The 72,089-nt window shown below is 40.2% G+C and overlaps 2 protein-coding genes and 1 pseudogene across 2 annotated transcripts; all 3 read left to right on the top strand.

Annotated features, from left to right (window-relative positions):
• The first annotated feature begins 33,620 nt into the window (after window positions 1-33,620).
• LOC146723477 (uncharacterized) lies at window positions 33,621-34,202 on the top strand. Its single transcript, XM_085481880.1, has one exon. It carries the CDS (start codon window positions 33,621-33,623, stop codon window positions 34,200-34,202), a length of 582 nt encoding a protein of 193 aa, XP_085338006.1.
• A 5,287-nt stretch (window positions 34,203-39,489) lies between these two features.
• Window positions 39,490-39,957, top strand: LOC146723478 (uncharacterized). Its single transcript, XM_085481881.1, has one exon. It carries the CDS (start codon window positions 39,490-39,492, stop codon window positions 39,955-39,957), a length of 468 nt encoding a protein of 155 aa, XP_085338007.1.
• A 27,415-nt stretch (window positions 39,958-67,372) lies between these two features.
• LOC114945155 (uncharacterized) lies at window positions 67,373-70,592 on the top strand (annotated as a pseudogene).
• The last annotated feature ends 1,497 nt before the right edge of the window (window positions 70,593-72,089 follow it).

A 72,089-nucleotide genomic window follows, 5' to 3' on the forward strand; every position in this document is an offset into this window, starting at 1 on the left:
TTCTTTTTTACTTTATTTTTTTCTTTTTTCTTGTCTCTTTTTTTCACTATCCCTTTTCCTTTTCTTTTGTCTATTCTTGAAATAAATTTAAAAAAGTTATTATATATTTATAGTGAGAATATGTTTTAATCTGTGTGTGTGTGTACACACATATAGTAGTAGTAGTAGTAGTAAATTTTATTGGTCCCCTTGGGGTTTCAATTCCCTTACAATTTAACAATACAGCAGCCGCATATACAAAGGTGCTAATTCAAACAAAAACAAAAAAAAACAAAAAATATAAAACGCACGCTACCATGACCTCTTCGCTATTAACCTCTTAACCTATCTTATTGCTAACTTAACCTATCTGTCCTAAGGGGTTGGACTTCCGCTTTGGGTCGCCCGTTGTCCAGGCCATCTCCCCTTGGCTTCTGCCCAACCCCATGTACACACACACACGCTTCTTGGACTTCCGTTTCCTCTTGCTTTCTTTTCTTAAACATTCTTCCCCTTTGCCCCCCTCACGTCATTCTCTCCCCCATCATCCTCTTTCCCTCCTATTCTCTCCACACTTCTCTCTCCTCTCCCCTTTCTTATCTCCCTTTCTCTCTCTATCTCTCTCATCCATCCTTCCCCTTCTCCCTTTTCTCCTAGTATCTCCCTCACTACTTCCTGCCAACTCTCTTTCCTCTCCCCCCTCACTTCACACCTCTCCCATACATGCTCCCACGATTCTACCTCCTCTCCACATATCCTACATTTCCTCTTTTCTGCTTCCTCCCAATACCTGCTTTCTAAAATCTCACTTCCTAATCTGAATCTTGCTATCCTCCTCCATCTACTCTCTCCCCAATCCTTTCTTAAGTATTCTGGCACTCCTTCTCCTCTAACCTCCTTGTACCATCTGTTAAATTCCGATCCCTTTATTCTCTCCTCCCTCTCCCTCCTCTGCTCCTCCAGATCCCTCCTTATTAACTCCCCAAACCATCCCTCCTCCATACCTCTTCTCTCCTCCACCTCCTCTATCCTCCTACCTCTTTTCCTGAAATATTCTTCCCTTTCCCTTTCCCACTCCGATCCCACTCTTCCTATTTTCGCCCTTTCTCTCATTTCCTCCCAGCATTTCCTCGCTAGCTCGCTTCCTCTTCCTTCCTCCATTCTCTTCTCGAAATTCCATGCCTTTTTTCCGGCTCTTATCCTCAGCTTCTCTCTTCTCAGTTCCTCCCTCACCATATAACCTGGCGTTTCCCTCTCTACTCCTAATATCCATCTCAGGTATCTTTCTTCCATCCTTTCCATTCCCTCTCTCTCCTTCCACCCCCATATTTCCACCCCGTAGCTCATCACTGTCTCCACCAATTTGTCGAAAAGCCATAATCTTCTCCCCCAATCTTTTCCCAACTTTCTCTTTCCTATTCCCCATACTTGCCCCATAATAGCCGCCGCTCTCCTCATCCTATCTTTCACTTGTCCTTCTTGTCCTCCATTCCTCTGTAGTCTATATCCCAGATACGTAAACTCCTTTACTTCCTCCATTTTCTCTCCTTTCCATCTCCACTCCCTCTTCTTCCATCTTCCTCCCTTTCTCCTAAACCTCATTATCTTCGTCTTCTTTGCGTTCAGCTCCAATCTCTTGTTGTCTAGATATTCTTCTAACCTTTCTACCATACTTCTCAGTTCCTCTTCCTCCTCTACCAACAACACCATATCATCCGCGTATGCCAATGTATAAATCCTTTTTTCTCCTATTCTTACTCCTCCTCTTTTCACCTTCCCCATTTTTTCCTCTAAGTCCGCTATTAGGATGTTGAATAGTATTGGACTCAATGGGCACCCCTGTCTTACTCCTTTCTCAATCCAAAAACTCTCTCCAACTTCTTCCCCTATCTTTATCCTGCATGTTGTCTCTCTCATCACCATCTCTACCCTTCTTCTCAATCCTTTCCTTACTCCTCTCTCCTCCATTGCCTCCATTAATTTCTCCCTGTCTACCGAGTCAAATGCTGCTCTCAGATCTATAAACAATGCCGTTAGCCTTCCCTCTTTTTTTTCCAGTTGTCTATTGATTAGATAATTCATCACGTATATGTTGTCTATTGTTCCCATTCCTCTCCTAAACCCCATCTGATTTTCTGGCACTATCCCTTTTTCCTCCACATCCTTCCTCAATCTTTCTGTCAGTATCATCGTGTAAACCTTATACATTGATGGCATCATGGTTACTCCCCTGTAGTCTTCCACCTCCTTTCCATCCCCTTTTTTCTTTATCGGTGTAATCACTCCCTCTATCCATCTCTTCGGCCATCCTTCTCCTCTCCATATTCTATTACAAAAATCCAGCATCCAATCCTCCACGTTCCCTCCTCCATACTTCCATACCTCATTCGGAATCTCATCTATCCCTGTCGCTTTTCCTGCTTTCAGCTTCTTTATTGCCTCTCTCATTTCCTCTCTACTTATTTCCTCCTCCTCCTCCTCCCCCTCCTCCTCCTCCTTTGTCCTGTTCCCCTCCTCTCTTCTTTCCTTTCTTACCTTTCTCTCCTCTGTTCCTCCTAACAACTTCATAAAATATTCTCTCCACTTTCTCATCTCAATTTCTTCGTTTATTCCTTTCCATCTTCTTCTCTCTCTGTTTATTATCTCCCATACCTCCGATTCTCTTTTCACCTCTGCTGCCTTCTTTTCCCATTTCTCATTTTCTTCCTTTTTCTTCCTCTCACACAATCTCTTGTAATCCCCTCTTCTCTTCCTATCTTCCTCCCCCTCACCTCCTTCCCTCCACCATCTCCTCAGCTCCCTCCTTACCTTTCTTTTCTCCTCTCTGCACTCCCCATCCCACCATCCTCTTTTCTCCTTCTTTCCTTTCCTCCAGTCCTCCTCTGTTGCTCTTAATACTTCCTTCATCCTCTCCTCTATTCTTTCCCATTCTCCATCTATCTCTTCCTCTCCTCCTCCTATTTCTCCTATCTCCTCCACTTTTCCCTCAAAAATCCTCCGGCCCTCCTCATTCCATACTCCTCTCCTCCCTCCTCTCGACTTTCTTCTCTCTCTTCTCTGCCATCCTTCTATCTTCACTTCTATTGGGTGATGATCTGAGTCCACCTTGTCTCTTATTCTTAACCTTCTCACCTTCTCTCCGCTATCCTCATTCCCAATTACGTAATCTATAACCGTGTTCCCTCTTCCTCCTGTAAAAGTCCATTCTCCCTCCTCATCTCCCTTTGTGTTACCGTTCATTATGCTCCAACCTCTTTCTCCCATGAATTCCAGTAGTTTTCTTCCCTCTGCATTGATTAATTTGTCTTTCGACTTTCTTTTCTTTTTCTCTTTCCTCTCCTCTTCCGCATTCTCCTTATCTCTGATTCTACCCCCCTCTTGTCCTGTCCTCGCATTAAAATCTCCTCCTATTATCGTGTAAACCTCCTCCTCTTTCTCCTCCGTCCACTTCTCCATCTCCCTGCACGCCTTCTCTATTCCTTCTCCTACGTATACTCCTATCACCCTCCATTTTTCCTTCCCTATCTTTACTCTTCCTACCACAAAGCCCTCCTTACTCAGCTCCATCATTCCTCCCTTCTCTGCAATCTCCTTTTTTATCCCCATAATTATGCCTCCTTTCGCTCTTCCTCTCTTCTTCTTTCTACTTGCTCCTTGCACTCCCCATACATATCCTTTCGGTAGGTACCTTCTCATCTTCTTCCATCCTTCCTCTTCCATCCATGTTTCTGATAACACTATTACATCCCATTCCTCTAATCCTTTCCAAAAATCTATGTCCTTATTCCCTACTCCCGCTACGTTCCAGAAAACTACCTTCCATCCTTTTCCTCTCTTCTCCTTTTCCCTCTCTCTCTCTATCTCTACTTTAGCCCATCTTCCTTTCTCCTCTCCTCTTCCCCCATTATCATATTCTTTACATTTCCCTTTTCATCTCTCAGCACTTCCTTCTCCTCATCCCATCTCCACCATTTTTCTCCTATTTTTAACTTGCCATTACTTACCCATGTCCTTTCTCCTCTTTTCTCTTCTCTCCTTGCTATCTCTCCCAACTTTCGTCTTATCTCCCTTTCTTTCCATGTTAAATCCGTGTCTATCCTCTCTTTTCTGCCTTTCAGCCTCTTTTTCTTCTCCATCACTTCCCATTTCTGTTCTTCCTTCTCCAATTCCACCACCACCATTTCTCTCCCCATTTCTCTATCCTCCCCTATTTTCCTTATTTTCATTATCCTCGCTCTTGCCTCTATCTCCTCTAACAATTTTTCGGCTCCCTCTCTTCTTTTCCCCTCTTTGACTAATAAGCCTTTTATTACTATATTCTTTCTTTTTTCCTCTTTTTCTAATATCTCCCATTTCCTTTCCATTTCCCCTACTCTCTTCTGTAAACCATTCCCTGTGTGCTCTCTTCTTTCTCTCTCTCCCTCCTCCTTTTCCTCCATCTTCCTCTCCAGTCCCTCTATCCTCCTCTTCATACCTTCCATGTTCTCTATCATTTCTTTCTTCTCTCTTTTCCACCTTTCCATCTGTATCTTGTAATCTCTCCTTATCTCCTCCATCTCTCCTCTTATCCTCTCTCCCTGTTCCTTTATTTCCTCCCTGATCTCCCTCATCTCTTGCCACATATCTTGCAACAATCTTTTGATCTCTTCCTTCTCTCCATCCTCTTCACCACCTTTTTCCGGTGATTTCGTTGTCTTGTTGCTTCTCTTAAAGATCTCACCACTCCCTTCTCCCGTTTTTTCCTCTAACTCCCTTTTTTTCCTCTTTAGTAGATCTTCTATATTCCCTAGACTTCCACTTCTTTCTTTTCCCTTTTTACCTACCGATCCTATTATTCCTCCTCCCTCCGCTCCCTTGCCTCCCTCTTTCTTTCCGCTCCACATGCTTTCAGACCCTTTTTAATCCAAATCCTCTCCGCTTTCCTCTCTATACTCTTCCTTTCCCCTGTCCCTCTCTTTTCCTACTTCTCGCCACTCTACGTTCTTCCTAATCCTTGCTTCTTCTTTCCTAAATTCCCTAGCTATTCCCTAGCACCTTTACTCTATTTTTCTGCACCCCGCTTTCTTTCTTTATACCCTATACTCCCTGCCCACTCTCAGCTGTCACCAGCCTCCTATTTCTCTCTTTCCTACTTTTTCTGTCTAACTATCCTCTCTCACACTACTCTCTCACCCTCTCACTCTTCTCCCTCTTCCTTTTCAAACTATCCTCTCCACTATCTCTGTGCTCTAACCCCTTTAATCGCCCTCAACTCTTCACTATCACACACCACGTGTACTCTAATTCTGCACCGGAAACGGAAGTCCTTGTACACACATATATGTACACATATATGTATATGTATATACATAAATGTGCATGTGTGTTTATACGTATATGAATACATATTATACAGAGTGGGATATTTTAATCACTTCAGATAAATATCTAAGAAATGTCTCGATAAATCGAAAAATATTTCAAATAAAAGTTGTAAAATTTGGAAGGGGACACAAAATAGATCAAACGAAATTTTTCTTTATAAAGACAGATTGAGCAACTTAATTTCTTTAATGGAACTACCCTAATTTATGTAAATACAATAGATTTTTTGTAACATTCTGCTTCAAAAATTATAGAGGTAATATAACATATCCCCCCTGTGGACCGCCACCTTGTCGTGGTGGGGGGGCTCACCCTTCGCAAGGGAATAGCCTTGCGAGGGGTGCCAAGAGCGGTCTGTACCTCTTGTAGAGGTACAAAAGGCCTGGTGGGGCCTCAAGGTTTCGACCCACCACCCTTGGAAGGCCACCAAGTAAAAAAACCAAAAAAACAAACATGAGAGGAAGGACCCAAAAGAAAAAACTTACCGGCCCAGGGGAATCGGATGCCCCAGGGCCCGGCGGGGAGGGGGGTATCGTCCCGGCCTCCGCCCCGTCGTCAACGTACGACGGGCAGGCGATGGAGACGACGGAGGATGAAGGGTCCATGGCGGCTTCATGTGGATCCCTTGACCCCCTGGGGTCTGGGGACTCGCACAGGCCGTACGGAGAGGGAGAAACAGGCGGTATGCTGTCCTGCCTGCTGAACCGAAGTAGGAGGGATTGCTCTGATACCATCGAGCAGATGGTGGCAGTGCAGGATAGCACGGAAGAGGGAAAAGCAACGAAGATCAGTTGCGGGTGACTGGCGGAATGGAGAGCCTGCCTCATGAGGATGCAGAAGTGCATGGACCTCATGGAGGAGAGGCTGGAGATCTCGGAGCGAGACAACGCGGCCCTTAAGAGAAAACTCCAGGGCTGCCTTGCTCGGGAAACCCGAGACGAGGAGACGCAAACGCCCTCCGCCTCCGGAAAAGAAGTCCGGAGCCGGAGGACGCAGACGCCCTCTGATCTCGCCAAAAGGTGGCGAGACCAGGGGACGCAGATGGAGACCACCGAGGCGATGGAGGTCGACCCCCCCAGGGCCGGGGGCGGTGGAGGTCAGGCTGGGGGAGATATCCTCTGGACTGGCAGCCACCGCGGATCGGCTGGGGGCGATCGAGAAGCGCCTCGGCGAGTTGGAGGGAGGGGCTAGGGCCAGTGAAGCCCTCAGGGGAGATGGGGGAAGGACCGAGGCCGCCGCTACTGCCGGGGAGTGGTCGGCGGTAGTAAGAAGGAGGAAGGGGAGGAGAAACGTCACCGGTGATGGGGGGAAGACCGCCACCAGCGGTGACGAGAGGATGAAGAGGAGAGAGGAGAGGAGAGGCGTCTTAAGTGATGGGGGGGGCGACCATCACAAACGCCATGGGGGCCGCGAGGTGCTATCGGTGCCTTTTCCCGGGGCACACCTGGCGCCGATGCACCTCGCGGGTGGACAGGGGTAGCCGCTGCTACCGCTGCGGCTCCTCTGCCCACAGGGCGGCGGACTGCCGATCCGGCCCGAGGTGTCCACTAGGCGTGGACTTCCTCCGGCCGGCTCGGCAGCTCCATAGGCTTGGGGAGCGGGGATGCCTCATGGCACCCCCTGCGGGGCCTAGGGGTGGGGGCCCTCCTTTCCCTTCCCCGTCGTCGGGGGCCGCAGCCAAGTCTGCGACCGCACGCGGCGGCGGGGATCAGGGGAGGGGGACCCAAAAAAACCCCGGCATCGTCGGATGCCGGGTGAGGGTGTCGGGGGGGACATGGGTGCGCCTAGGCGTACCCTCTCCCCCCCCACGCTCTCCGTGAGGGTGGGGCCCTTCTGGCTGGGGCCGAACTCTGATCTCTAGGGAAAGGAGGGAGGCCGCAGTCGGAGGGGCCTAGAGAGGGGGGGCCACGTATCCCGTGCGGGCGGACTTGTCCTTCCGTATGGGTGCCTGGCCCCCTCTCACGGACGAGACGTGACGTGTGGGGCCTTCTCACCGGGAGCTGTAGGCACCGGTGGGAGGGCAACACCGTCCACGGAAGGGGGTTTCTCTCCTTCTGAGAGGAACCCCCTGATGAGGGCTCCCTCAGTGAGCCGCCGAACCGGATCACCCTCTTGGGGGACCGGGGGTAGCGACACTGGGAGGGCGAGGGGCGATGGCTCGAGCGGGTATTCTCGAGTCATGGCTCCGCCCCTCAAACTTTTTGGGAGGGTGCGGCATGGGGTTGGTGTTGCCCTGTGCCGCAACCGCGTAGAAAACCGCACAGTCATTGACTGTGCGGTCGGGGAGGTGTCTCGGCCGCAAGGTCGAGGCGGCTCCCCGGGGCAATCGGCAGAGGGGTGCCAAGTTGGCAAGGGTATCCCAGCATCCTTGGTGCCCCTTACCAATGCCGCGAGAAGGAACACCCGTTGGGGTTTTAGTAAGGTAGGTCTTGGGCCCCCTGGTCGAACCACTCGTGGCTCGATCAAGGGGAACAAGGAGTCCCACATAACCCCTCACCTCTACCCGGAGGTGGGCGGTACCATGATGGTTTCCCCAACGTAAAGCTAAAAAAAAAAAAAAAAAAAGGTAATATAACATATGTGTATGAATATGCATATTTTATACCTTACTCTAACATAATTTTGACATAAAATATAATATATCACGTAAAATATTTATTTTTCGATAATCTTATATTCCTAATATTCTTATCCTAAAAAAATCATAAAACTGAAAAGGTCAGGCCATGTTCAAAAGAAGGTACTCAAAAATTTAAACGATCTAATAATAAATTATCACGAAAAGTAACTGATATGTTATTCAAGGTGCCAGTTCAAAGTGACCATACGTAAAGTGTATATTATCTAAATTTAGTAATAATATATTACCATGAAAAGTAACTGTGATATTTTATTCAAGGTGCAAGTTCACATTGAATATACATACATATAAGTAAAACTGATTACAATTTGATTCTAGAAAATAAGTGCGATATGTTATTCTTAGTGCACGAAATATAATAGTCGTTTATAGAGATTTGATTTGAAATTCATACTAGCCCGTACAATGAAAAATAATTGCTCGTAATTCCAGAGTACCAATTTGTTAATGACTCAGAAAAATAACATGGCGGCCTGCTCTCAAAAAACTATGATGTTTCTCGATGTCCATTTAGAAATAATGTCAAAGCTTTTACAGAATAATTACTACAACATTTGAGATACGAAAAGTATTACATTAGAAGAAGATTAGATTAGAATAAGGATTCAACGTATTTTTAAAAGCTCTACACACAACAAAGTGAATATACAAAACTATATACAAATACCTTTTTCTTCTGTGTTTCTGAAGAAAATTGTAAGTCAAATGAAACCTTGCACTTTGAGAACCATGTCACTTACTTTTCAGAGTCAAATTGATAAATTTTTTTTGTATATTTTAATGATATTTATTTCTCACTTGTATCTTGAATAATTAATATGTAATTTTTTATTGTATATTACGACAAATAATCAGTAAACTTTTTAAGCGTATAACTTTATTGTAGTTGACCTGAGAACTGTACATTTATCAATTTTACTTAATATACACCCGTTTACTACCGTTTTACTTACCGTTTTACTAAAGAAAGATTGGAGGTTTTTAATTTATACAATTTTCACAACTCTTATTTCAATTATTTATTCTACCCATCGAAAGTTTTTTGAGAGCAGGCCGCCATGTTATTTTTCTGAGTCATTAACAAATTGGTACTCTGGAATTACGAGCAATTATTTTTCATTGTACGGGCTAGTATGAATTTCAAATCAAATCTCTATAAACGACTATTATATTTTGTGCACTAAGAATAACATATCGCACTTATTTTCTAGAATCAAATTGTAATCAGTTTTACTTATATGTATGTATATTCAATGTGAACTTGCACCTTGAATAAAATATCACAGTTACTTTTCATGGTAATATATTATTACTAAATTTAGATAATATACACTTTACGTATGTTCACTTTGAACTGGCACCTTGAATAACATATCAGTTACTTTTCGTGATAATTTATTATTAGATCGTTTAAATTTTTGAGTACCTTCTTTTGAACATGGCCTGACCTTTTCATTTTTATGATTTTTTTAGGATATCACTTACTTTTTAAAGTACAGATATATAGAGCAGCTTTTTAGTAATACAAGTATTACAAATATATGTATTTTCGATTCTTATCACATAACTTTGTATAAATAACAATTTATGCAATACAGTTCAAAATAATTGAAATATATGGTATATATGTACATATATAAAATATATAATTATATTATAGTATACATATATATTTTATTTAATCATATATGTAAATGTTTGTATAATTGTAATAACTTTTAACGATACATTGCACATTTATTTCAATTGCAACAGAATGAATTTATATTCTTGTATGAATATTGAAAATAAAGAATGGGCCCCTCCATCGCCCATTCTCGTGAGAACGCAACCATATATTTTTCTTCGTCTCTCCGATTTTAACACGACATACATATTTCTGTCTGATAATTTTTTTCTTGATGATACTTTTTGAAAGGTCATGAAGCCTAGGTCAAATTAGAAACTTATTGCACTCGTTTTAATGCAGCGCTTACAGCAGCTTTTATAAAGCGCCAGAGCAGCCGATATTTTATTTTGGCGCTTACGGCAACTTTTATACAGCGCTAGAACAGTTGATGTTTTAATGTAGCGTTTACGGCAACCTATATACAGCGCCATTATTTAATCTGTTCTAAGAACAATATGTATGCTTCTTGTGCTCCTTTGGGCCATTTTTTCTTGAACACTTCCATATCATTAGAGTAATACCATTCCGATTTTGTGTCAGCTCTCAACATACACGTGTAGTGACCACGATTTATTTCTTCACCTTCGTGAAACATAGCGCTTATTAGCTTGTACTTTTTTTTATTAATCGTGATATTACTCGTCGGCACGGCGTTAATCCAATTGTTGATAATTTTTTTAGAAGCACCGTTTACAAAAGTATATAAATTGAGCTGTATTACTACGACGAATAAAGTTGATTCGATTACGGTTTTCTTTTTCAACACGGTGCCCTTACATTTGTTACAATTGCCGTTTATCGTTTCCCATTTAGAAAATTCTACATTAATCAAACTTTGTAGAGTGACACCTTTTTTCCTTTTTAATGTCGAATGTATAGGTAATATTAACAAACTACTGCTTTCCAGCTTAGTTACATTGTAATTACATTTGACATTCGAGCAACATGTTACGTGCTTTAATTCGAGTTTTAATACATCATTGATGTCGGAATACGTCGACATTAGAGCCGTAAAAAATTCCGAAACATCTTGTTGTGTTCGTTCTTCGAAGCGTTTTCCGACAGATCTTCTAACCGCTTGAATGTTGCAATATTTACGTTCACCATACGCGCAGATAGCATCAGTCAATGCATTCGATGCTTTATTTTTCAGTATTTGTTGCCTAATACGTACGCAATGAAACGCACATTGTAATATTACATTAGCGTAACACGAAACAGCATCGTTATTGCAAAGGCCATATATTTTCCACGTAACTATACTTTCTGGTTCCTCACAATCATAATTCTGCACATCATCAATGATATTAGGGATAGCCCATCGACGATCGTACATTTTCACAACCTTTTTCTCGGACGGATTGATTTGTGGCAGTTCAGATTTAAATATAGATATCAGTCGATTATATTCTACAATGGCTCTCGAGTTTGCTTTAACTGATGCTGGATTGAAATTTATCAAATGTAGGCCTTCCAATTTACTTACTCGTGACAAACCTACATAGGCTTGACCATCACTGAATACAGTCGTTCCTAAATCCATCATTGCATTGTTACATGTAATTCCTTCGATTATAAATAATTCGACATTCTTTAATTTGTCTCTCAAAGTTTTCAAGACCATGTCTGACAATTGCGTATATTTTGGTGTAGATTCATGACTAACCGGTAGTTGAAACATTCTATGGATTGTCAAGCCATCGATATTGAATGCTGCGATACCCGTGGGAGCAGATATGGCAGTCGTTTTTTCCAAATTTATTCTGATCCAATGTTTAATCGTTTCAATTAGAAAACTTTTCCCTGTACCACCCTCGCCACTTACGTACAGTCGCAGAATCTGATTCTTATCTTGTAAAACTTGGCATACTCCATCAAAGACTCTTTTCTGGTCTTTGTTCAATTGCAACATCATTTGCGATAAATCAATCGGGTCGTCAATCTTACCAAAATGTTCCAGATCTTTCATCGCGTCGTCAGCTTCTATCGGATTACAATCCAGTTCATCGTCATCGGATTTGTCTCTGTCTGCTGTTTTCAGATCATTTTCGCGCTTCTCGATTAATTCAGCAACGTTCTCAAAAGCTTTCTGTATTTCTTCGAGCCTTTCGTGATATTTCATTACTTTCGTTAAAACAGACTCTGAATTCTTAAAGGCATCCGTGTAAGTCTCGAATGTACCTTTGAGTTTTCTCAAATCTCTCCATGGTTTGAACAGAAGAAGCAGCGAGTAAAAGTATTTTTCGGGCTCAGTTTTTATATTAAATCGATAATGGTTAATTAAATAACCCTTTTTTCGTTTTTTTAAAAATAAACCCGATGCCAGTTTGTAACACTTGACTTCGTCATTATTTGACATCTGTTTCGTAATTTCCCAGAATCTGGCAAAATCGTACAAATTCAATGATTCTAATTCCTGAGGTCTATTTGGATAGTAATCATCGATGAGTGACGAACAGTAAATATTTGTAGAATTTTCATCAAGAGCTTAAATTTCATTAAATGTTTTAACTTTTCTATTTCTCACCTCATTAACATCGATCCATTTGACCATGGTATCATTATCCGTACCGTACAAGGGATTCCCTTATAGTGTATCCGCAGCTTCTAAAGCACCGCATTCTCTGTTATTTAATGAACGCATTGCAAAATTCCACAGTTTCGATGCCAAGGACTTATTCGAATCTATCACTTCAAAGTCTGTATTGCATTTTTCCGACTTTGTCGTGTATTTTGTTAAATATGAGTTTAAAAACTCTGATTTTTCTCTAATAAATTGTATGTCCATATTTCCCTTCCAGGCTAATTTGATAGCCGGATTTTAATCGTTTATAAACCTTTCCGACTCCTTGCGAAGAAGATCATACAATCTGTTCTTACTGCGTAAATTTTTTCTACCGACTATCGAAGTGATAACGTCTCTTAAAACGAAATTCTCAGTAACTGGCCGAGGAAAATCGAACCGACACTTTCTGTATATATTAGTTTCCGTTTTTTTCGTACGCATGCAATACGAGTTATGTTTATGATTCTGATCACTTATTACCGTATCGTACTGTAACGGCGTAGCCGTTACTAACGCCTCGCGGGCCGATCACCCGCCCGCCACTTGAGGCTATGGCGCCTAAGGCGCCCCTAAGCACAAAATCATAACTGATACACGGGTCACCCTACCCCAGGGGCGCCCCACTACAACCCCCAGAGGCGCCCCACTACGACGCCGGCGTTACCCCCACCACAGCCTCGATGTAGAGTGGGGGAACCGCCGGCAGGGTATATAAGCCGGCTCGACGGATGAGCCGGCACCAGTCCTGTTCCGGACCTCCTAGCCAGGCAACGGGCTTCTCGTTGTTACGCCGGGTTTCTCGGTTTCTGGCCTCCTACCTTTAGTATCGGGCAACGGGTTTCTCGTTGTTACGCCGGGTTTCCCGGTTTCCGGTCTCTTCCTGCTATACACCGGGTGACGGATTTCTCGTCATTACGCCGGGTTTCCCGGTTTCCGGTCTCTTCCTGCTACACGCCGGGCAACGGGTTTCTCGTTGTTACGCCGGGTTTCCCGGTTTCCGGTCTCTTCCTGCTACACGCCGGGCAACGGGTTTCTCGTTGTTACGCCGGGTTTCCCGGTTTCCGGTCTCTTCCTGCTACACGCCGGGCAACGGGTTTCTCGTTGTTACGCCGGGTTTCCCGGTTTCCGGTCTCTTCCTGCTACACGCCGGGCAACGGGTTTCTCGTTGTTACGCCGGGTTTCCCGGTTTCCGGTCTCTTCCTGCTACACGCCGGGCAACGGGTTTCTCGTTGTTACGCCGGGTTTCCCGGTTTCCGGTCTCTTCCTGCTATACACCGGGTGACGGGTTTCTCGTCATTACGCCGGGTTTCCCGGTTTCCGGTTTCTTCCTGCCATAGGCTATACGCCTCCGTACACCGTATCTCTAAGTTATACCGGGTAATTTGTAAATCATTTCCGGACACCGCTACAGGCTATACGCCTCCTTATTTTGTTTATACCGAGTAGTCAATAAGTTTCTCTATTTAGGGCTTTATGCCAACAAACATTTCGTTTATACCGAGTAGTCAATAAGTTTCTCTATTTAGGCTTTATGCCAACAATCATTTTGTTTACTTGTTTCTTTTTGAATAAACCAAAGTATTGTTAATAAGGAATAAGCGAGTCTGAATCTCCCCCTTCCTCCCGAATCCTGGAACCGGCGAGCCGATCCGCGGCGTCGGGAAAGGTGAACCGTTACAGTACAACGTTGGCGAAACATTTTCATCTGGAATTTCACACGTTACGTACTTTTGAATAAACGTAGCAACTTCTTTATCCGGCGATTTTCCTAATACTGGAGCATCTTTTATCCAAATTATACAATGCATGTGCTGGATACTTCTACGTTGATATTCCAGTCGCCAGAAGTAATGAATAACCTTTCCTATAGGATTATCGGACGAACAAATAAAATCAATCATGGCTTTGAATTTTATGCACATGAATCTAGAAGTACTTACAGGATCGTATGCGATTAGTTCGTTGATGCCTAACTTCTCTTTATCGGGATTCATATCTCGTAAATATTCACCCAAATCGGACCATTTCCATTCACTAGGACTCAAAGTCAAAAACCACGTCGCTGGACCGTAATGCAAAGTCATGCATTTTACATTATTGGACGGTTGTCGCCAAAATTGATCCGTATTTCTCAATTTTGCGAAAATACTCATTAAATTCGATTCTAATTCGTAACCTTTCAATTCGTTCAAGTATCTACCAGCAGTGTATCTCTCTCGTGGGTTAGTAACCATCATCGTATAATAGATACCACTTTTCAACTGTCGGTAGTTAGCATCATTGAGAAGGAAGAACAGATACTGCAGATTCAACCTGAATTTACTATGTTTTGACATCAATCGTGTTCTAATAAATAAATATTCCGGCAATGCAAAGTTTCTATCTTCTCGTTGTCCATTGACACCATCAGGATATAAATCAGGGAAACACATGACATCCAGATATTTATAACGATTATCCATTGGAAAATCTTCAATTTTCACCATTTGATAAAACTTCAATGCAGATTCGTTATCGATTCTTTTCGCGTGTATTGGGTATATTGTATACTGATCGTTAATATCCGAATGTTCAGTGATTTGTGTGAGAAAAGCCGTACGTTTTAAAACGGTTTGATCATCATTATTTTTGTTTTGCTGTACATTGTACAAATTCAATGCTGGTAATTCCTCAATCACCTCATTTATTTCGTCATTGTCGCTTTCCTCATCGACAATCCTATATTCTGTTTCCTGCAACTTATCCTTTAATAGATCATCAGATGACGCTGGAAGACGAATTTTTGAGTAATGAGGATTATTTTCTTTCAACCATTGTAACCCACGAAAGAGATACACTGCTGGTAGATACTTGAACGAATTGAAAGGTTACGAATTAGAATCGAATTTAATGAGTATTTTCGCAAAATTAAGAAATACGGATCAATTTTGGCGACAACCGTCCAATAATGTAAAATGCATGACTTTGCATTACGGTCCAGCGACGTGGTTTTTGACTTTGAATCCTAGTGAATGGAAATGGTCCGATTTGGGTGAATATTTACGAAATATGAATCCCGATAAAGAGAAGCCTTATACATTTTATTAATATCTACTAAATTTTCCCAAACCACTTTAGATTTCTTGGGTATACCTCGAACGAGAATGTGCAACTCGTGATTCAAATTTATAGGATCTTCCGGAGGACATACCTTATCCAATGTTTCTTGTAAAGGCAGAGGCAAATGAAATGTTCTACCTTTTCCTAAACAGAGTTCGATTATATAAGTTTCTTGATTTAAAATGTGCTATATTTAAATCATTTAAGTATTTTTTTCGTTCAAGTACAATTAACAGCAAAAACTGCATATACGTAGGTATGTATTTGACTCTACTGCCATTACTTGAAACAAATACATTATTCGATATTAACAAATTGGAACTCTGGAATTACGAGTAATTATTTTTCATTGTACAGACTAGGTTTAAATTTTTGAGGACCTTCTTTTGAACATGGCTTGACCTTTTCATTTTTATGATTTTTTGAAGATAGGGTGAGAGAAGACGAATGAGGGTAAGAGAAGACGAAATAGGCGAAAGAGGGTGGAAGAGAACGAAAGAGGTTGAGAAAGGACGTACGAGGGTGAAAGAGGTGAGAGAGGGTGAGAGAGGACGAAAGAGGGTGAAAGAGGACGAAAGAGGTCGAAAGAGGGTGAGAGAGAACGAAAGAGGGTGAAAGAGGACGAAAGAGGGTGAGAGAGGACAAAAGAGTGTGAAAGAGGTCGAAAGAGGATGAGAGAGGGTAAAAGAGGGTGAGAAAGAATGAAAGAGGGTGAGAGAGGACGAAAGAGAGTGAAAAAAGATGAAAGAGGACGAAAGAGGGTAAAACGAAGGGTGAGAAAGAATGAAATGAGGGTGAGCGATGCCGGACGAAGAGATGCAAGAGATCGACAGCGGGGTGACCGCTGCCCGCCCGCGGGTCCGCCTGGCCTGCCCGCGGGTTGCAGCGGGCCTGCCCGCGGCGTGAACGCGGGTTGCGCGAGACCTGACCGATGGGTGCGGCCGCGGACCGCCAGCGAGGTGCGCGCTCCTGCCCGCCGGTCCCCGCGACTCCCGCGGGTGCCCGCGCCCGCCGCGGTGAGCGGGATGCCCGCGGGTGCCCGCGGCCGCCCGGGGTGTCCGCGGGTAAGAGAGGACACAAAGGTGTGAAGTCCGGAACGACCGAGGGTGACGAGCACCCAGAGGTCAGAGACCGGAGGTGGACCGCGACGAAAGAGGGTGAAATCGGACGAAGGGGGTGAGAGGAATACAAGAGGGTGACCGAGGGTGGAGAGCATGACGCGGGTGCGCGTGCGGCGAGAGGGTGAAAGAGGCGAAAGATGGTGAAAAAAGACAAAAAGGGGTGAAAGAGGGCGAAGAGGGACAAAAGAGGGCGAAAGAGGGTGAAAGAGGACGAAAGAGGGTGAGGTAGGACGAAAGAGGGTGAAAGAGGACGAGAGAGGCTGAAAGAGGACGAAAGAGGGTGAAAGAGGACGAAAGAGAGTGAAAGAGGACGAAAGGGGGTGAGAGGGAATGAAAGAGGGTGAAATGAGGGTGAGAGGGAATGAAAGAGGGTGAGAGAGGACGAAAGAGGGTGAAAGAGGCGAAAGATGGTGAAAGAGGACGAAAGAGGGTGAAAGAGGGTGAAAGAGGACGAAGAGGGTGAGAGGGAATGAAAGAGGGTGAAAAAGGCGAAAGAGGGGTGGGGGTGGGAGTGGCGGTGGGGTGGGGTGAGGGCGGGGGTGGGGGCGGGATGTGGGTGGGAAAGGGGTGGGTGGGAGTTGAGGGAGGTGTGAGTGAAAGGTGAGAAGAGATTTATACGCGGACAGAGAAGAAGAAGAAGAAGAAGAAGAAGAAGAAGAAGAAGAAGACGACGACGTTTCTTAATTTTTCATGAAAAACGTCACTTTTTGACCGCTTGTATCTCCGGAACGGCTTGACCGATTTTATTTTTTCTTGGCTCAAATTACTCGTGGCGATGCCGCCTTTCAGGTTATGTTACGTGCAATTCAAAATTTTTTATATTTTAGTAGTTCTACACCCCTAAAAAATGGACTTTGATGGTGCAGGATAAGGAGACTTGTAGTGTCTTTTAAGGTCTTTTAGGGTTTGAACATGGCCGGAGACACTACCGCGTCTCCTGATATACAGAATAATGAGATGAATCAATTGGTGCAAAAAAAACAAATGGTTATTTATTTTTAACAAAAAATTTGTGTAATTGCAATGTACTTTTTGTTAAATACAATAATACGTTTTCTATGCATCAATTGATTCGTTTATTTCTGTGTATAAAATTATTAGTGTAAGATTATCGAAAAATAAATATTTTATGAAATAATTTATATTTTATGTCAAAATTATATTAGAGTAAGGTATAAGATATCTCGTAAATATATATATATATATATATAATGCATTTTTTTTAATCTGCAAAATGTTTTTGTTTAGGAAAATTCCTAGATAGCCACCTAAGACGATTAAAATGTCTCATCCTGTACATATATACAAGGTGATTCAAAATAACCGGATGTTTTTGCAGGGACATATTCTTGAACGAATTCTGAGACAATTTTTCCTTTTGCAAAATTTTGTCCGAAGCTTAGTTTTTGAGATATAATTAAAAATAGTGAGCTAATTACGAGCCGGGTACAACGGATAGGCAGGGATGGCACGACGCGACATGAGCCTAATGGCCCCCATAGACGATTAATGTTTTGCACAATATTTGACATTGCGCAATATTATTGATTGATTTATTCAGTAATTATTGCGGTGTCTAATATAATATTATAAATACAATATTATTGACCGTCTAGGAAGCTGAGACTAATTAAAGAAATAATATAAATAATTTATTTTTATAAATAATAATGTACTTGTATGTCAATTATACGCATACGCGTTGATTGGTCTGAAGTTAACATTGACTCCAAACCGATCAATATATTCTATTGATTTTTTACAGCTGACTCCAAATTAATCAATACATAGGTGACATGGACGTAAAATTATACATATTATTATTTATAAAAATAATTTATTTATATTATTTCTTTAGTTAGTCTCAGCTTCCTAGACGGTCAATAATATTGTATTTATAATATTATATTAGACACCGCAATAAGCTTCGGACAAAATTTTGCAAAAGGAAAAATCGTCTCAGAATTCGTTCAAGAATATGTCCCTGCAAGGACATCCGGTTATTTTGAATCACCCTGTATATATATATATATATATGTATGTATGTATGTATATGTATATATACATATATACATATAATATGTAAGAAAAAACAAAATTATAATTATATTATAATAAAATATATATCAATATAGATTATATACTTGGATGGTGTACAAGCTCCCCCCCGTGGACCACCACCTTGTCGTGGTGGGGGGGCTCACCCTTCGCAAGGGAATAGCCTTGCAAGGGGTGCCAAGAGTGGTCTGTACCTTCCAAGGTACACTGTCCCCGGTCTCGGGGGCATGCCCTCCGTCTCTGGGGGCTCTCCTTGGGGTGTGGAAGAATTCCACATCTCGGGGAGACGGGGCCCACTTCCCCGTTAGAGCTTCGGCTCGTATGTGGTAAGGGATGGCGACCCGGAATTCAAACGCCCGGTGGCATGGCACCGTTAGGAGAAGGGACTGCACGGCGCTTCGGCGCTTCCCTTCCCACCACGCTCTGTGGCCCGGCACGCTTGCCGGGTAGGCGGCTTTTGCCGTCCGGGGTTTTCTCCCCCCTCCGTCCTGGGGGGGCTCGTCTCGGGATTTCTTTTGGGGGGTAGGGGGGTGGGCGTCGGCGGCGGGGGCCGCATTAAAGGGTGCCGCGCGCGACTACCCAAAGGGCCATGCCCGGAGGGTTTCCCGAGGGGCCTTGCCCGGAGGGGGTCGCGCCGGCGGAGGGATCGACATGGTCACCCGAGGGGCTTTGCCCGAAGGGTTGTCCCAAGGGGCTTTGCCCGGAGGGGGTCATGTCGATCGGTCCTCGGGGCCTGCTCGTGGAGCGGTTCCCGAGGACAGGGAGGTGCCTCAGGGTGCTGGTTGGAAGTCTCCAGGCTGAGTAGCCTGGGTCCCCGTCCCAGCGTCCCTGGGGTAGGCCGTACCCAGGCCGCTCGGACGTTTCCGAGGCAGGGCTGGGTCGGTGTAGACGGCCACGCGTGGTCACCCAAGGGGCATAGCCCGGAGGGTTTACCCAAGGGGCACTGCCCGGAGGAGACCTACGCGGGTCGGCTGTCGAGGCCGCTCGGACATATTCCGAGGAGGGGCTCGACGGCGAGAGGGAAGTCGCAGGGTGCTGGTTGGAGAGCGTGCTCTTGTCCCAGTGTCCCTGCGGCTTGCCATCCTCGGGCCGCTCGGACATCTCCGAATCCGGGCCGAGGATGGCGGCGAAGGCGAGTCGCGGTTACCCAAGGGGCATAGCCCGGAGGGGTTACCCGAGGGGCATAGCCCGGAGGGTGCCGCGGCCGCCTGCCGCCGGGGCCGCTCGGACGTTTCCGAAGCAGGGCCCGGCGGCGAGAGAGGATACCCCCGGTCGGTCGGGACCGTTTCCCCTTCCGAACCGACCGATCGGGGAGGCGCACCCCCTCGTCGAAAGCCTTCAACGAGAGGTAACACGGTAGCTGGTCGCCACGGCGTGTAGGGCAGGGCCGGGGAGCGGCGACCCTGTCCAAAGCGTCCGTGGGGCCCCCCGGGTGGCGCCGCCCGTCACGGTACCCGCGCAGTCGGAGGCGCGGGACCCCTGAAAGCCCACGTAGGCGTCAAAACCTGCGTGAGTGTGTAAGAGGCTCGGGGTCAGGCCGGGGTGCGGTATCCCCCCGGCCAATGACGTACGTCTCCTCCCCGGGGGAACTTGGGGCCCGGCCTTAGGGTGTGGCCGGTCATGTTTCGGGGCACCCTTTGGCCGGTGGGGGTATACCCTGGGGGACAGGAGCCGTGACGGGAAAGTGGGATTAAACAAAGATGAATTGCAGATATAACACACAAACAAAAAATACAGATGGGGCAAGAACGCCGATTGAACATACGGAGGCAAGCGGCGAAGCAGTCGCCAGCACTTCATTAGAAGAGAAGCACATCGGGAAGGAAGACCGGTTGAAATCGGCCACAGTAGAGCTGGTCGATGTGATGAGGAGTGGCTCGAGGAGCACTATTACAATAGGGGACAGGACAGCGGCGAGCGGCGCAGCAGGGACACCGGTGGCGAATTATCGCCCCGGCCCCAGGTCACCGAAGAAGGCCGCGGAGAAGAAGAAAAGGGTGGACGAGAAAAGGGACATGTCTCCCGGCTCATCGGTATTCACTCAGGGGTATCTGTCCGAGGGGGAGATCTTCGGCTCGATAGAGTTGGAGCTAACAACCCTCACGGACAACGGAGCAATGGAGCCCCCCCCAACACCCTCCCATATCGCCCAGGGAGAACAGGTGTGCGCCGACGTTATGTCATCGGAGAGCGAGGCGACACCAGCGAAAGACCCGCGCGGGCGTAAGCCCAAAAACCCGGCACTCGCCGGTAAATTTGCGGGCGTAGGAAAGGCACGCGACGAGCTGCGCAAACTGCGTTATGCGCGAAAACTAGCGCAAGAGGAGGCAGACGAGAGAAGGGCCCAAGCCGAAGCAGCCCGTATGGGTGTTTTGTTGAGACGAGGCCTAGGATCCTCCTCCTCTTTCCCATTCGACCGACCAAGGTCTGCCAGGGAGGACAGACGGACGATCAGATCGTCGCGGAGCGACCCCCACTTCTCCACCGTCGAGCAGTTGGCTTCTTCCATAGAAGAAGCAATGGGGGTGGTGGAGGATGTTGCCCGCAAATCGGGCAACCTAAAGGGGACTTTCGTCCGCAATCTGAAAGACGTAGCGGTGGACGTCAGACAGACGACGGACGAATTACATCGTCGAGTACTCGTGACTGGCGATGCGGACGGTCTTCGCGCCGACAACGCGAAGCTGAGGCTGGAGAATGAACATCTCCGAAATCAGATAGCTTGCCTCCAAGCCTCAGTGGAGGCGTACAAGGTGCACATATGCACCGCAACGTTCGGCCAAGTCATGGCCACCCCGGGTCACCTGGCGGCCCACGAGGAGAAAGCGATGGATGGAGCCCACTCGGTTCTGCCGGAAGTTCCAGCGCAACAAACGGGACCAAACGGTCCCAACCCACCACTGCTCCCCCAGCGCGAGAAGAAGAGGGGGAGGGGGCAAAAGACGGCGAGTCACCGGCGCCGTCACGGATGAGGAAAAGGAAGACTCTCCCCAGGAGGTCAACTTCAAGGTGCCAAAAAACCCGGCACCTGAGAGGAAGGCCACCAAGATGGACCTTGGTGACCAAGTAGACACGGGTGTCCTGAGCCTAGAGACCCCCCCCCGCCACAAAGAACGGAACACCCTTTGCCGGCTCCCTGCACATCACCGCGGGAGTCTGGTGACAGGAGAACGGAGGAGAGGAGCGACCCTGGCAAGGATCTCTTTGCCAGGATCAAAGAACTCCTGGAAAGGAAGCTAGGGGCATTCCGCCAAGAAGTCTTGGCGGAAGTTATTCCAAAACCGAAGCCCCGTATCGTAAAAGAGGAGGTCTTGGTGCCTCCTCACGGTACCAAAAGGGGTTCTAGGGGAGACATGGGGGCTATCGAGGTCAGGGGGGGTGTCGTTGTTGTAGGGGGGGGAGGGGGGCCATCGGGACTTAAGTCTCGGGGACCCAATCCCCCCGCACCCGGGACCGGCACTCAGCCGAAGCCCGGATCCGGCACCCTGCCGGCACGCGAATCCGGCCCTCGACCGGCCAAGAAAAAGAAGGGGGGCGGTGAACCCCCCGTCGCGAGCAAACAGCCTGAGGCTGTCACGGCGGCCGCCACCACGGGCACTTCCCCGGTACAAACGGCGGAGGTCTGGTCCAAAGTGGTCGGCCGCAAAGAGAAGAGAGCAGCGGCCAAGGCGGCAAAGTCCGCGGCGGCCAAGCCCGTCCAGGTCCCCCAGGTACCTCAGAAGAGGGCCCTAAAAGGGACTCAGAAGGGCGAGACGTCGCGAAAAACGACCAAAGTTAGGTTGCCTCGCACCCCTCCGGCGTCAGCGATCACGCTGACGAGGCCGGAGGGATGCGAGTGCACTCTCGATAAGGCAATGGGCCTTGTGAAGCTGGCCGACTTCGGATTAACAGGACTCAGGTCCAAGAGGGCCGCCACCGGGGCACTTCTGCTTGAGGTTCCCGGTGAAGGCGGTTCCGCCAAGGCGGAAAAGCTGGCCGCCCGCATGGCGGAGGCCCTGACCGGGACGGGCATAAAAGTAGCCCGCCCGGTCAAGCGCGTGGAAGTTCGAGTCTCCGGACTATCGGACGACGCGAGCAAGGAGGAGGTAATCTCCTCCCTTGCCTTTGCGGGAGGATGTCTCGAGGGGGACATACGCGTCGGCGACATCCGACGCGCCCTCTCGGGTTTGGGAACCTTGTGGGTCCAGGCCCCGCTCGTGGCTGCCCGGCGAATTGCCGCGGCATCCGACGGGCGCGGCCTAGTTGTCGGATGGGTGATCGTGCGGGCCGAGGTACTAGCGACCCGGCCCCTGCAGTGCTACCGCTGCCTGGAGGTAGGTCACCCCAGACAGCGGTGCACAAGCACCGCTGACAGAAGCGGACGCTGTTACCGCTGCGGTGGCACAGATCACACGGCAGCGAAGTGCGAGGCGACTCCCCAGTGCCCGCTATGTACGGACCTGGGGAGACCGGCAGGACATCGTCTGGGGGCACCATCCTGTGCCCCCAAACAGAAGAAGGGAAGGAGGCGCGTCCCAGAAGGGACCCAAGGCGGCTTCTCGGAAAGGAGGAAAAGATCCACTGGGGACACTATCGCGGGGGCTTCTGGGGGGACGCCCGCAAATCTGGGCGACAACTATCGGGGGGCACCCGTTAAGGAGACCTCCCGCAGCGAAGGGACTGGTACGGGGACCAAGACACCGAGGTCGTAAATGATGGCGGATATATCCGCCACTGCCATTGCGACCAAGGTGATGCAGGCCAACCTGAACCACTACGCCGCTGCGCAAGACCTTCTGGTCGCCAGTGCGGCGCGGTGGGGGGTTGACCTTGTAGTCATCGCTGAGCCGTACTCGATTCCGCCGTCTGCGGTCTCGAGCAGGTTCGGCTCGGCGGTGATCTTGGCCCCATTGCGGCTGCCCGGCACATCCTTCGAGCGCCTTGCGGCGGGAGAAGGATGGGCAGCCGCTCGGTGGGGGGGAACTCACGGTGGTGAGCTGCTACATAAATCTGCGTCACAAGCGGCCCGTGTTTGAGAGGATCCTGGGTGCAATATGCTCCTTCGTAGCACAGTGCAGGAGCCCCAGGATCCTGGTCCTCGGGGACTTCAACTCCAAGTCGGTGGACTGGGGTTGCCCCGAGGACAGTGTAAGGGGCCGCATATTGCGGACTTGGGTGGAGGGCTCGGAGCTACGCGTTCTTAATCGCGGCTCCGAGCCTACGTGCGTCCGCGCTCAGGGGACGTCCATTGTGGACGTAACGTTCGCGACCCTCTGATGTCGCCGCCACAAGTGTCGGGGTGGAAGGTAATGGACGAGAGAACGCTGTCGGATCACAGGTATATTACCTTTGATCTGCGTCTCCCGTCCAGCAGGGTACCTCTTCGACTCACCCACCCGAGCTCACCAAGATGGGCGCTGAAGCGCCTAGACCAAGACGCGTTGCGAGCGGCCATCGCCGCCGCTGTATGGGACCCAGACGCAGACCAGGACCCATGCCCGGATACAGAGTCGGAGGCTGCCGCGCTCCGGGATGTTGCAACAAACATCTCGGACGCGTGCATGCCAAGGGCAGGAGCGGCACCCCCAAACCGGCGTTCCGTGTACTGGTGGAGTACGGAGATCGAGGATCTCCGGAATGCGTGCCTCCGGGCGCGCCACCGGTATGCGGAGCTACGACGTCTATTCCAGGGCGGAGTAGCAGTCGGGGCGGGGATGTCCGCGGAGACTGAGATGGCCCTCCGAGCAGAGTACCGCGATGCTCGCGAGGCTCTTTTGGGGGCCATCGGTAAGGCAAAATGCCGGGCATGGGAGAAGTTCATCCTCACGTTGGACCAGGACCCGTGGGGGCGATGGTCGGTTGAGTGACACTGTCCTCATCAAACGTGTGATATATACGCTCCGCGATAAGTAGTGATTAAAATAGTAAATTTACTGTTGTGGATGTTATAAACATTATTGGTCGATTGCTTTTATTGCCTAGAATATCGGTAAATGGAGGCAGATCGTTTAAACAAATGGTTTGTTAATAATAAGAGACTAAAGTATGTACACGTGCTCTCCCTGTCTAGTTACGTTGACAGGCAGATTTGGCACTTGATACTGTGACTTAAAAACGTGATAAAACTGGATTACATTATTACTGGATTATGTGTTATCATATACTTTATCATATATAGTAAGTTCAGTTAAATTTATGAACTATTATACCTTTAATAAGCGAATTAATGGTGTGACTAGTTTTGTCTCTCTCACACTAGTGGACTTGTACTACAAGTGAACATTTAATGATTTTAAACATTTTTCTGTGTTAAAAAACATTATCAACATATGTCTGTTAATGTTTCTTAGTGATTGTTAAAATTTTAAGTGACAAAACGCTTTAGTTCAGTTAAAATGATTACTTTCATTTTGGTTTATTGCTCTCTCTTTTGCTCCTATGGACTTACAGCGAGAGTGAGTATTCTCTGACTTAGACATTTTTCTAATGATAAAGAATATATTTAATATATAGTTGATGTTGTTTGTTAATGACTACAAAAATTTTGACTGAAACGGTTTATTAATTTATCTAGAAATAATAATTCCTTATTCTGACTATTGCTGTCCTTCTCTCTCTTATATCAAATCTTTGGACTCTATGATAAAACGTTTTAGATTTTTATGGTAATAGAATTGATTTGTATATGTTCTTGGTGTTCTTATTGTGATCTCTAATAGCGAGAAATAGTCGTAACAATGATAATTGTTGTTAAAAATTGAGAATAAAACTTTTGACTTTTCTCATTATATGAATGCGCTCGCGTGCTCAAAAGTGAGTTGGCTGCATTGTATACATGCTTGCTGGCGGTCTCTTATTGGCTCTATAAATCCATAGTTTATTAATTTGAAATCTGATTTTTAAACGAGCAATAACATATAATAAGTGCCTTTTTCTATTTTTTAAACAATTAGTACATAACTCTATAAGTGTTTATTATAAGACTAATATAAACTTTTGACATTTAAGACTTTAACAAGTGTATTGAAACATTCAACACGTGGCAGTCGATTATCACGGCGCATGTGTTCTGCGCAGTGCGCGCGTGCTCAAGTGGGTTGGCAGCTTGCCTGTCATATGCTGGCGACCTGCCATTGGACGTGATATGAAAGGCGCGGATTTTTGATATATATAATAACTTAATAATATAATTATTAACTAATATTATTAAAATTGAATTCATGAGGCATTGTGACTGAAGACAATTTTTTTTGATGACTTTCCTCAAGCTTGTAGGAACCTTGATACTGTATAAATTAATGTGATGATGAACTAAAAACTTTTAATTGTTTGGTTACAAATATTAATTAAGATATAGATTATTATACAGTACATAATAAAACGCTAAATATAGATAATCTAAGTGTGTGGACTTTACTATTTAGAATTTTGATAAGATAAATATAAATTTAATTTAATATAAATATTAAATAAATATATTACCATATAGTATATATTAAAACTCTAATGTATATATATTCTAAGTGCGTGGACAAATTTACTACTTGGAACTTTATAAGATAAATAATCGGTCTTAACTTACTTATAATAATGCAATTGGCAACTAGTGTGTTAATTGATTGGTGGTTTGACGCAAGCGTGTATATCATCTGTGGATGAATAACGGCTCTTATGCTGAAACACTTGGAATCGTTATGGGGATTCTAATATCCTGGCTGCATGGGCTGCGCTGTAACTTTTGAAACTGTCCTTCAAGGCTGTGCACTATATGGAGTCTCTCATCATCGATGTGCTCCTCCGTTAACTAAGTTAAGTGTAACAAGTAAATAATTATTATACACTTTGTGAAGTGAACAAGGAGACATTTATGAACATACGGTGCCAAACCGTATAGATGATTATAAATTAATTGATATAACTTTATACTTAAATCAAATCATTAATAATTGAATAATAATAGCAAGGAAGATTAATTCACGTATTAAATTACTCCTTGCTATCATGCATAGTCTATTCAAATCAAATCAATTTATAATTTATAATTGATATTGATAACATATAATATAATTGATAGACAAAGACTTTAAACTTTTACGTCATACCTGATACATATTAAAGTACTTATTTATATAATTACCTCCTCGAGGCTACGTTTTGTGCTATCTCTGTGCCTTACGGACTGGGATCCCTTGTTGAATTTTATGATTATTCCATGCGTCTGACCCTCGGTGCATGTATAGAAGGCATAAGAGATTATTAATAATGATAATAATAACTATTAAAACCTATGCCTCTTTATAATGGGGCTGATGAGTGATTAGTTATAAATTATAAATGACAGTTAATAAGGCTTTAAAATCTTACATTATGATATAGATAAGTTGTCAAATGAGTAACTTTCTTTTGAAGTTATACTTGCTATCTCTGTGCCTGGAAGATATTGGTCCTTTCTCTTGTCGTGATAAAATCTCGTGATTTATCTCAGGCATAGATAATCCTCGGATATTGCATGTAAAATATACAAGAAATTACTAAATGTCTTCTTCAATAGTAAAAATAATTCTCTTATTTTATCATATATTGAGGTATCATTATCACATAAAGACATTATTTATTGAACAATTTGACAAACTTTATTAAGATTATTATATATTTTGCATATATTATTATATATTGATGATCTATTGATATGTGCAAATAATGAACAATTGTTAACTACAAGTTGATATAGTCGTGCATGGAAATCAGTATTAATATTCTTTGACATTAATTTAAAGTGTATGATAGTGTGTTTATAAACATTTATTCAGTAACAGTATATTATTGATCTTCAATGTACATACGTTCAAAAGGCCTATTACATGTCCATATTGTGATAACGGATTAACTTAGTTTAATCACATGAATTATTGAACTTATTAAAATACCTAATTCTTATTTAGACTTATAAAGTGAGTATCAACGTAATTTTACGAACGCATCTGCATTACATTACATAGCCTACGTATGAACCTTAGTCTATATAGATCAAATTAATTCTGATCTAATACATACTGTATGTATTGATGATTGACTAATTCAATCTTCCTTACAATTGACACAACTTATCACCTGTTACCCTAAATAAGGATAGTTGAACAGAAATAGAAATTTACAATTTGGACGTGACTCTCCTACACGCAACCTGGAACATCTTGCATGATCCTTCCTCGATCTTTTGAGGATTGGGTTTCACTGCGATTGCGGGAGTGCGGCTTTATCTGTCTGGTGAACATTAGGAGTCCTAGTTGTTGCATTGTAACAACTTTTGGGATCTCTGCACTTTCGCCCAAGTCGCCGCAGCCTTGAAGTGTTACGCCGGAATATTCCCACATGTCACTACTGAAGGCATAAGATGGTTTCTGTGGAGGATTTTGTGGAACACTGCGTGGAACAATGGTCTCTCTCCGACTATACTGCTAAATAGAGCAATTGAGGCCATCCAACAACTAGAAGTTATAATTCCTGATAAGCTGGAATATAGTTTCAGGCTCAAATTAATAGAGGCATGTCTCAGATTAATTTATCGTCGCGGCTACAAAATGTTCTGTGCTAGGTCGTTCCTATTAGGAAAACTGAAAAGATTTGAAGACCTTATCAGAGAAAACCCGGAATTAAGTGTTGTGAGAGGTGACTCTTCCCCAGATTTGAATATATTAGATCTAAATATTTTAGATGAGAATTCTTGTCTTCAGAAAGAGTACTATTTGAATAGCGATTGTAGAGATCAGCTACTTTCATTACTAGCTGACAATAGCGTAAAAGAACATATTACTGATGTTAAAGTAGTGAAAGATCTAAATAGAACACAGGACGTACTAAGTCGCTGCTTACGTTCTATTGAAGAAAAAAAGGATTATCTAAGCAGTCTAAATGATGAATTTAGTCTTATTATTCGATCGCTGGCTAACATAACATCTGAAGCTAATAAACCGGACGGATTACACATCGACGACCTTGGCATTCACATGGATATCGAGCACAGGGGAAGGCCACCTCTTAACAAACCAAACTTATACGAATCTATGGCAGACAACAAGGAAAACGATTATGATTTAACGCCGCAGGAGAACTTCGGAACCTCCAGCGACCGGCTTGGTGATGTTGTCGTCCCCGGCATCGCCTTGTCGTCATCTATCGAGGGGCTAACTCGGGTGTCTCCGGTGGGCACCCGAGTGGAACTGGCTACCACCGAGGATTGCGTACAGACACGTGCGCCATCCATGGAAGAGAATCCACTGGGCGATATACCCTCCGAAAGCTGTCAGGAGACAATATACAGGGAGGAAGCGATGGTGACTGATGATCTGGTTAAAGAAACCTCTGTCACGGTCCCCAATACTCCATCAATTAAGAGGAAAGCGGACAGGTTTCCAGAAGAAAAAGAAGCCTACCCGTCTAAAAGTAGATTTGCGGATGGCAGAGTCCGCTCTGAAATAGATAGTAGCCGACTCGAGACGAACCAAGAAGATCCGGCTCATGACTCGGCTAGAACAAGGACTAGCGCGTCACCTGAGGAGAAGAATCTTCATCTTCAGACGCGTAGGAGTAATAGACTGAAGACTCTGAGGACTGGTAAATCAGATAAATTTGATAAATTTGAACCTCTCAGGAGGAGACGCGAGGCTAGGACAAAGAAGATTGAACCAAGAGGACGATGTTGATTTTACGCAATCTATCGAAATCACCTCCTCATCGGACAACAATAATGATGGCGATAATTTAACTAATTGCAGAACTACTAGATCAGCTAGTCAAATGGCTGCCCTTTTGGCCAGTAGCAATCACAGTGCCGAGGATACCTTTGGTGACGAATTTAACAAAAATAAGTCAAGGAAACGACTTACTAATAGAGCCCTTAGGAAAAACATTACCACTGTTACTGAGGTTCAATTAGAAAATGAACTGAAATATCAGAGAGAGAATTGGTTGGAGTGTTCTGGTAATGAGCTGGGTGCTCGTGGCCTCGACTATTTGCACGAGCTCGACAAGCAGTGGCAGGTGTCATCTAACATCGCTGGTTTTGTAAAAGCAAAGATGAAGAATTACAACAAGGTTGTTTCCAACATTCTAAGAGTCATGGTAGAGAAAATCGACGCAACTGGCGATCCGGCTCGCTTAAAGAAGGAAAATTTGAATCTTAACAAGGGCCTCAGAGAGATGGAGCGAAGAGAGATTAGAAGCCAGACCGAAATAGAGGATTTGTATAAGAAGCTCAATGCCTTAAAAAAAGAGGTAAGGTCATTGAAAAAGGACTTAAAAAGCTCCTCAAAGGACAAGATGAACTCTCCTAAAGTAAAGGAAAATCTTAGTAAGGGTACTGAACCTAAACTCTCTAAAGATAAACTTGATATTAATACTTACCCATCCTTACCGGGTCTTTCGAGAGAGCGGTTGGATGACGACGGCTGGCATAAGGGAAAGGGTTCGTTCCCTTGGAGAAAAACAGATATAGGTGCGCCCAGGCTTGCTTCTGAAAAGGAACCTGGAAAAGAAATAGGAGGTCCTGACTTGCAACCCAAAAAGCACACCCCTTCAACATCCAAAAAGGGAATCAAGGTTACTGGCAATGTGCAGCTGGTTCCTCCCTCCTCCCCCCTCCTATCTGAAGATAACCTGGATGGAGGATGGCGGAGAGTGGGCAGGAATGGTAGACCTGTCAGGCTCCGCAACGACAACATCGAGCGCAAGAAAGTCGTGCAACAGATGAGTTTGGAATCTGATGCGGGGGCCTCGGTCAAGAAATCTAAATTTAACAATCCAAGGAGCAATATCAACAGACTCGGTAACAAAAGGAGATTAAAGTCTGCGGTAGTAACGATCAAAAGTAAATCCGCCGAAATATTTAACGCGGAACTACTGCGCAGAGTCAAAGAAGCTGTGTCGCTGGACCAGCTGGGCATTAAAAATACAAAAGTTCGTACTGCGGCTAGCGGCGGGATCGTCATTGAGGTCCCTAGTCCTCAAGGCAACCAGATGGCTGGCTTACTGCGAGCTAGCATTGAAAGGGTCCTCAAAAACGACGCAAAAGTTGCCAACCCTATAGAGATGGGTGAACTTCGTATTCGCGGAATAGACCACGCAACGTCGCGAGAAGAAGTTCAAGATGAACTAGCCAATTTGAGCGAAGTTCATAAAGATTACTTTAAACTGAGTAATATTAATTGGATGCGAGATGGTCTCGGTATGATATGGGTTCACTGCCCGATCAATGCGGCTATTAAGATTGCTGAAAAAGGCCTTCTAATATTAGGATGGACGAGAGTTCGAGTGGAATTTCTGCATAAGAGACCTGTTCAATGTTTCCGGTGCTGGAAGTTCGGCCATGTTAGAACAACATGCACCTCGAAGATAGACAGAGCAGGCTCATGTTTCAAGTGTGGTGATCATGGCCACCCAGCCAATCAGTGCACAAATTCCTTTCACTGCGTAATATGCGCTGGGTTGAAAAGGGACTTCAAGCACAGACTAGGCTCTCAGATATGTATAGAGAACCAAGGCTTTAAGGTGGGTACTCGATCGTTTAAAGAGCCTGAAAGACTAACTCATCGGACAAGAGATATAGAGCCCTCAACTTCGGATTATTATGGTTAATATTTACCAAGCTAACCTTAATAATAGTTGGCCTGCCTTGGATCTTTTAAAACAACATGCATTGGAAAACTCTACCGGCTTATGTATCATTTCCGAACCCCCAGCGTCAATGAGGGGTAGTCGGGAAATTTTTAGAAGCTTGGACGGCTCTTCGGCTATTTTATGGTTCCCTGAATTTACGGGCAGAATAAGACACAAATCGGTTTTACGCAAATGAAGATCTGTTACTGTTATTTTTGACGAAATAGTAGTAACTAGCTGCTACATCTCACCTAACGTGAATAGCCATATTTTTGAGAAATTTCTGGAGGATTTATATCCTAGAATTCCTGATATACAAGTTGAGATACTGATTGGCGGAGACTTCAACGCTAAATCTGCCCACTGGGGTTCTAGATATTCAAACAGACGAGGTGACCTTGTGATGAGCTGGGCGGCCTCCTGCGGATTGGTATTGGTCAATTCGGGGAACCTTTCTACCTGCGTCAGGCCTCAGGGTGAGTCGATTGTTGACCTAACCTGGGCCTCACCTTCCGCACTCACTAGATTAAAGAACTGGAGGGTTATGGATGACGTGATCTCTCTCTCTGATCACCAATATATTGCTATGGTTTTTGTTTCTCAGAGTTCTTCTAACGAAAAAGTAAAGGTTGGCAAAAGGTGGAACTTTGCCAAAATAGATAAAGAACATTTCACTGAGGCGGTCGAATTCACCATACAATACGGTCCAGAAATAACTGATGAATATAATGACTCTCCAGATGAATATGCATTCTGGATAACTCGTATAGTTACCGAAGCTTGTGATACATCAGCTCCTATATGCCGAGGGAGGAATGTCAGGAGAAATCTTCATTGGTGGACAGACGAGATTTCATCATTAAGAAAGGCTGCTATTGCCGCTCGTAGACTCTGGTTCAGAGGCAAATCAAGGAAACTGGATAACGCTACCATCGAGAATAGATGTCAACTTTTCAAATTAGCTAAGAAAAAATTAAGGAACGCCATCAAACAAGCCAAAAACCGAGCCTGGCAGGATCTTATCCTTACAATCAATAAAGATCCATGGGGGTTACCATATAAGCTGGTTTTAAATAAGCTAAGGAAGACAGGTCTTGCAATTTCCGAACAACTGGATGTTGATCTCTTAAATAAGAAGCTGGATGAGCTTTTTCCTCACAACATTTTGTCTGGTAGGCCAATCAATGAGAATTCTTCCGCTAATTTTGAATGGGATGAGGAATGGAATGTTGGACATCACGAGATCCGTAAATATATTATCAAGCGCACAATTAAAAACACGGCTCCCGGTCCAGATGGTCTCAAGATGTCTATATGGAAGGGCGCCCCGGGCAGTCTCCTTTCACATGTGAGGGAGTGTTTCACCGGGTGTCTTAAGTCGAGTGTTTTCCCAAGGAGCTGGAAACGTTCCTCCCTAGTACTGATTCCAAAAGGTAGGGCGGATATTTCGCCGGGTGTTGGGCTTCGCCCAATATGTCTGTTGGATGAACTCGGCAAAGCACTTGAGAGGATCATCGCTGGCAGGATTAACGACTGAATGGAGGAGAACCCTGATCATCGGCTTTCAGGGGAGGAATATGGCTTTCGCAGGAAGCGTTCGACCATCGACGCTTTGAGGGCTGTCAAGAACTACATCCTGACTTCATTTGGCAGAAACGAATATGTCATAGCTGTTGGACTGGATATCGCCAACGCTTTCAATTCAGTGCCTTGGTCGGTCATTTTACAGGCTATGGAAAGAGAAGGCTTCCCGATCTATATCCGCAGAATAGTTGGCAATTATTTGTCGGATAGATTCATACTTTACAAGAATTGTAAAGGTGAACAATGTGAGAGGAGAGTCGTTGCTGGTGTTCCGCAGGGGTCGGTCTTAGGGCCACTTCTGTGGAATATTGCTTTTGACTCCGTATTGAGGCTCCCTCTGGAACCTGGAGTTAAGGTATTCTGTTACGCGGACGATACTTTGGTTCTGTCAACATCAAATAACATTGATAACGCTGTCGCAAGGGCTAATACCCAAATTGCAAGAACGGTTAGAATAATTAAGGACATGGGCCTCAGGATTTCGGAATCGAAGACTGACGTGGCTCTCTTCTGGAAAGGTAGGAAACCATCCAATATGCCTTCCGTAAGTGTTGGTGACTCTTGCATCGTCGCGTCTGATCACATTAAATATCTTGGAGTAATTATGGACAGAAGATTGAAGTTTTACGAACACATCAAGTATGTGTCGGAGAAGGTCACCAGGTTTCTAGAGCCTTTAACAGGCTTATGCCTAACTTGAGGGGGCCTGGAGAGAACAGGAGACAATTATACGCAAAGGTACTATCGTCTATAGTGCTATACGCCTCCCCAGTCTGGGCTGATGAGTTTCTGGTCGCTCCGCGTGCAATTGGGCGTCCTCTAAAAAGTGTTCAGAGAGCAGTTGCGATAAGAGCTGCTGCTGCTTATAGGACGGTGTCGTTCGATGCGGCGACCCTTTTGGCCCGTATGCCTCCTTGGTTTTTGGAGGCCACTATGAGACGCAGGCTTTATGATTGTCTTAAGGAGTTGAGAGATGTGGAAGACGGTGCGGACAAGGCAGATATCAAATCGCAGGAACACGCTTTAATGATAAGACAGTGGGAGGTCTTTTTGCAGAGATCCGACGCCCGGGGTCTCCGTACTATAGTAGCTATTGGACCGTATTTGCGGGACTGGATAGACAGGCGATTTGGCCGCGTAAACTTTTACATGTCTCAAATGATGACCGGTCACGGCTTGTTTGGACACTTCCGACACAAAATAGGAAAAAAGAAGTCTCAGTCTTGTAACCATTGCTTGTGCAACGATGACACGGCTGAACACACTTTACTGGACTGCCCTGCTTTTAAAGATCAGAGACACAAGCTCATAAATAACCTTGGATTTGATAACAATGTCAACCTAACGCTGGGTGCCATAATATCAAAAATAATATATTCAGAGGCTTATTGGACATCATTCTTGGAATTTTGCTCGGTCGTCATCGGCATAAAGGAGGCTGAGGAGAGGCGGATCGAAAGATTAATCCTTTCCTCACCGTCTGAATAGATGACATGAACGTGATAAAAAGTGTCCTGTAGACACCAACGATTATAAACCTCCTCCCCCCTTTTTCCTCTCCCCATTTTATTTCCTCTTTCTTTTCCTTATTCTCCCTTTTCCTCCTTAATTTTAGAGTGATACCCCACCCTAATGCGGACAGGGAATCCTGGCGGGGCGCTGAGAATCTCATTGCACGTTTGCGTTACGGTGGGCGGGAATAAATGGCATTGCACTGTGGCGCGCTGTTCTTTCTCTTAGATAAGTTTTGTTATCTGGACTTGCCGGTCTGATTATTTAGTATGGTGTTAGATCTCAAATTACTGGTGTTTTCAAGCACGGACGCGAGACGACCCTCTAGAAGTTATGCGAAAGCGGTTCCCGGAGGATCGTCGTAAGCGGTTAGGACTGCCACCGTCAGGTTTAGTGGGTCGGGTCAGGACCTTCTGTCCTCACCCATCCCCACATAACAAAGCCTCTCCCCGAGGCGGCGTATGTGTCAAGCACATTCCTGACGCTTAAAAAAAAAAAAAAAAAAAAGGACCCGTGGGGGCGGCCGTACAAACTTGTACGCATCCCTCAGGGGCACTACAGACTCATCCCTGTAGTGTACGGGTGTCGCAATCCCGAGGTACCCGAGCTGGAGTGTGTGGTGATGGATGAACGAGGTGCGATGGGCGTGCAGGCCCTGAAAAGGACTTGTCCACTGCACTAGATGAAGGAAAACACTGACATAACACCCGGGGGGGAGGCCCCGTTAGCCGAGTAAGGCAACCTCCTAAGGGGAAGGAAAACCCCCGACAGATAAAACCAATTTCTTTTTTCAGAAAACATGAGTGGCAAGGAAAAAGAAGAGAACGTCCCGGGTTCGGGTACCGGGAACCGGCGTGGGGGGGGGGGTGTAGGCCTGGCTCCCCCCTCGTCGTCATCGAACGACAGGTCGTCCACGGATTTGCCGGCTGGGTCCGTGGATTGGAACACGACAGCGCCGAAGATCAAGCCGAAGAAGGACGTGGAGGGTCAGCTGATTGAGCTGACCACTACCTGGGAGGGATTGAGTGAGGATGTCGATACGATTGATTTCGCGCTCGATGTCTGGAAATTCCTCTCAGACGAGCAGGTGCGTGTCTTTCGCCAGCGTGACACATATAGGCGCCTAAAGGAGCAGGTCCGCGCTTATATAAAGAGATGCTCGAGTGGCGTCACAAAGTTTTGTGGTCGCCATCTATGTGTGGAGTATGTCACTCGTGAGGCCATGGAACTAAAGAGACGTGGCCTGGAAGTTATTCAGGAAGAACCTGATCTCTTTAACAAAGAGGTTGAGGAGGTTCGGGGAGACTCGCCGATGGGTGGAATTCCTGATGTGAGTATGGGTGAAGATGCGTTGGGCGCTGCCTCTGCCTCCCCTGGGAGTTTGGATGGCGCGCTTGACGTGTCGGAGCCCGGATTTCACCTTAGCCCGGTAGAGGTCCTCGACCGGGAGCAGATTCTGGCGAACAACTGCTGGGCTTATGCGGAGGAAGTCGAAAGACTTGAAGCTCGAGTTGCCTCACTGGAGGCTGACAACAAGAAACTCCACGAAGATCTGGAGTCGATGAGGAGATTGGCTGCTCCCCTTCCTCCCTCTTCTGGGGAGAAGGAAGCGCCCCCTCGGAAAAGGAAGTCGCGACGGAAGCGGAATGGAGGGGCGGACTCCGAACCGGAAATTTCCGGTAAGGGGACTGTCTCTGCGGTTCGGAGGACTCTATTTGAGTCCTCCTCTGATGCGGCTTTGCGGGAGGACCCACACCAGCAGCTAATAGCGCGGGTGGGTCTTTTCATCGATGAGCGTCTTTCTGGGGCGCTTGGGGGCCTGAGGCGGGCTGTAGAGTCCCTCAGGTCCTCACTGGAGTCTCGGGGGAGTGGGGCAGTTTTGCCTGCCTCCGCTCCTTCTACCAGCGAGGTTTCCCCTGTCCTCTCCATGCGTAAGCGGGGGAGGCGGAGTCGTGGTGGTAGATTGGCGGCCTGCTCTCCGGGGGCTGGGTTGCCTGCTTCGTCGGCGACTGTTATGGTTGCCGGTGGGTCGGGTGGCCTGGGTCCTGGGGTGGCTCGGGCGTCGGGCCTCGCGGCTGGCCCTGGGTTGGGTGCGCGTCGGGGCCGAGTGGTTCGAGCTGCGCGAGTTCCGAGTGGGTCGGCCGTACAACTCGTTTCTACGAGGGGCCGGTCCTACTCGGACATTTTGAAGGAGGCAAGGTCGCGCGTTGACCCCGAGGAGTTGGGCATTGGCCCGATGAGGATGAGGTTTGGTGTGACTGGGGGCCTGCTTTTGCAGGTCCCTGGAAAAGACACGGCTGCGAAGGCGGACCTGTTTGCAGGCAGATTGCGGGAGGTCTTCTCGGGAGGAGACGTGGTGGTCTCCCGCCCCCAGAAAACCATGGAGCTCAGGCTTCGTGGTACTATGGGGGAGGAGACCGCCTCGCGCGAGGAGATTTTGGAGGCGCTGGGGTCTCTGGGGGGATGCAGCGCGGGGGATATCCGGATCGGGTCGATTCGGTCCCTGCCGCGGTCCCCCTTGAGTACCCTTTGGGTGCGTTGCCCGTTGGCTGTTGGCCAAGAGGCCTTGTCGACGGGTAAACTCCGTGTAGGTTGGAACACCCTGGAGGTCGAGGTACTTCGTGCCCGGCCTCTGAGGTGTTTCAGGTGCCTCAAGTTGGGGCATGCGCGAGTTAATTGTGCGTCTGACGTGGATCGCTCGCGGTGCTGTTACCGCTGTGGTGTCGAGGGACACCAAGCGGCGGGGTGCGTCGCCACTCCCCGTTGTCCGGCTTGCTCGGACGGTGGGGAGTCGGCTCGACATGTCCTGGGGGGTCGGGGATGCGTTCCGCTTCCCCCTCCTCTCGGGCAACAGACAACCGGGGCGAAAGATAGGCGCCAGGCTCCGGGCCGTCCTGATGGGGGACGGCCTTTGGAGATCGAGGCTGCCTCAGCAGCTAAGTAGCGTTTCTTAAATGTTGTAGTTGTTATGTCTTTACTAGGTAGCGGCGATGGGTTTGGAGTGCCGGGGAGGTTGCTGAAAGGTGACTCCGCGGCCTCCTTGCCCGCGCCAGGTTCATGTTTTGTCTTAGTTTTTCTCGTCTTTCGTCCATAGGTGGTGTGAACATCATGCACCACCTTTATATGTCTTTCGGCCACTGTGCCTTCGCTGTTGGCCCCTAGAGGGCTGGGCCCTTATTTGGTTTCTTTGTGGACGTGTACATGTTTGTATATATGTTTGTCCATATAGTTGGTGACGTCCCGTGACGTCAACTTCATGTGGGGTGGGTGGCTGCGGTCACCTCGCCAACCAGGTCAACAGGGGGAGGAGTGGGGGCTCCAATCCCATTGCACGTTGACCTCGGGTATGGCCGGGGGGTGAGCTGATAGCCCGGCTCCCCCCTATTTACCCTCTCGGGGTGAGGGTATTGGACGGGTCAACTCCTCAAGTTGCCCAGGGATGCGTCCTTAACAGGACCAGGTCATGGGTGTCCACCGTGAAGTAATGCGTTTGCGGTTCCGCGGTGGACAATACCCGTCAAAGACCAGGGGCTATAGTCAGGTTTTAGGCTGGTACCCCGTCCGATAGTCCTCCGGGATACTACGGACGGGAATCCGCCACGAAGCCTCCTGGCCCTCCTTCAAGGGTCAGGACGCAAAGTTTGGTTTAGGCAAATTTCCTGACTCTAAAAAAAAAAAAAAAAAAAAAAACTTGTACTCAAGAAATTGCGTGCATGGGCCCCCCCGGTGACGGAGTCATTAGACCCCCAGTTCTTGGGCGGGGTCGTCGACACCCTGTTCCCTGGCACTCAGGGGCAGGAGCGGCCTCGCCCAGAAGACCAGGACGTATCCTGGTCCGAGGACAATCTGGGGGTCACGGAGGATGAACTTAACAAGGCCATGCGCCGTCTGGGAGCCAAAGACACGGCTCCGGGTCCAGACGGCGTTCATGGCCGAGTCTGGGTCGTGGCGCGCAACGCTCTCGGTCACCGGCTCAGGAGGCTCTTCAATGCATGCCTGAGCCGGGGTGAGTTCCTTCCGCAGTGGAGGGGCGCTAAGCTAGTGCTCCTCCACAAAGAGGGACGGTCCGCGGACTCACCTTCGGCGTATCGGCCGATCTGTCTGCTCGACGAGGTGGGCAAATTGTTCGAAAGAATAATCGTCAATCGCCTCGTCGAGCACCTGTCCCACGTGGGGCCAGACCTGGCGGAGTGCCAGTACGGTTTCCGTGCGGGACGCTCGACCATCGATGCTATCGAGCATGTGAGGTCCCTCACGGAGAGCTGTGTCGCCCGGAAGGGTGTTGCGCTAGCTATATCGTTTGATATAGCGAACGCATTTAACACCCTCCCATGGGCTAAGATAAGGGAGGCGTTGCGCGAGCACGCGGTGCCTCCCTATCTCCGCCGGGTGCTGGACGCCTACCTAAGGAACAGGTGGGTGGAATACACAGACAGTGAGGGAGCGATACGTCGGAGGGCCGTGTTTGCGGGAGTTCCACAGGGGTCCGTGTTGGGCCCCATCCTGTGGAACTTGGGGTATAACACGGTTCTGCGGACCGTCTTGCTCCCGGGGGTCACGGTAGTCTGCTACGCAGACGACACACTACTCGTGGCCACGGAGGCGGACTGGCTCGAGGCCCACTCTCGAGCCGAGGTAGGGGCGCGACAATTGGCCGCGCGGATTCGCGACTTAGGTCTCCGGGTAGACCTGCGTAAGACCGAAGCGCTATGGTTCCATGCGCCTAGGCGGCGGGTCCCGGGCCCGGTGACGACGATCCGGTTGAGTGAGACCACACACATCAGGACAGGGGCCAAGGATGCGATATCTCGGCCTCTTTCTGGATGGCTCTTGGGCCTTTAAAAGTCACCTCGACGTAATGACCCCCCGTGTAAAGGGAGCATCTCTGGCGTTGGGCCGAGTGCTCCCCAATAAGGGGGGTCCCAAGCACGCGGTGCGCCGTCTATACCTAGGCGTGATACGGAGCATGGCCCATTACGGGGCCCCGGTGTGGGCGCGCGACCTTCGCGCGTCGCCGCACAACAGGAGAGTCCTCCTGCAGATGGGGCGGCGCGCGGCACAGAGGATCGCGCGCTGTTACCGTACCGTATCCGCCATGGCGGCGCATATCCTCGCGGGGGTCCCACCACTGGACCTCTTGGCGGAGATGTACTCCAAATTGTACCGACGTACAAAGGAGATCCGCCGGGGGGTACCCAAGGGGGCCTCCGAGGAACTGGACCGCGAAGTCGAGGTGGCCAGGTCCTAAGCCTGGCGGTCTCTAATGGCGCAGTGGCAACGCCAACTGGCCGATTACGGCCACTTGGAGATCGTCAGGGCCGTCCAACCCGTCTTCGATAGATGGATGGACGGCAGCCGTGGTCTCACTTACGAGATGTCACAGATACTCTCCGGGCATGGTTGCTTCGGAGAGTATCTGTTCCGGATCGGCCGTGAGTCCGCACCAACGTGTCGCGCGTGCAACTCCGCGCCGGACTCCGTCGCTCATACACTGCAAGAGTGCCCCGCCTGGGCGGAGGAGCGACGCGAGCTCCGGGCGGAGTTGCGGATAAGGTACCTCACGATACCGGCTATCGTTGATGCAATAGCCGGTGAAGGTGAGGAGAGGGAGAAGAAGTGGCAAGCCTTCTGCCACTTCTCGTCCCGTGTCATGGGCAGCAAGGCGGCTGCGGAGAGAGAGAGAGAGAGAGATGGCGGGAGACCCCACACATGGGCCCAGACGCCCTCGTAAGAGGCGTCTCGGCCCCATGCCGCTCCCGGATCCCCCGTCGTCATTCGGCCCATCTTCGGATGGGCGGGCGGCGGCGGCCCCGAGGGTGGCAATCGCGGGGGCTGGAGCAACACCGGCCCCCATGGGGGGAATTGCGCAAGGGCTCCCCCCCGGGGGTCTCCCGCCATCCCGAGCCTCGTTGAGGCTCGGATGAGACGGGCGAGAGGGGAGTTAAGGCCTGCCCTATTTCAGGGCACCCTAACTCCCCCCCCCCCCGCAATTCGGACACGGGTGTAGCGCCGGGGGCCTTGCCTCCCTTGCGCGTGCGTGCCGGGTGTGCGGCGGCGGGTCACCTCGTCCCTTTCGGATAAGGGGAGGTTGGCCCGTCGCCGCAGTTGGTAGGTGGCGCAAGTCTTGTGGGGGAGGATGTTTCTTCCCCTTTCCCGGACATCTGCGAGAGAAAAGGAAGGAGTGCGGAGGGGAGATGTCACGCATATCTCCCCTCCAGCACATAGATGATCGACGGGTGGGGAGCTAGTCCCCCACCCATGAGCAGAAATGCCCCCCCCCGTGCGAAAGGTGGTCTCACACCAGAAGCCACCTCCAACAAACCACGGGGGGGGCCGGGGGGTGAGGTGTCCGGACGGGGGTCCGGCCCTCATTCCGACCCCTGTTGTTAGGGCGGTGTGCCGGTGGGGTGGTTCCCCAACACACCGCGGAGGTGGGGATGAGGATAACTCCTCCCCACCTCGAGAATCGGGGTGCAGTCATGAACAGACGGCACCCCAGGGCCGAGGGTGTTCCCCCAAATGCTTATCGCAACGGGGACACCCTCTGACAGGCCAATGGTAGGCAACCCGTGTGGTTTTAATGGGTCGGGGGAGTCCCCGGGATACATTTGAGTCCCGGAGGCATGGATCCCAGCCCCACATAACCTGTCCACCTCCCCCGAGGTGGCGGGTATGCGGTTGCGCATTTCCACACGTAAAAAAAAAAAAAAAAAAAAAATAGTGTACAAGCCAAACCGCCAAAGGTTTCCTCAAGGGCACTACGGACTCATCCCTGTAGTGTACGAGTGTCGCAATCCCGAGGTACCCGAGCTGGAGTGTCTGGTGATGGATAAACGGGGTATGATGGGCGTGCAGGCCCTAAAAAGGACTTGTCCACTGCACTAGGTGAAGGAAAACACTGACATAACACCCGGGGGTAGGCCCCGTTAGCTGAGTAAGGCAACCTCCTAAGGGAAAGGAAAACCCCCGACAGAAAAAACCACTTTTTCTTTTTCAGATGGGATGACAACGAAGAAAAGAGACGACTTCCCAGGGTCGGATACTGGGAACCGGCGTGGGGGGGGTGCAGGCCTGGCTCCCTCCATGTCGTCATCACACGACAGGTCGTCTGTGGCTTTGCCGGCTGGGGCTACAGATAAGGAAGCGACAGTGCCGAAGGACACTAGGAGGATCCGTAGGACTCATGAGGGCCTTATGGTCCGGGATAATGGAATCGATCCCAAGTATGTCAGGAGACTGCTTGCACGGATCGATTCCAGGTGTCATGTGTTGGAGGAGTACCGTGTGCTCCTCGAATACAGCGAGAAGCACACCATTAAGTGTTGGTGTTCGCGGGCGCGCTGGGACTTTGTCCCAAAGTGTCCCGCGTGCGGAACCGAGGATTCTCCGTCTCCGGTCATCGAGAGTGAGGAGTGCTCGGACGAGCCTGAAGGCAGCGGCGAGGGACCTTTCCCGTCTCCGGACAGGATGCGTGGGGCGAGCGACGACGAGGAAGCTGGGGGAGACCTCACCTTCGTGTCGCTCCCTTCGCCGTTTTCGGAGGACGAGGCAGAGGAGAGAGATCCGACGTGGAGAGTCCATGACGAAAGGATCCTCACGGGCAGAAAGCAGTACCCTCCTAAGAAGAGTGCTGCTAATCGTGCAGGTAAGTCCGGCGCGCGCGGTAGGGGTCGCCCTAAGACTACGGGCGACTATGCTGGACTCACGGAAGCCAAAGAACGGTTGAACGAGGCTACGCGTAGGGAGCTCCTTCTTGCGGATCTGCGGAGGGTCCTGGATCCAGTGCTCACTGCGGTCGGGTGAGAGAATGCGCCTTCGGACGAGGCATTCAGGACGGGGCTCAGGGGTAAGACCGCCCCTGAGCTGGAGAAGCTTGCGGGGGTCTTCACTGCCCAAGTGGAGAGGTTGGCCGGGGTCCATGGCATTGAGGATCTCTTTGCCAGGGAGCTTCGGACTTTCTCGATGAAGCTGGGTGGTGTGCTCGAGGAGTTGGCGGTAAGGGCCTCAACAGATGCCGACCCTGGTATGGACGCGCTTCGTAGTGCAAACCAGGGTCTGAGGACCAGGATCTCGGCTCTTGAGAGGCAACTTGAGAGCACGAGAGAGGAACTGGCTTCTCTTCGGGCTGTATTGCCCGAAGTGGAGGCCCGATACTTCCCGGGAAGAAGAGGAAGAGGACGCGGCGGGACCGTCCCTCTCCGGACCAGGCTGGCGGATTCCCATTGCTGGCTGCTGACGAACAGCGGGATGATTGTCCGGTCACGGTGGCGGCGGTGTCGTCCTTTATTGATCGTCGTATTAACGACTTGAGGGGCGACATTGCGTCAATTGTCGTGGCCTCTTTGAGGTCGGAGCTTGCGGGGCGGGCTGGGCCCGCTCTCTTTGGAGCGACGCCCATGCGTGCGCCCGTGCAGCGAGGTGTTGGTGGTGCGGCTGCACCGATGCGGTTTCCCGCTCCTGGGGGCTCCGCTGCTTCCGCTTCCGCGGAGGTTTTGGCGGATGCCTCCGGGCGTGGGACTGTAGCTGGTGGTGGTGGTCGTCGGCGTCGTCGTCGTCGCTCGGGGCCTGCCTCTAGAGGTGGTGCGGCGGGCACTCCGGCTTGCGGAGGGAGGAAGAAGCGTGTGCCTCCCTCTCTCCCCTCGTCGTCGGTGGTTTCGCTGACGGTCGGCACGGTGGAGGAGGGGGAGCGCGAGAAAACGTATGCCTCGGTTCTTCGCGAGGCAAAGCAGGAGTTGGACCTGCCCAAACTGGGCATACGGACGATGCGGCTGCGTCGAGAGGCGACGGGCAGCATTTTGCTGTCCGTCCAAGGAAGGGACTCCTCCAAATTAGCGGATGAGCTGGCGTCCAAGCTGCGGGAGGTGGACTTCTCTGCTGGGAGCGGAGTTAAGGTAAGTCGCCCCTCCCGCATGGGGGAGTTTCGGCTGAGGGGGCTTATGGCCCTCATCTCGAAGGAGGATATCCTCTCAGAGGTGGTTTCGGCGACTGGATGTGACGCGGGCGAGGTTAGGATGGGGGACATTCGATTGTTCCCCAACTCCGACGTCGGGACGCTGTGGGTCCGTTGTCCGGCCGGGGCCGCGCGTAGGCTCATCAAGGCCGGGAGCATCGCGTCGAGTGGGGGGTGGTGGCAATTGACGGTTACGCCACTCGCCCGCCGCCCCTTGCAATGCTTTAGGTGCCATGCCTTTGACCACACGGCGAATAGGTGTGAATCTGAGGCCGATCACAGCGGTTGCTGTTATCGCTGCGGTCAGAGGGGGCATTTGGCAGCCAAATGCGTGGCGCCGCCCTCCTGTCTGTCGTGTAAAGAGGCCGGTAAGCCCTCACAGCACAGAGCCGGCTCTGGCTCTTGTGCGAGGAGGATAATTCCCCCCAAGGGGTTATGGAGGACTGGCGTGCGTTCCTCCCTCCAAGGTCGTCAGCGCCCCGAGGGGCCCTCTCTCGAGGGCGGTCCTCCGGAGGCGATGTGTGTTTCGGAGGCCGAGGTGTCGCTGGGGGCGCCGTTAGGTGACCCCGCGGTTCCCTCGACCTCCTCAATGTCTATTCGTTAGTCACGTTTAATGTGGTTATGGGAGCTGCGGCCTGCACTCGTCCTTCCTTGTGGGAGGCAAGCAGGTTCGGTTACGCTCTCTGTCTTAGTCTTAGTCCTCGTACACTGTGGATTATGGGAGCTGCGGCCTGCAATCTGTTCCTTAATCGGAACTGGCAGGTTCGGTTACGCTCTCTGTCTGTAGTCTTTAGTGTTGTCGCTAGTCAACCTCGTTGTCTTTTGTTGTGGGTGAATTACTATCTTTTCACCCACTCTATGTGGTTCAGCCTCTGCGCTTTATATGTTAGCCCATTGTGGGCTGGGCCTGTGGTCCCTAATCAGTTTGGTCACGCTTGTGGTAGTGTACATGTTTGTGCATCGTGTTCCAGTTTTGTGATGTCCCTGTGACGTCTCAGTCTGGTGATGTCTATGTGACGTCTTGTCAGTCTGGTGATGTCAGTGTGACGTCTTGTTGTTTATTGTCGGGCGGTTTTCACCGCTTCCGTCGGGGACGGCATGAGTGAGAAGTGAGGGCTCCAATCTCATTGCACGCTGTCCCTGGGACGAAGAGAGAAGGTTCGGAACCCGGCTCCCTCTTGCTGCCCTCTCCCAGGTAGGGAGAGTGTGCACGGGAAGAGTGTTACCTGGAGGAAACACCACCTTCTTCCAGGGGGAAGAGCCCCGAAAGGGGTCATGGCCGAGGGTGTCCACTGGAAGTTATGCGAAAGCGGTTCCCGGTGGACAATACCCGTCAAGGCAAGGGTTTCAGTGAGGTTTTAGGTTTGAGTCAGGCCACCTCCTTTAGAGGTGGAGAATCCCCCACACGCCTTCTGGGTCCTCCCTCAGGACCCAGTCAGTACGGTTTGTTGGTTAAAGCAAATTTCCTCACTATAAAAAAAAAAAGAAAAAAAAAAAACCGCCAAAGGTGGCATTATACAACAATGGCAATATACCATTTGAGTTACAAATTTTAAATAACACAATAATTTCGACATTAGGCAAATACAATGAAAATTCATCAAATTCAGAGCCAGAAAAAATTAAACTTTGTGATGTATTCAATACCTCAAATCGCATCTGTAAGTTTCATATATTATACACAAAGAGAATATTTCTAATAGTTACATATACAAATAGAAATATTAAATATAAAGAAACATCTCTTTGTATAATATATATAAAATTATTATTATATATTTCATTATTATATATTTTTATATACCTGTTTTTCATTGGTATATGTATGTGTGTGTGTGTGTGTATTATATATATATTTTTTACAGTATTAGAAGGATATATCAAAACTAATTTAAGCAGTATACATAATAACAAATTGAATAAAATCATTGGATGCGGATCATTAACAAACGGTATTTATAAATTAGAAGTACACATTGTTAATTTTGTAGAAGATGATTATTACGAAATGGATATCCGAAAGGGTGACAAAATAGAAATTATTGGAATGATGAGCAATACAGGTATACAATATTACATAAATCAAAATATATTAATTTTTTTTAATTATATATATAAACCAATACAAACTAAAAAATAAAATTTTCTCTCACAAAACCATACACCTGCCCATATGCCTTTCATTTCACACACACGCATGTACGTACATCCGCATCTTCATGTACATATAAACACATACATATCCAAATTCATACCCACATACATATCCACACACTCCACACATATAAACACACACGCTTGTACACATGCACCCACGCACATTTATAAAACAACATGCTTGTACACTCATACACATACATGTACTCACACGTTTGCATACACACATACACATCGCATATTCACATACATGTTCATATACATGAATTCATATTCACACACACGTCCACACATGCGTTAGCATACACGCACACACACATTCACATGAATTTATTCTTATACTCATAAAATTTTCTCTCTCTTTATTTTATAATTAATCTGATATTATACATATCACATATATTATATGTAAATACAAATATAAATTTAAAGATATAAGACAGGCAATAAGAGCCAACTAGCGGATGACAGTGCGTTATCCTAACGAAACTAAATTTTTCGTTAGGATTAAGTATCTGTGCACAAGGCACCAAATTTTACTTGGTCACGGCCAAGATTTAAAATATAAAATAATCTCATATTTGAGATTTAATTTCAATAACCCTTTCACCCCCCTACGGAAATAAGTAAATGCAAGAGAAAAATATAGATCCAAAAGTCGCTGAATCGGGAATCGAACCCGAGACCTTTCGCTTGCCGGGCGACTGCTCTTCCAACTGAGCTATTCAGATCCTTTCGATTCCATACTTTTCTCTGCTATATGTAATAATGTTGATAAACAAACGCGTTTAAGCCAGCGTGTACAAATTAAGAGTTTAACAAGGCTCTGTAATATAAATATAAATTTAAAGATATAAGACAGGCAATAAGAGCCAACTCGCGGATGACAGTGCGTTATCCTAACGAAACTAAATTTTTCGTTAGGATTAAGTATCTGTGCACAAGGCACCAAATTTTACTTGGTCACGGCCTTGTGCACAGATATTTAATCCTAACAAAAAATTTAGTTTCTTTAGGATAACGCACTGTCATCCGCGAGTTGGCTCTTATTGCCTGCCTTATATCTTTAAATTTATATTTATATTACAGAGCCTTGTTAAACTCTTAATTTGTAAATACAAACTTTATATCATTGTAATGATATTTTATTACTTCAGTTAAAAAGATTTAATAAAATATATAATACTATAACAAAATATTTATATTGATGTGTGTATTTCAAGAGAGAAAATTTTACATACGTATCAATTTTCAACAAATTTTTTATAATTTATTTTTTTAGTTTTTATTGGTTCATGCATTAAATAAATAATATGTATATTTTGTAACGAAGCACCTTTCCCGACGCCACGGATCGGCTCGCCGGTGCCAGGATTCGGGAAGAGGGGAGACTCAGATTTGCAATGACACACGGTTGCTCTGGTAAAAGTAGAGTTTATTCGGGCCACCTTTCTGTGGTTAACCCGTGATTCAAACCATCACTACACAGTATAGTATAATCGGACGAAACACGACCAGATGATACGGAGGCGGACACGACTTATTACTAGAAGTTACAAATAGGAAGATTGCGGACGAAACGCGACCAGACTATACGGACGCGGATACGACTTATTGCTAGAATTGACGGATAGAAATATTACGGACGAGACGCGACCAGATTATACGGACGCAGACACGACTTATACTTAAAGTTTCCAACGCGGACACGCGTACGGGCGCCCTGAGAAGGGCAAACTCCGTCGGGCGCCGGTGACTTTCGGGTAGGACCCGGTGACCGAGAACTCTCGGCCTACTCGACGAGAACGCTCGTCGGCCGGGGTGACTTACGGACAGGACCCGGTGACCGAGGACGCTCGGCCTGCACGACGAGAACGCTCGTCGGCCGGGGTGACTTACGAACAGGACCCGGTGACCGAGAACGCTCGGCCTGCACGACGAGAACGCTCGTCGGCCGGGGTGACTTACGGACAGGACCCAGTGACCGAGAACGCTCGGCCTGCACGACGAGAACGCTCGTCGGCCGGGGTGACTTACGGACAGGACCCGGTGACCGAGAACGCTCGGCCTACACGACGAGAACGCTCGTCGGCCGGGGTGATTTACGGACGGGACCCGGTGACCGAGAACGCTCGGCCTGCACGACGAGAACGCTCGTCGGCCGGGGTGATTTACGGATAGAACCCGGTGACCGAGAACGCTCGGCCTGCACGACGAGAACGCTCGTCGGCCGGGATGATTTGGAGTGTCGGAGTTGAGGAGTGATCCCTGAGTACGCTCGAGGGACCAGGACGGGACTGGTGCCGAAGTCTCGGCTGCGCCGCTCTTTATACCCGTCGGCCACCCCACTCTAAGACTAGCTTGGAGGGGGTCAAGTGACGGGTGGGGGCGAAAAGGCGGATTTTCAACGTGTTCGTGTGGTGGCCCCGAAAGGGGCCGTTTACATGAGCGCGGGCAACTAGTGACGGCTAATCGGGTCGTCACAATTTAAATAAATAATATACAGGGTCCCCAAATTCGCGAATTCGGAATATACAGCGTGATTGTTCGTGCCAAAAGAAACAACTTTTTCCTCTGACAAAATTACGTCTGAGCACTACTTTTTAAATGAAAATGACTTTAATCTAACGAATGAGCGTTCTAGATTTCACATTGAGTTAGGAGCGGTGCGCGAACGGAGTGCGTAACACATGAGAATATATACAGATAAGAAGTCTACATTTTGAATATATGCTTTAAAACATTTAATCGGCCCTTTTCAGAGCCAAAAAGTTTTTAGAACGTTGGAAAATAAACTTGGATTAAAATTATTCACGTATTATTTAATTTACAATATGTTACTTTTAATCGTTAATATCATTTGGGAGATATTTTCTAATGAAGTATTTAAGTTGAATTGAAAAGAAAATTTAGATATGCATAGTTATAATATCTTTAGCAAAATAATAAAATAGCATACACGCTTATGCACCACGCACGTCGTCTGTGCGCAGTTCTTGGTTCATGCAAAATTAAGAGCGCTCACGCATTAATTTAAAGTCATTCTCATTTAAAAAGTAGTGCTCAGACACAATTTTGCCAGAAAAAAGCTGTTTCTTTTGACACGAACAATCACGCTGTACATTCCAAATTTTGGAACAACCTATATATTAGATAGATAATATATATACTTTATTTTACAATGTTGCAACTGTATCTAACAATAAGATTTAAACTGTTATCTAAAATTAAGACAGTTATCCAAGATTAAGATAAATATATTAATAATTAAAAATAATAATAATAATTAGAAATATATTAATTATTTTTTTATTTTACTTTATTTTTATTTTTTAAATTTTATATTTTTTTGTTTTATTTTATAATTTTATTTTATTTTATTTTTAGTACCGGCATACTTAAGGGGATGCCGGATGTCTGTTTTATCGATCAGATGATTATAAATTTTTCTGCACCGAAATCTTTTTATTGGTTTAATAAAATAATAAATGCTTTTCCACAATTAAAACACGTACAGAAACAAAGTGGGAACCTACTGATTTTATGTTAAAAACAAGAAAAAATTTTAAAACTAAAATTTCTTTACCGACTTCTGTCGTCAAATCGGAAAAATAATTGTTTAATATAAAAGTTTTGCTGTTTGTACGTACAAAATAAGATAGGTTCCGACTAGAAATTGAATGAAGAAGTATTAGTATATTTTTAGATATAAGTTTAAAAGCCTAATAAATAAGAAAACGGTGCAGAAAATTTTCACGCATATGTGTTGTATACGTGCATATGTTTAGACATGTGTGGTGCTAACCTATCATGTGTATATGTGTATACGTGCATATGTTTAGATATTTGTGGTGCTAACCTATCGGAGTTCGGCCGTCTCTCCGGCATCCCCTTAACAGTAAATTCTGTAAAAGATATACGCAAGATAGATGGGCATATGACGCTATGTAATTTATTGAAAGGAATAAAAACCCCTCTAAAAAGAAAGAATGAGGATAAAGAAAATTTAGCACAAGTAAATGAAATTTTAATATAATAATATATAATAATAATAAAATATAATGATAAAAATAATATAAAATCAAAAATATATATATATGTATATATATACTATATCTACACTGGCAGATCCATAATGGAGACCATGGAGGCCCTTCCACTTAGAGTTTCCTTTTTCAAAAGTATTTATAAAGAAATGTTATATTTAATATTTGCGAAATGCTTAATCACAATTTTTATTCCAATCATATTTTTGAATTTAAGACACGTTTAGATATAAAAAAAAAAATTCATATTTGATCTGAAAAAAAATTTTATTTGCGGCGAATCAAAACCTCCTTAACAAATTTCTGGATCCGCCACTACATATTTATCTATAATATATACCCAGTAAACACTGTTATATTAATGTTATTTAATTTATTTAATTCTTTGAATCCTTTGTTAGAGGATTATAGGTCAGAAATTAAATTAACAAAGAAAATATATACTTTGAATCTTATATTAGTATTCATTCCTTATATGCATTTCATGGGGAAAATTTGAATACGAAATATTAAGTCTGGTTTCGCCGCGTAACGGCAAACAAAAAATAAAATAAATAACATTGTAACATCATATTTATGTAAAAATATATATTTATGTAAGAACCCAGTAAACACAAAGTAACAGTAACATAACATTAATGGTACAATTTCCTATTCAACAATATAACTGTTTTGTACAAAGCATGTTACATTGCAGTTAGATTGTTGAGTAGGAAATTACATCATTAATGTTATATTACTGTTATTTTGTGTTTACTGAAAATAATTTATATAAGAAACATATTTCATATGAACTATTAACGTAACAACTATTACATTACTTATTACTCTAAATAACAACTGTTTAGTGGGTATATATATATATATATATATATATATATATATACAATATATATATATATATGTATATATAATATACATATATTTAGACGTTTTAAATGTATATAACTTACTTTTTTAGACTTTTCTTATTCTGCTTATTTTTCTAATTCCAAATCCTAATCTATTTCTAAATTTCTTATTTTGAATCTCATTTTTCATTTGAAGAAACGAATAAATTTGTTATTTATTAACACAAGTAAATGAAATTTCAATATAATAATAAAATATAATAATATATAATATTATATATATAATATAATATAATGTATTATAATCTCATTATAATTTTATAATAATTTTAAATAACATTATATATATTATATTTTATCATAATTACAACATTATATGTAATATCCCAGCAAATACAAAATAACAATTGTATAATATTAAATTATAATTTTCCATTCAAGAATATAAGTGTTATATAACATGCTTATATAATATTGTTATATTATTATAAAATTATAACTTAATATTAAATAATTATTACTTTGTGTTTGCTGGGATATTACATATATTGTTATGATAAAATATATAATAATGTATATAATGTAATAATATACATATATAATATAATATAATAATATATAACAATATAATATAATAATAATAATAATATATATAATGTAAAAATATATTATTTTTTTACAGACTCAAGAAAAAAAAATTTCGATGTAATCAAATATTTACATCTCCATGATTATTATTTATTCATACATTACATATTCTTTAAGTTCGTAATTAGTTCTAAAAATTTTAGTTCTAAAAATTTTAAATATAATTCTTGAAATGTATAATTTAATATTTTTACGATTAAAGATTGATTATTAATTATTGTTTATTAATTTTATTTATATTTATATTTTTATTAATTTTATTTGTTCATTTTATTTTATTTTAATAAAATTTAAACGTTTAAATTTTATTATACAATTATATAATTAAATAATAAATAACCATTATATAATGCAATAAATTATTAAGAAATAATTATTATAATTGGATTATATAATAAAATTTGGATGTCTAAATTTGATGAAATATTTTGTCACTAAAAAACATATCTTTTGCCAAGAAATTATTGGAAATACCTTATGGAATATTCTCGTTATTTTGAGATCGTGTTCAAATCTCAATTCCCTCATATTTTTGAAACATATAAAGAACAGAAAAAGAATGTTATTGTAAAATAACAAATGGATATTGTTTTTCTAGCTTTCTTCAACAACTCAGGTAAAGACTTATTACTCTTTATATAATCCAATTCCTGTTATAAAAATATAACATTCATAGAATGAAACTCTCATAGATGTAGAAGTGAGAGCAAAAAATAGAATGTATTCATTATATTAATATCTTATCATGTATCACAGTCTGGAATTACAATAAAAGGACGTGAATAATTTTTAAATGTTGCATCTCTTGCTTCTTCAATAATTTGAAGATTTGATCAAGTAGAAATACATTAGTATCTACAACAATATATAGTAGACTCTTCTTATGTAACTCTGCTCTATTATGATGTATTAATTCTAAAATATTTCCCGATATACAATTTGTCTCAATATGATTTGGGTTTCTCCCTAATTGTGTTCTAACAACTTCAACCTATATTAAATATATTAAATGAAAAATTATATTGTTTTCACTATTATTGTATAGATAAGATATATACATAAAACACACAATAGATTCCTAATTAATATAAATTTTAAAAAATGAGTAAAAAATATAAAATATTTGAGATTACTAAAACACACAGTTAAAATAAAATAATTCTCTATGATACATAAATACACAAATTAATTAATGTTTTAATTATATTGATAATACCTCTTGTGCAATGGCTTCATCATTCATTGGTTCCCAATCCATGTGTTGCGTGCGTGCGCGTCTCGTGTCGAGCGCGTGTGTCAACGCACCTTCTTTATAATTTAATTAATTTATAAATTAGTACAGTTATAATTTAATAAATTTATAAATTAATTTATACATTAATAAATTTATAAATTAATAATTTAATATGAGATATATAAATATGAAAATATAAAATCTACGGCACACAGCATATTTTTCTTGCTAGCTATAATGCGTTATAAAAAATGTAAATATATATGTATGTCTAGGAATTGCAATATATATGTATGTCTAACAATAAGAATTAATTAATTCTAGCATGAAAAATGCATAGGATGCCTAAAAAATAACTTTACAAAATTATACACAATACATTATAAGGTTTTTTTAATGAAAAAATACATTTTGATTTATGAAATTAAGTGAACAGCAAAGATACAATAATATAAAGTTTTTATTCTAAATTTATATAAATTATAAAGTACTCTAAAAATATGTATATAAAAAAATAGTACAACTTAGTGTTAAAGTTTGTTCGGATTGGCTTATAATACTAAAAGTAATTTCATATAAAATATTCATATAGATACATATGTTATATATATCCATATTATCTTACATTAACAATAGTAGGCAATATTGGGCATCTTAAATATATCCTTATATACATGATCATGTTCCTATTAAAAGACATGGATGTTAAAAATGCTCTTCACTTTGACTCACAATCAAATAAATCATAGATGATTTATTTGTATTATATTTATTTATATTATATTTATATTATATTATATTTATATATTTATAACTTTATGCATGAAAAAAATTTTTACATTAAACTTATATGCATATAATACCTGAATATAATATAAATAAATATTTCCATCATTTCTTTCTTAGTACAGACATGTATAAGACTGATTCCATTCTTTTATATATTAATGTTCTATAAATATTCTTCCCAAAAAATTATTTTTCATAAAAAATACGAAAAATGCGAGAATGTTATTTACATGATAACAAATTATCATATTTATATCAATGCTATAAAATACTTCTTCAAAATTATCCTAACAATCGTTTCAATCAGGAAGAGTGATAGTTCGCAAAGAGTCTTCGGGAAAAGTTGCTATTTCCGCGACAGTGCTGAAATTAAAGGGAACTGCTATTCCACCATCAAGAAACACTCTGATCTTATGGCGATCCTTTTACAAAAACCACGAGAATATATGCGCTTTGGAACGGACACTGCATCAGTCATTATCATATCTCTTATCGAATAACATAGTATGGAATCCTCTGTAAATATTTTTATACAATGAATCCTTTAGAATTTTGTTATATAATCTCGTAAGTCGAACATTTTTATAAAATAATAATAATAATAATAATAATAATAATTACCGCACAATTATCTTTTGTAACATCCTTTCTTCCTTCTTTCACTTTATTTTAAACTCTTTGTCTTCTTTATTTCCTCCTTTCTTTCTTTAAAACATTAACTAAAAATAAAATATATAACACAAAGTATCAATTTTTTATAATATATAAAGTATTAATTAAATATCAAAAACACAAGTTCTATTAGAAACGTTATCTGAACTTATCTGATGAAGTAATCTTGAACACGTCCAAGGAGAAAAGAGAAACCTTTACCTTGATTTTTAACATAATCTTTCACTTAACCCGGCTGTTACTAATAACCTTCGATTTACATAACTGTCAAAACGCGCGATCTTCGCTGCGACGACAGTTGCTCACGAAGTAAGCCCAACGAAAGAACCAATCAGCATCGCGGAAAAGCGACAACAATACTTTCGAGATATGCGAGAATCGATGTCATGCACTTTTTCAGATAGGACTAGCACGCAGCGCGCGCTAACGCGCGCGCCATCTTTAAATAATAATTAATTAATTAACTAAATATTTAATTTATTAACTAAATGAATTACAATCTATTTCTTATTATTACTTAAATAATATAATAAAACGATAAAAAAATAATTATTATATAAAAATAAATTTTATTAAATTTAATTTAATCAATTTTTATTTTCAATGTCATTTTTTGATATCATTATAATATAATCATGTATCACTCATTCGTTTGTTATTTTATTAATCAAGTATTTCTTTGTAAACATAGTTTTTAATTTTTGTAGATAGATTATCATCCCTTAAATGAACTTTCAACGAATCCCAAGAACGAACTCGTGAAAATGCGACATATAGTTGTCCGTGATTAAAAATATCTTTTCGAAGATCTATTGCAATCTTATCGAAAGTTTGCCCTTGTGATTTATTTATTGTCATAGCGAATGCCAATTTTACTGGAAATTGTCTTCTTTTGAAAGTAAACGGATATATATTTTCACAATATAAAGTAATACGATTAAGAAAAACTATTTCTCCAGTTTTATTATCTGTTAAAATTTCACAGCGTAATAAGTTATTATTTAAATCTAGAATCAGTAATCTGGTACCATTGCATAAACCTTCGCTCATGCTAAGATTTCTAATAAGCATGACAATAGTGTATTTTCTTAAGCGTAATTCATGAGGTGGAAGACACGTTGGATTTAAAGAGTTGAGATATTCTATCGGAATTGTTTCATATATATCTTGATTATCTCCAGTTTCAAAAGTATCTATACTTGTATAAACTCTTTCTGTTTCATCTAATAAACTTACTACTTTTTCATTTATTTCATTAACATCGACATTTCTTGGAGATAATATAACGTAATTAGCCATAGTTTTATATTTTTTACATTTTATAATGTCTCCGTACATGTCTTTAACCATATCCGAATTTGCGTTTGCTATACATTTTTCTGGAATATGAATATTATCTAAATGATCATTTAAAGAACCATTACCTAAATTTAGTAAAAATTGTGCAAATTCTTTTTCCTGTGGTAAAGTTCTCATATTTTGTGTCAATGAAAATATTTTAAAATACTTCCATAGAATACTAAATTTTATTGATAAATTTATAATTTCACAACGCGTAGCTCTTTCTTTTACAGGTAATAATTGTCTAAAATCTCCACCAAGAAGAACGATTTTACCACCAAAATGTAAATCATTTTGCATTATGTCGCGTAATGTTCGATCCATTATTTCTAATACATAGCGTGGTGCCATAGGAGCTTCGTCTATAATAAAAACAGTTTTAAATTTTCAGCCTCTTTAGATTGAACTTTAATGTTTGATGTAGAATCAGCGAAAAGAGGTACAGGTAATCCAAAAACTTTGTGTATTGTTTTCCCATTTGGAAGTAATGTTGCAGCAATACCGGTAAACGCCATCGTATTAATTATTTTTCCTCTACTTTTAAGTAGATAATACAAGGTTGTATAAATGAAAGTTTTACCAGATCCACCTGGACCATCAATATAAAAACAGTTATCATTATTGTTACTTGTTGCTATTAAAATAGCATCAACAATTTCTTTTTGTTCTGTATTTAATTGTTCATATTGTCGCATACCTATCGATGTATCTTCTTCAATTTGTTCTTCGTCGTTTATTTCGTGTTCTTCTATTTCTTGTTCAATTTCAGGAAAATTAGCAATATTTGATCCTTCCTTTTGAAGTAAATTAATAATATAATTATAAACTTTCTTTATTTCTATTGTAGGTCCAAATTGTCTTGTATAATCTTCCGATTTTTTAAACTCATCCCACAACTTTTTTGGATGAACTGGTTGACAATGAATCAAAATTCGTACGAATAAATTACGAAGTCGTCTTGGCATCATCCAAACTTTTGCTTCATTCATTGCACGATACCATTCTTCATCATCTTCTATGAGTCCTAATGCTAAACATGCAGCAGTAAAAGTTTGATGTATCTCGTTATTAACTGTTTTTAATTCTTGAAAACTTGTAGCTCCTTTAACATGTAGTAAAAGTATACGTAAATGAAACAATTCTATTTGAGATGGGCTAACGGAATACATACGACCAATACAATTGAAATATCTTTGACGTTTCACCCAACGATTAATAGTTCTGCCGTTAATTATAACTTTTTTAAATACATAATGAGATGGAATATCACTATATAAATATTGTTTTGCTTCCTCATCTCGAGCATTTAACTGAAAATAATCTAATAACATTGTTACTCGTTCTACAGCAAATCTTATCGCATCATTATTAATATAATATTATCATCTATTATAACATTATGTTCATTTGGTAAATGAACCGGTAAACGAAATATAGCGTGACTTTTTTCTTGCAAAGGTTTGCTTAAGATACGCCAACATGCTTCCACGGGCCCGACATATCGAGCTTCGATAAAATCTTGGATTTCATCATGGTTTATTGTTTTATCTATATTTTCTCCAATAACTACAGATGCAGCATCATGGCCTTTATAAATATATTTATATAAATATTTCACAGATTGTATACTTGATACTATTTCAACATTAATATGACTATTAAATAAAAGTAAGAGCGTTGGATTAAATGGAACAACGTATCGATTATCAACAACATATCGTCTAGGTCTTTCGTACAGCAATCCATTATTTCTTCGACGATATTGTGGATAACCATCTTCATCCATAGTTGTTTCAGGTCGAAATGGTTTTGGAAAATGTTTTGAACATTTATCATTTATCAAACACCAATTTCCACATGGCCCATGAATCATAATCATATGTTTCATTACAACATTATGTAAACTTTCATTTTCATTAGGATCAGGAATTTCTGCAGAAATAAATTTATCAACTATTTCAGAATTTGATATCTTACAATTCTGTTTTAATGTAATCAATAAATGTATATGTGGTAATCCACGTTTTTGAAATTCTATTACATAAACGTATGCTAAAACTTCACCAAAAAATTTTTGTCTAACGATAACATCGATTAAATAATTTTTTTTTATATTAAATACCCGAGCACATATATCTGGCCTATCTGCAGGTTGTTGATTTGGAAGTAAATTTTCTTTAATTTCGCGCCAATTTGGATTACAAGTCATAGTAATAAAGATATCCGGTTTTCCATATTTCCGAACAATAGCCATCGCATCTTGATAATGTTGCAACATATTACGCGGTGAACCCACATATGTCGATGGAAGTATAATCATTTTTCCAATGTGAGCATCGTTATTATTGGCGGTATTTGCTAAATAATCAATTCAATTAATCCTTGATAAGTTTCAGCTCGCAATTGTTTTTGATTCTGTTTACAATAATTAATTCGGTCTTTTTCAATTTTTATATAACTATCTACCAGCCATTGCTGAAATAACCGTCTTCCCATAATGAAAACATTAAAATTATCACGTATAGCTATTCGATATTTTACGTATGCAGCTCTACTTACTCGTTTATTACTATCTTTACGTTGTAAATTATCGTGCCAACCTTGACTACCGTATGGGTAATACAATGGATAAATCCATGGTTCTACATTTGGATCCATTGTACTAACTTGTTTTAATGTTTTAGTATTTTTATTATAAATTGTTACATAGGTTTCAGGAATTTCACCATCTGCTGTAGTAGAAAAAACAGCTGCAACTTCATTTATCTTTTGTACATTGTATCGGCCACGATCGATGCCCTTTTTAGTTAAAAATCCTAATTGTAATTCACGTATATTGTTATCAGATGTTTGCTGTTGCATTTGAAATTTCTTCATGCATCATTCGATACGATTGTGCAAAAATATTATTTGTACGCATTATATTATCTATTGATTGTAAAATTTCTTTATCAAGATTTGAATTTCGATGTAAACGACATTCTGTCGCTTCATTATTATCTACGATAAAAAGTTGACCATAATTTGGCATTTCGTTAGGTAAAGGATACAATGCAGTATTAATTTGATAATAAATTTGTCCTTGAATTTTAAAACAATAAGGTCCACGTCTTTGCGCACTGAAATCTGATAGGTTTGCATTAAACAATGCGAATGAAAATGTGTTATTGTAACCACGAATACGATTATAAAAATGGTTTGATTTTGGATGATTTCCAGTAAATAATTCATAAAGTTCATATGGAGGTTGAGGTAAAGAATTTAATTCAACAGTCCCATGGCTGCAACAATCGTTAAATGAATTACCTTTATTAGCTATTTTTTCAGAATTAAAATGTTTTGCACCGCAATGATCGCAATATATATTCTATATAATGTTCTACAATATTTTCTAATTGAATAATATGAGGCATATTAATGTTCGTGTATCCTTTTTTTAAAGCTCGATTTTTTTCATTCCAACAGTTTTGTTTACTTATATTAATTATATTAGTAGACATTGCTTTTGATTTTTCTACTCTATTATCTATTATAATATTTTGTAATGGTACTTTCTGTGAATTAATACAATTTTCAATCCTATTATCATTTATTAATATATTTGATGTGCTAGGTATTGAAAAAATAGCATTGCTATTTAATGGAGTTTCTATATTTAAGTTATAAACATTTCTAGTTAATAAATTCATATTATTTCTAGTTATATTAATACTTTTATTAATATTAAATAATTCTATACCATCATTTATTGCATTTACTTCATTATTATTTTTTATTACATTAATAACATTTGTAATAGTTGATGGATTTGCTTGAGATGTACTTGCTTGAGTGATATCTATTTCATTTACTGAATATATTATTACATTTTTTTTAGATATTTGCTTTCCTTCTCGTCTTTTAGCTTGCTGTTCTGCCCTTTTTTCTCGTTTATTACGTTGATATTCTTCTTCTTCTTCAATTGATCGAACAATTTTTCTTTTAGGCATAATTATTATTTAAATAATTTCAATTAAAAATATATAAAAATAATAATAAATTTTTTTTTATTTTTTTAATTTAATATTTATTTAATTTAATAATTTAATAATTCAATTGAAAATAATTTTAATTCAACAATTTAATAAAAAATAATTTTAATTCAATAATTTAGATCAAAGTCAATTTTAATTCAATGCTAAATATAATTCAAGTTGAAGTCAATTTCAATATAAGTCAAAGTCAATTTTAATCAAAATTAATGCCAATTTCAATTCAAGTCAATGCAAATTTCAATTCAAGTCAAAGTCAATTTCAATCAAAGTCAAAGCCAATTTTAATCTAAAAGGGACATGTCACAACTGTCCGGAACCGATTTGATTCTCCTTGAAATATGTTGTTAAATACACAAATCTAAAAGACACGTATTTTTTTATACGTGCGCAATTTGAGTTTTAAGGGGTGAAACACCCCTTTAAAGAATAACGGTATTTTTCTTTAGGATCAAATATCTGCTAAACTATAAGAGATATAAAGAAAAAACGTACAACAAATTTTAATGGCTTGAAGAGTACTTTAAAGTTATATGAACAAAAATTTTTTTTTTTTTTTTTTTTTTTTAAAAACCCTCACCACCTAATTTTTTTTTTCAAAATTAAAAATTTTGTTTTACCTAATTTAAAGCTTATTTTTTTCCAAATTCAACCATGTGTAATAAAGTTATGTTACGAAATATCATTTTCGAAAATTAATTATAAACGCTCCCGTATATACGCTCATCCGTGCTATGTGCGTAAGTAATTACCGTCGAACAATAAAATATATAAAAAATGTTTTTGTATAATTCTTATTTATGTTTTCTATGTATTTATAACTGTGTATTGTGTATATTTAGATTTTTTTAAAAATGTATTTGCATTTTATATTATTCACTCATTATACACATTACAATAATGATATTCGACAAAAAAATGTTTCAAACATAATGACTTCTTGCACCAAGAACATCTTACTACAGCTATATTATTGCAACCTTCGATATCACATTTTGTTAAAGTTTCGTCTAAACTAAAGTGTACTGGATTTTCGAATTCGTCTGGTCTTTCATTCGTATAACCACTTTTAAACCACGAATATTTAAATAAGTTTTGATATCGTGGGGATGACAATTGATTATGTATCAAAGATTGCAATTTTATTATATTATTTCGTTCATGTAAGTTTATATTACTTTCCAACAGTAAAACCGCATCTGAAAATCTTTTAGCAAAATTTTTCCAAATTCTGAATCCATAAACATCTAATGGTTGTATTTTCCCTGTAGTTCCTTTCGGTATTATCATAGTAGTAATATGTGTTCCAGGAGGTGTTAAATCCGAAATCATATTGGGGCAATGTCCAGTCCATGAATCGATAAGAAGAACGCTATTAGGACCAATGTTTGCGAAATAAGCTTCTTCTAACCACATTTTAAAATGATCTGTACAAAATATAAATGTTAATTTAATAGTTTTTTTATGACTCTTATTAAATTGTTAAATAAAATAAGGTTGTTAAAAAAAGTAATTATAAAAGGAAAATACCTGATGTCATTTTACCAGATTTCGATGCTTTTACAATAACATTTTCTGCTTTAAATAAATTTTCTTGTACTCTTGGTCCAAATTTACCATTAGCTTCTTTTAATACAATAAATAAAGGGGACAACAAATTGCCATTACAGGATATTATTGGTTGTATCGTATATGAATGGGTTGTTGATGATATGGATTGCACGACACGTTCTACTTTCTTTTCTCCCTGGTTAGACAATGATCTTCCAGAGTGAAGTTCCAATTGGAAACCACTTTGATCTGAATTGTAAATATTTTCAGATCCAAACTGTTCAATAAGAGGTTTTACTGTTTCCAGAAAATCATCAGCTGATTTTTGCAAATCAGCAGAATCTTCTAATGTTCTTCTAGTGACAAACTTCGTAACTTTTCTTGAAACAATTCGGTGAGACTTCTTAAATCTTGCTATCCAACTGTGAGATGCTTTAAATATAGGATTTAAATTTCCTATTTCTTCTTGAGCTTGTAAAGCCCATCTTTTTAAATCAATATCATGAACCATGAATCCTGATTCGACAGCTGCAGTAAATTTATCATGTGTAAATTTGGAGATGTAAGATAATTTTTCTGTACGACTTCCACCTGATTGTATTTGTTCTTCCCATCGCCTTAACTGACGTTCAGATGAAACTCTTCTAAATTTATTTTGTACTACTCTTAGAGGACGATTCCTTTTTCTGTCATTACTGTTTTCATCAGTGTCCCGAAATCGCCAATACTCAACAGCTCGTCTTTTATAAGAACTATCAAAATTTGTATCATCATTTGAACAATGAGGATGAGAATTTAAACTATCTTCATGCCATGCTTCTTCGTCATCTTCAATTATTTCAAAACTATGTAATTTATAAGGTTCTTCATAATCGAGATATATTTCTTCCGTTACTTCCACCCCATTATAATGAAAAACGCTATCCAGTAATATTTTTTTAATGTTTTCCTTTAATTCCACTTCTGCTTCAGTTACTGGCGTTTCTGTTAAATATATTGAATTTATTGACACCAATAAAAGTCTAACAACGTTAAGCGGATTGATAATCATATTCAAAGATGTTATATTTTGCTTTCTATTGCAATAAAAGAACAGTTTACACAGATATTATTACAACGAAAAGACTACACCGACTGTGAGAATTATGCTGCTACATGAACAATTTATATTAACTTATCAGAAATACGTCATCACATAATCTTATTTTATTATTTATTTTAACGTATTAAAGATTTTATTGTAAAAATTATAACTTATCTGGAACACGTACACATAATCTTATCTTATGATTCATTTAACGTAAGATATAAAATTTGTTTATGCCAAATATTGCGACATTGGTATTCGCAAGATTCAATTAAAAAATAATTTTATTATAAAATATAATTGTTTTTAATTTTTATAGAAGAAATTAAATATTAAAGAAATAATAAGAAAGCAGGGGGTATATTTAAAAAATTCTTATTAATTATATTTAAAAATTTTTTTTTAAATCTAAATATACACAATACGCAGTTATAAATACATAGAAAACATAAATAAGAATTATACAAAAACATTTTTTATATATTTTATTGTTCGACGGTAATTACTTACGCACATAGCACGGATGAGCGTATATACGGGAGCGTTTATAATTAATTTTCGAAAATGATATTTCGTAACATAACTTTATTACACATGGTTGAATTTGGAAAAAAATAAGCTTTAAATTAGGTAAAACAAAATTTTTAATTTTGAAAAAAAAAATTAGGTGGTGAGGGTTTTTAAAAAAAAAAAAAAAAAAAAAAAATTTTTGTTCATATAACTTTAAAGTACTCTTCAAGCCATTAAAATTTGTTGTACGTTTTTTCTTTATATCTCTTATAGTTTAGCAGATATTTGATCCTAAAGAAAAATACCGTTATTCTTTAAAGGGGTGTTTCACCCCTTAAAACTCAAATTGCGCACGTATAAAAAAATACGTGTCTTTTAGATTTGTGTATTTAACAACATATTTCAAGGAGAATCAAATCGGTTCCGGACAGTTGTGACATGTCCCTTTAAGTCAAAGCCAATTTCAATCAAAGTCAAAGTCAATTTTAATCCAATTCAAAACAAATTTCAATCCAATTCAAAGCCAATTTCAATTAAAGTCAAAGCCAATTTCAATCCAATTCAAAGTCAATTTTAATCCAAGATGAAGTCAATTTCAATCCAAATTAATGCCAATTTTAATCCAAGTCAACAATTTCAATCCAATTCAAAGCCAATTTCAATCCAAGTCAAGATTAATTTCAATACAAGTCAAGGTCAATTTCAAAAAGTAAAATAAAATCAATTTCAATCAAGTAAAAATCAATTTCAATTTATTCAAATTAAGGTTAATTTTAATTAAATAATTAAATAATTAAATAATTGAATAAATAAAAATAAAATTTAATTTAATATTATGTCTAGCTTATTTTCCATTTAGTTTATGATCCCGTTGAATTGCTAAAAAAGAAAATATTAAATATTAATATAATTATGTTATTAGTAAATTTTTATTGTTTATAATTCAGAAATTAATGCAATCTTAACATTTTTGTAGAAAATCGTATTAGAAAATCTTTTATTAAATATACACATTAATATTAATAAATATTTTTGTAATATATGTATACCTTTCTTTCTATTATTTCTTCTTTTTTTTTTTTCTTTTTTTTATATCTTTTTTGCTTTTTATTCCTATTTTTTTGTCGTCTTTTTACTTTGTATTGAATAAAATTTTCTTCTTTCTCTTTCTTTCTTTGTCTTCTTTAATTTTGAAACTTTAAGCATAAAATATATATAAATATATAAACATATACAAAAAAGTAAATTTATTAATACATATAAATATAACTCGTAATATTAAAAGGCTATGGAGCCGTACGCGGATGTTGGACTTTTCGTTGGAATCGACGCACCAACATCCGCGTACGGCTCCATAGCCTTTATATTACGAGTTATATTTAATATTAGGACTCCTAATATAGGAGCCTTAAAAATTTGTATTATTAATATAAATTTAAATGTTTACTTAATTAAATAAATACCTTATTTTTTATCATTTTCTCTTCTTTTCTTCTTCTTTTCTTTCTTATATATTTATATTGTTTCTTTTTTTGTTTTTTAGCGTCTTATTCGCGCTTTCAATTAAATAAATTATGTTTTTTTCAATTCTTTGTTTTCTTTAACTTTGAAATCTTAAGCAGAGGATATATAGCATATTTAAACATTGTATAAAAGAATAAAGTAATTACGAAAGAGATAAGGGACTGTAAATATTTGTATCTTATTATTTGTATTTTTTTATTTTGTATTTGTATTTGTATATTTTGGTGCGCAAAACATAAATTTATAAATTAAAATTGTCGCTCTCAATTGAAAAAAAATTATTATAAATACTAAAGCTAATAGTTGTGTGGTTAGAATATTTGTCATCTTAATATAGGTTTAGACACACAATTCAATATACTAACTATCCTCTGCTTTAAAAATCTTACATTATTATATTCTTTGATAAAAATGCAGTTATGATTGTGTATATATGTGTATGTGTGTGTGAATATATTGTAAGAGATATTAAATTAAATGGTTAAAAAAAATAAAAGAATTTATGCTTTATTTTAAAGCAGAGAATAATTGATACATTGAAATGTAATTAATAACTTTTTTATTAATTGAAAGCAGCAATTTTATCTTGTAGATTCGTGTTTTACGCACCAAAATACACAAAATTGTGAAATTTTAATCAAATCGATGAGAAAACCTCTCTCCTTCATAATTACCAAGAGTAACAGATATATGTTTTATTATTTTTATTATATATTGTTATTATATATATATACCTTTTGTTCCTTCTTCTCTTCTTTTCCTCTTTTTGATATATTTTTATATTCTTTCTCTTTCTATCTTTGTTTTTTGATATCTTTTTCTATTTTGAAACTGCATAAAATACATAATACAAAAATATTAGGTTGTTCGGAAAGTTCGTTTCAAGTTTTATAAATTTGAGCGCGGTGAAACGGACTTGTGCAAAGTATCGGCGGGTTCTCTAATGATTACTCGAGGATTTTTGTGCACAAGATCTTTAAGAAGCGTTTCATCAATCTTATAAGATCGACCAGAGCAAGCTTGATTTTCTATATTAAAATCGCCAATTTCGACTCTTCGATATCAGTTGCGAATTATGTGAATGACACAGGCACTCTACACATATAAAGAGAACCTGAATGAGATGTTTTCTATATATGTATAGAATGTCTGCGTCATTCAGACAGTTCGCAACTTGTATCGAAGAGTCGAAGTTGGTGATTTTAATATAGAAGATCAAGCTTGCTCTGGTCGATCTCATGAGATTAATGAAACGCTTCTTAAAGATCTCGTGCACAAAAATCCTCGAGAAACCATTAGAGAACTCGCCAACACTTTGCACAAGCTGTTTCCACCGCGCTCAAATTTATATAGAAAATTTGAAGTTAAAATTGTCGCTCTCAATTGGAAAAAAATATTATAAATACTAAAGCTAATAGTTGTGTAGTTAGAATATTTATTATATTAATATAGATTTAGACACACAATTCAACATACCAACTATTCTCTGCTTTAAAAAAACTTACATTATTATTTTCTTTGATAAATATGCAGTTTTATTGTGTGATTATGTGTGTGTGTGTGTGTGTGAACTATATTGTAATATATTGAATTTAATGGTTAAAAAAAAATAATTTATGCTTTTTTTTAGAGTAGAGAATAATTGGTACACTGAAAAGTAATTAATAACTTTTTTATTAATTGAAAGCAGTAATTTTAACTTGTAGATTCGTGTTTTACGCACTATTTATAAAATAATTAAAATGCACAAAATTGCGAAATTTCAATGAAATCGATAAGGAAGCCTCTCTTCTTCATAATTACCAAGAGTAAACAAATATATTTTAAATATTTTCGTTATATATATATATATATATATATATATATATATACCTCTTATTCTTTATTGTTCCTTCTTCTCTTCTTTTTTTTCAATATATTTCTATATTTTTCTCTTTCTCTCTTTGTTTTTTAATATCTTCTTACTTTTTCTAATAAAATTTTATACTTATTTTTTTCTTTAATTATATTTTCTTTATAGACATAATATTGTGAAAACTTTTGTGAAATATTATGATATATGTATGAAGTAAGTCATGAACAAGACACACGAGATGACCTTAGAACAAATAAATTTATAGAAAGGAAATAGTATATATTTTTCTAAAAAAAAATTATTCAAAAAATAATTGTACAAAAGAAAAAGTATAGTAATGCCTATTCATCTATATAAATATGCGTTAACTTGGTAGATATGAATAATAGTTCAAAATTTCTTGGTTAAAATAGATAATTGTTTTCATATTTTCGAATAAAGTAGGTATAATTAATCTGAGATCATAAATATAGAAATATTCCTATGTCTATGTCTAAGATCGATTAATAATATATTTCACCAATCATAATCCTTTATTCTTCAGAGAAATGGTTGTGATTGGCCATATTTCAGATAGTTTTAAAACAAAGCGGATCCATTGTTTCAAATAAATGATTTATTTAAACTTATTCAACTAAATATTAGTTGAATTTAAATAATCTTTTTTTCAGTGTGTAATACAATGTATTTTATGAAATAAAATTAAATTTTATGAGAATGTTTTCGTAAACATATTGCATTATTGCATATATTCTTCTAGAGACTATACAGTATGCTGTATCAATTTTTTCCAAACTTTGACATTAACTAAAATATAATTATTTCAATAATGTTGAAAATAGATGTCACCACTCGTTACATAAATAATGATGTTTCAAATATGATGTTATATGTAATACAATGTACTTTATGAAATAAAATTAAATTTTATGTAGAATGTTTTTGTAAGCATATTGCATTATCACAATTGATAGGATTTTAATTAAATAATTAAGCAAATTTATCTATTTATAAAATAATTAAGAGAAAAAGATATAATATCATTTTACTTCAGTACTCTCTAGCCAAAATTTATGATACATTAAACTAATTATTATGTCGAAATAGGCTATCTTTTTGCTTACTCCTGAGTAAATTAAACATAAAAAACAGAGATCGATAATATTAAAAAGAAAAAGAATCCTTCGATTTGCAAAATTTAATTTTTTATTTTACATCTGCATAGAAAGTATGAATGATGATTAATAAACGACTAATCCTGTAGTTTGAAATCTGATTTAAATATAATTATTGTACTCGATATCTCGGCCATATTAAAATTAAATATGAATAATATCTACATTCTTGCAATATATAATAATACAACATATGATATACACAATAATTAAGTACAAAAATATCCTATAAATTGTCGTAATGCAATTTGCTTACGAAAACATTTTACATAAAATTTAATTTTATTTCATAAAATACATTATAATACATAACATCATTTTTGAAAAACCATTACTTATGTAACGAATGGTGACATTTATTTTTAACATCATTGAAATAATTATATTTTACTTAATGTCAAAGTTCGATAAAAAATTGATACTTGATACTATATATAGTTTCTAGAAGAGTATATAAAATAATACTTTCAAAATATTATAACGTTTAAATAACACGAAAGTGAAACTAATTATAACCAAACATTGTGAACGCGTTAAAAAAAAATTTTTTTAAATATTAGAATTATTTTCACATATTATTTAATAAAATGGAAAAGAATCATTATTTTCGAATCATTTTGCGTGGTGGTAATCCTAAATCTTCATTGGATGTTTTTTTTACAATTGGTCTTGTACCCAACAATAATTGTTGAAATGATAACTTTTCCTCTCCTATTTGCTTTTAGAACACAACTTTAACGTCATCGAATTTTCTATAGCAACGATAAAACAAAATATGTTACTCTTTATACATAGCAACATATCTTCTCAAATCTACAGGAGGTTCGAAGAAGTGAGCTAAATTATTGATATATTTTTAATAATTATTTTATAAATTATTATACATTATAAATAAATTTAATAATTATTACATTACTTAATTATTTTTTAAATTTTAAATTATAATTTTGTTAAAATTTTTTAAATATATATTTTAAATTTAAAAAAAAATTTTTTTTTAAAATTTTGTTCGATATTGATATTGCTCTCTTATAAAACTCTTGCGATTTAATTTCTATTTTTAACATAAAATTACACTTTATGCGATATATTATAGTATACGTTTTTGTTTTAGTTTTAAATAAAGGAACGAGGAAGAAAAAGAGATAAAAAGAAAAAATGGAAAAAGTTAACCAACATCAAAAGGATAAGAAAAAAAATAATGGAAATAAACATTCGTCCCAAATTAATTTAAAGGAATCCTCGCTTAACAAGTAAATTTATTAATATACTTATTTTTATTAATATTTTCATTTTTTATTTATAAATTTTTAAATTATTGTTACAGAGAATAGCTAATTTTGTTAGTTAAAATCGATTGATAGCTTTTTAGTAATAATTTACATTATTTTTATAACTGCTTTCTTATATAAAAGAGATTCTATTTTACCAATTCTTTTTTAAAGTTCGCAATATAATAATCTTTTACATAATTTAAATGGAAGAGCTTGTAACTTGCGACATAAAAATTTTATAAAATATATTTTATTAATCACGATATTATATTGATATACGCTACTCATTTACAGAATACTTAACATACAGCAGGAGACATTAAACGAAGAAAGTCATTCGGAAACCTGCAACAAAAAGAAAACTTTTACTCCAAATCGAAGTAATGATGTGGAAGTCAATAGACAGGAAATTACTTTTCTCAATCAAAATGATGTTTTGGAGACGATATATTTGGCATCGGATGAAATGTTGGAATCGATACAATTCGAAGATTCTACTGTGTGAGTCTTTATATTTTTAATTTATACTTAATATAATATAATTTTTTATTTAATTGTATAATTATTTATCAAATTTTTACCTCTATGTCTTAAATGTATTATCATATCAGTTAATAAAATATTTTTAAGATTAATTTAAACGAAAAATTTAATAACGAAATATACTACAATATAATGAATTGTTTTTAAAATTTACATTATCAGAAATTATATAACATGTAATTATCAAATCTACCATTGGAAAAATATTATCAATAAATGATATTTAGTACGCTTTCGTTAATAATGTATTGTTTTTTAAAGCATGTTATTAGAATAATTTAATTAAAATATCTCATTTGTAAATTAATATAGTTTTGATACACATATACATATTTAATATCAAAATTTTTATGTCACAATAACCTTCAAAGTTTCTTTTCGACTATTTATTAACAATTGTTGTGATCACATTATGTATATATATTTAATTCTTTCTTAAATAAAAAATAATTATCTTTTGTTGTAATTAACAAATGAAAGAACATAATATTTAATATTTTAGCTTGATAATTAAAACAAATTAAAATATTATTATATTACTAATTTTAATAAAAAATTTATTTAGAGAAATTGTTGGATTTATCGATGAAATTGACGGTCCGAAGATAGTTGGTAAATCCCAACATTATAGATTGTTAAAATTTTTGGTGAACAACAACAGTAAACATCGCATTCAAGTTGTTGCCTGGAACGAAGAAATTGATCGTATAAATTTTTATATACAACCAAATCGAGTAAGCGATACATTTTTGTATAATTTATTTTTTATAACATTAAAATTATTATTTTTATTATCATTTTGTTGTAATAGTTAAAAAAAAAGTTTATTCCAATAAAGTACATATAAAACAGTAGTATTAGAATAATATTAATTTAATATACATATTTAATTTAATAATATTTGTTAATTTTGCAGATTGTGCATATTGATGGTGCTAAGGCTAAAAAGGTAAAAATACCTGAATTCAACCAAGGGACACTTCAATACGAACTAATTATTCGATCCAACACGACAATAAATACGTTGGGTAATTTTGACCTAAAAAAAAAACATTCAAGCGATGCAACCACAATTAGTGGAATTGTGTGATGTACCTCAATATCTTAATGCATGCATTAGTAAGTGTTTTTATATGTATATAATATACTTTATACTAAAATCCGGTATTTCTTATATATCGATAAACATTTGTATGCAAACGTACGTATAAATATGTAACTATATGCTTTTATAAATCTTTTATATACATATTTTTTACATAATTTCTTATTTTTATACTATTTGATTTTTATAATTATGAGATTTAAATATTTTCTATAAGTTAATTCGTTATAATACAGTGATAAACTAAAAATGATACTGATGAACTAAAGATGAATCTTGTGATAAACTAAAAATTAATAAAATTTTTTTCAGTTATACGTGGATACATTAAAACGAATTTTAATAAATTTCTAAATAGTTTTAAAACAATTGGCTGCGGATCCATTACAGATAAGACGTATAAATTGGAGATACAAATAGTAAATTATGATAATGATGTCTACTTTGACAAGGGGCAAATGATTGAAATGAAAGGATATGTAAAAATTATGAGTAAGCTATGTGAAAAAGTTTTAAAATTTCCAAAAATATAATTACTATATAACTGTCATTAATATTATAATTTTATCATTTAGATGACATATTTTATTTGGAGATTGATCATTCAACAGACATAAAGCAAATAGGAGAGGAAAAGTTATCATTTCAACAATTATTGTTGGGTACAAGACCAATTGTAAAAAAAACATCCAATGAAGATTTAGGATTACCACCACGCAAAATGATTCGAAAATAATGATTCTTTTCCATTTTATTAAATAATATGTGAAAATAATTCTAATATTTAAAAAAATTTTTTTTTAACGCGTTCACAATGTTTGGTTATAATTAGTTTCACTTTCGTGTTATTTAAACGTTATAATATTTTGAAAGTATTATTTTATATACTCTTCTAGAAACTATATATAATATCAAGTATCAATTTTTTATCGAACTTTGACATTAAGTAAAATATAATTATTTCAATGATGTTAAAAATAAATGTCACCATTCGTTACATAAGTAATGGTTTTTCAAAAATGATGTTATGTATTATAATGTATTTTATGAAATAAAATTAAATTTTATGTAAAATGTTTTCGTAAGCAAATTGCATTACGACAATTTATAGGATATTTTTGTACTTAATTATTGTGTATATCATATGTTGTATTATTATATATTGCAAGAATGTAGATATTATTCATATTTAATTTTAATACGGCCGAGATATCGAGTACAATAATTATATTTAAATCAGAATTCAAACTACAGGATTAGTCGTTTATTAATCATCATTCATACTTTCTATGCAGATGTAAAATAAAAATAATTTTTCAAATCGAAGGCTTCTTTTTCTTTTTAATATTATCGATCTCTGTTTTTTATGTTTAATTTACTCAGGAGTAAGCAAAAAGATAGCCTATTTCGACATAATAATTAGTTTAATGTATCATAAATTTCGGCTACAGAGTACTGAAGTAAAATGATATTATATCTTTTTCTCTTAATTATTTTATAAATAGATAAATTTGCTTAATTATTTAATTAGAATCCTATAAATTGTGATAAAAAAAATAAAAAAAAAAAATTAAGATTTATTTGTATTAAATATAATAAAAAGATCTGTATATATATTTATATATATACTTACTTTTTTTCATTCGTCGATCACTGCTTCATCTTATTTATGCCTTCTTTTTTATAAATATATTATTTTCTACTAAATCTTGCGTGACACGACACAAGCTCTTAAGAAATATTATATAACACATACCGAGATCACTACACATTTAACCTTTATTATCACGATACGAACTGTCATTATTATAATAACCGCGATCAAGTTCGCCCCGTACCTCGAATCGACCACCAATCACGTATACGCGGAAAAACGGCAACAAGACTTTCGACTCCAAACACGCACTTCACGGGTACACATGACTTTTTTTATAGTAGACTAGATCGTCGCGCGCGCTTCGCGCGCGCCAATGCGATTATCTTATTTCGATATTTTACAGCATATAATTTGTATATTATTGCAAAACTAAAACTTATCTATTTTAATATATAATTCCTACCTCTTCCAATATTTCTCTTCTTTTTCTTTCTCATTTACTTTCTTCTCCTCTTTTACTCTTTCTCCATTTTTTTATACATTCTATTGTATATTTTCTTTTTCGATTTTCTTGCTTTCTCCTCATACTTGATCTCCATTTTCAATGCTCTCATTTTTATTTCTTTCATTTTCGTCTCTTCCATTATTATGTAATTTGGCGTTCTTCTGTCCAATCTTCTGTCTAATCTCCATTTCACATATTTCCTCTTTATTTTGTCTAGTTTTTCTTCCATCTTCCATATCCAGATCTCTGCTCCACATAATATGCTATGCTTGCTATTAAGGTTTCAAACATCTTCATTCATCTTCTCCTGTTTAAAATCCTGTTTAAATAACCTTTCTCCTACGCTCTATGTCATCTTTATTGCTATCGTTGCCTTTCTCATCTTCTCTATTATGTGTTTCTATGATCCTCCATTTTT

Source organism: Nylanderia fulva, unplaced genomic scaffold (genome assembly GCF_048542155.1).
Source record: "Nylanderia fulva isolate GAGA-0341 unplaced genomic scaffold, ASM4854215v1 Scaffold194, whole genome shotgun sequence".
Lineage (NCBI taxonomy): Eukaryota > Metazoa > Arthropoda > Insecta > Hymenoptera > Formicidae > Nylanderia > Nylanderia fulva.

Bases quoted from the DNA above. Each gene is read 5' to 3' on its own strand.
- LOC146723477 (XM_085481880.1), top strand. From the start codon at position 33,621: ATGCCTCCTTGGTTTTTGGAGGCCACTATGAGACGCAGGCTTTATGAT.
- LOC146723478 (XM_085481881.1), top strand. From the start codon at position 39,490: ATGGCGCAGTGGCAACGCCAACTGGCCGATTACGGCCACTTGGAGATC.